Source organism: Larimichthys crocea, chromosome VII (assembly GCF_000972845.2).
Source record: "Larimichthys crocea isolate SSNF chromosome VII, L_crocea_2.0, whole genome shotgun sequence".
Taxonomy (NCBI): domain Eukaryota; kingdom Metazoa; phylum Chordata; class Actinopteri; family Sciaenidae; genus Larimichthys; species Larimichthys crocea.
The window spans coordinates 9,694,884-9,766,972 of NC_040017.1; the positions used below are offsets into that span (position 1 = coordinate 9,694,884).

The window sequence follows — 72,089 nt, forward strand, 5'->3', positions numbered from 1 at the left end:
GAGTGAAAAAAAAAAAAGGCACCGTTACCTCTGTCAGCCCTCAATGACAGCGATTAAAATAAATGTCCACAAGCAAACATACACCACTTTAGCATACTTGCCAGTACAAAGATATTTATCATTAACTCAAAAAAAACTTTGGTGATATGCTAAATGAGCCAAAGGGTCATAAAATATGAGCAACTGAGATCAAATTGATGAATCAATATTCTGTATTTACTTATTCCCACTCGAGGGTAACTGGGTGAGATGCAAAGAAAAAAAAAAGTTAATTGATCAGACTGCAGCCTGTAAACCGACATGCAAACATAACATCATGTCTGCAGTCTAGAGTAAAGTGCAGCACACAAAGATTGGCAGCTGGAATAAAATCATATCAAGCCTCTTGTTTAGCCTTCCTCCCCATAAAAGCACTCAACAATGTAGTAAAGTGACTTTGGGTAGTTAGCTGATGTGAGACATGAGGCCAGAGTGTCGGGCCCTGTTTCTACCACCTGCTTCAGGTAATTGATTGGAGTATAAAATGATTGAGTTTCTTTAATTAGCTAACAGACATCTCTTCTCAAAGCGCGCCAGGGAGTGCTAACTTCACAGCGCCTCATTAATAGCCCGGGCGAACCGCACCATCAGCAATCTGTTCACATTATAACTCCTCAGACATCATAACGACACACAAATCAGTTTGATGTCTGGGTAAACTTTTCAACTCAGCAAAATGTCATTTATCTCAGACCAATTTGTGATGAGAAAATGGCGGCATGTCACACATTTGACAGCTACGGCGTATACTCCGCAGAGCACCTTTGTTTTGCGCAGAAGCACTAAAACTCGCACGTACACACTCAGATCCAAATAAGCACATGCACACACGCTCACCTCCCCTCCAAACACACACACACACAAGTACAATCTATAAAAATATGCTTAGCTTGGGACTGGTCTGTTGATAATGACCTCAGCCTTGGCACCGTACTGGGCCAGACCAGACTGCCGACAGACTGGAGGCTTTTGTGTGGACTCCCTATCTCTAACTCCCTGACCTTTAGGGGGGAGAAGAAAGCTGAAATGCCTTTTTTTTATTTAGAAGGGGTAAGGCTTGCTCATTGTTCTGTGTTGGTACGGTTTCCCTGTGGTAAACACACAGCGGTTCCCAGGCTTGACATGTTGCTGCACAACACCCTCCTGCCCTCCCCTCCCTCCATCCATCCTTTGGTGTTCCCACACTGCTCTGTCTGGGTTGCACTCCCCCCCCACTCACACACACACACACACACACACACACACACACACACACACACACCACCAACATACAAACACCACCCCCACACATTCAAACACAACAAACAACGACAGCAAAGGTACACAGTCTCTGTATTTCACCTGTCACCAGGGCAGCATTTAAAAACGAATGCTTGTCTGTGCGTCTATGCATTATGAAAATCCACACATATTTGATGGGGTGAGATGGTGGCGATCGAGAAGCCCCTGGGGCCAGGGTCCTGTGTCAGGGCCTGAGAGGGGACCCGTGACGGGGCCTGGAAGCTTCCTAGTTGCTCAAGACAGGGGACCATCCTTCAAGCGGGTGACAACAGTGCATAAACAAACCACTAACCTCATCAGCTCTCTGTTTACAGCCCTGAGACCGAGTCCTGGACGACTCATTAACATCAGAGACCTTCCAAAAGAGCCATTTTCTGAGAGAGCAGGGTGGGGGGGACCCTTCTCCCATCATAAGAGAGGAGGAAAGTGGACAACATGTCAGACAGATGGGGGCGTTGATAGATGAGAGGGCCTGGGTCATAGTCAACCTGCACCCCCCCCAAACCAACTAACACACACACACACACACACACACACACACACACGTACCTCAAAACACGACTAATACACCCACAAAGACTACAAAGACTGCGTGTGTGAGCGTATGTGTGTGTGATATGCTCTACACCTGGTTTGACAAGCGTTCAGCAGCTTTCCTATTAAAAGCTATAACAAGCAGAAAAACTGCTGTTTGTTCAGAAATGCGTGTGTGTGTGTATGTGTTTGTGTGTGTGCGTGTGTGTGTACGTGTGTGTGTGTGTTGTTTGCCCTCAGACTGATCACATAATTGTTACACATCCACGACTTTGAAGAAGAAAACTGTCGCCTTTCACACCAGTATGTTACATGACTTCAAGTTTAAGTGGGCTTTTCGCACACAAACACACACTCAGCAGCAAGTTATTGAATCAAGGCCTTGAAAGAAATATGTTTAAACCTTTTAAAAAGTGACCCAGCTGAAGTGTAAGATTTTAATTAAAAGGTTCTTGACTTAAGGGGATCTGACTTTTCTCTGGTTTTAAGAGGTGCCCCTGACTGATGTGGTATCTATAAACTGATATGAATCATCATGTGATGCGACTTGATAATAATAAAAAAGAATCCGCTATATAGTAATTCATTTGCATTAGAAAACAAATCCAAGTGAACGACTGACATAACCTCATGAAAACAGAGAGTAACCTCTGCCGTGGGCCCCAATGATTCCTGACCCAGTCCATTACTGAAGGAGATATGGGACATTTGTATACGGAGCTTTGGCACCAAGCGGAGCGCAGGCAAAGAGCACCGCTCCGGGACAACAAGGGCTGTTTAATGGGGTCTCTATTTCACTTTCCTCGCGCCGGCTCGCTCCCTCTCACCTTTTAAATGGGCCGATCTATTAACCGTTTTAATGAGCTCCGCCAGACAAACGCGAGATGCATGGTCCATTGGACAATGTGTGGAGGACGACGCACTTCTCAACTCCGAAGAGGAGAGGCGCTGACAGACAGCGAGACACCGAAGCGCGCGAGGCTTCTCTCTCCCTCTCTCCCCCACGCACGCACTGACGCACGCACAGTTTCCCGCATGGCAATCAGGGACGTCAATCTGTAGCATGCGCATCAAGTACGTGATAGGAGCCACATTGTCGGAGACAGGCGGATGAATGAGTGATGGCTGACAAAATATTGTAAATGTGAAAAATGATTATCAAATGCACAAGTGTCAGCCCCGGGACACAGACTGGGTTTGAACGCTCCATTGCCACTTGTTAAACTTCCACATCATTTCCATGGAACTTTTCCTTCAGGTCGAGATTTATTTAACACCGTGTTTAAAAAAAACAACCTAGATTTCAGCTTTACGCGCTATAAATCACTATATTATTAGAAATGGGTTATGTGAGATTAATCGCCACTGTAATTATTACTAACAAATTATCAAAGACCCCGAAACGCATTATAATCAAGAGGCTTTTATTGAGACACAGCTATGCTAAGTGGACCTTTAATTAGGCCTACACCAGCCTAGTTTGGATCATCAACCCCCCTCCATCTTTCTGTAGCCCACAATTCACCACGGGGTGCGGCCTGCACGCCTTGGCTATACTTAGTTGGGAAGCAAAAGCGAGTTTTTGTGGCGCACCGCATTACATCTGGACGTGCGGACTAATCAGTCAACCTCAATCAATCACTCTTACGTTTACCACCTCTCCATCACCTCCTCTATTACATCCACCCCCCCTCTCTTTTTTTAAATCACACGGCTGTTCTGCAAGGAGGCCCCGTACATGCCCGTTTTAACACGACTTCTCCGGACAGACGGGGAGGCACACACTGAACGCATTTACCAGCAGAGATCTTATGAGGGGTCTGGGAATTTAAATATTCACTGTTGACACTGTGCAGACCTGGCTGAGGGCCAGAGCGGGCCCGCTCCTCCGGGGACCCAAAACATTCCCCCCATTCTGACTTAAGACGGTGAAATCTTCGTCTTCCATCTCGAGAATAATAATCGTTAAATACACGAAGAATTACCCCGGCTATATTCTCAGAAAGACTTTAATGGTCTGTGAGTACGTAGAAAAGGTTGATTGGTCCCCTTTGTGTGCGTGGTAATAAAAAAAATATATATTCTAAAACAAAGTGTGTTTCACAGTCAGCAGAGACGGAAGGCCGCTTCAAGGAAAATCAAGTGTTTTCTTTCCTGTTGATGATGATGAAGACGGCCCGTGCGTGTGCGCGCGTGCGCCAATTTCCTTATGAGTAACACAACATACATATTTGTTTAAACAATTCAGAGAATCACAATAAAGTGGTTACACACTTGTACTTAGTGTGCTTATTAAAAATTCATCAAAATGCATCAAGCTATATTTAAACTAATTAAAACAGTAGTTTATTTTGAACTGATCACATGTAACAACGTCTCCAGAATCTCCTGCTTATAGGCAATAACTATCCAAAACATTTTAGGCATATGCTGCAACTATTATAGCATACAGTTTATTTCCTTTATTTGTATGCAAAGAAATGTAGTCCACGTGTAAAACGGGGTGTAAACACTGGCCACTGAAGTGACTGAAACTAAATCTTAAACCTCCTTTAGACACAATTTCTGCAGAAACTAAAATATTGCAGGCCTGAGTCATTACACTGCTCTGACCTCTCTGCATAATTCCGTCCAGAAACATCTGCAATACACTTCTACATTAATGGTGTGCGTTCACAGTTAGAGTCTCCACAATTAAGAGTCAAAATTCAAATGAAAAGTCAGCACAGCACTAACATTTACGTAAAACACTAATGAAACAGCTTTAGAGAGAGAGAGAAAAAAAGAATATTATTCTTGAAAATTTATTGGAGCAAATCAATGCATGAATAGCCATATCAATCATCTCTTGTATAAATTCTTCTAGTTGATTGCGTCCAAGTAATTAAATCGATTTAATGACAAGAGTGTTTCGATATTATACTTAATTTAATCAAACCCATTGATTATTTTAAGTTATTATTTGATCCTAAATGAATTTTGTGAACAGAGTTAAGAAGCTTGCCTCCTGCTATAATCAAATTACACGCAGTCCAAAGTCTGTAAACTACAACATTCGTGCATCAAAAGAATTAAAACATTCAATTAGTTTTTTTTCTGAGTGCCATATAATTAAAAAAATCAACACACATTACGCAATAATAAAAAAGTCGGAATGAACTGCATGACTCACAAACAGAGTCACAGACACACAAGACCCCCTTCCCTCAAACATTTACCATGCCTCACTAAATCCTCGCTTTCTCCTTATTTCTCTCCATCAACCTGATTTTTCCAAGTTGCTCCGCGTAAACTGAAGTGAGCAGCAGCCCGCAGCAGCAGCAGCAGCACTGTGCAGCAATTGCAATACAACTGCCGATGCACGGGACATGGGATTTTAACCTACAATACACTACAGTACACTACAGCGCCCACTACATGCAACGAGCAATTCCAATACTGGAGCGGACGCCCTGCAGAAAGTTCCTCCATCGCTCCCTAAACTTTAAAGTTTACCCTCTTCTTGTGACAGCGTTTCGGGTTTTTTTCCCCCTCCTTCGCGATTATACCGTCATTTTGTCATTCTTTACTGGTGAAAGTGAGGATTATGGCTTTCTGGTGGAAATGAAATCGCTACAGAAACTATTAATAAACGCAGTGATAACAGCGACAGGCTATAGGTATATAGATGGCATGTTTCAAAAGGAAAAAAGAAAGGGATGTTGCACCTACTCGTGGCCAGTTTCCGTGCCCTGCCTTTGGACCTCATGGTGCCAGTCTCTCGGCGTGGGTTTGTTTGGATTTTTTTCTTGGATCTTTTTTCCTCCTTTTTGTTTTTTCTCTGTCCTTTTTCTCTGGGTTTCTCAATCCAAACGCGCTATCTCTCCAGCATTGTCAGTCTGGACACCTTCGCACATGCGCACAGCCCGAAATCTGCCGGCAGCAAGTGCCAGAAAAAGTTTGGGACGATTTATCACTTTGATATGAACCTGATCTGGTCAAGATGTGTGTGTATCGTGGACATCTCCCTTTCGTGTCAGACTTTTCTAACGATCACTGAGTGAGAAAGCGGGGCACACTGCAAAAAATGTCCGACGTTGTTGTAGCCTCAGATCCAGTCGTGTTGTTGATGTGATTTAACACGTGAGGAAACTTTGTAATTGAGATGCGCTCAGTGCAGTTTTAACTTTGTGTCAGGACTGCTCTTGACACAAGAGCCACTTGTCTTGAAATAAGTCTGGAAACGGCAACAAAATGATTGAAGAAAACTCATCTAAGCAGTTAAATCTAGTTAATCTACCAGATGCAATAGAGATATGTGAATGTTTCTTAAGAGAAAACTTTTCCAGACTGAGCACTAAATGAAATGCTTTCTTAAATTGGATATTTTTTGCAGTGCAGTCAGCACCCCGGATCCACGGAGTGCCGAGGACATTAATTATAACGATCTTTATTCTCAATCCTTACTGCGCACCTTTTCTCTTTAAATGAAGTCACATTAATCAATGTTAACTTAAATTACCAATGCTGGATATAGTCATTAAAGATTTTATATATTTTAATTGTATTTTGACCATTATAGCGAGCCCTGGAAAATGAATGAAAACCTCCTCCCCTCCCTCTCCCGCTTGGGCACCCGACTGACAGCTCTAATATGAGAGTGCCCAGGTTCTCTCTCTTTGTGCTGACAATTATTAATATGTTAAGTGCTTAGTATTAATGCCTGTTTGAGACGTTTCTGTTGCAGTGCGTAAATTTCATCACTTGGTAATTGCTGAAGGCTCTAAAAGGATGTTTTCACTTGATTTAACTTGGAAGGAGAACGACTCTATCAAGAAAGAAAGAAAATCTTTTGTCCCAACCTTCATCTCTGTGGGTGGAATAATCTTTGAATCAACTTTTTTTCCCTCCTTGCTCTGAATTTTAAAGAAAAAGGCCACACTCATAAATGCATGCCATCCAGGCACTAAAAGTCAATAAAATCACTGCATGTCTGCTGTTATCACATAAACATTTTATAGAGGCATATTTAGATACTGAGTCATATATAAGCAAAATAGAGTACCAGCCAGATACAAAAACAGAAAATCATGATTTGTTGCCAGTTTTTGTATATATACATATAAAAAAAGAGTAAAATTACATCCACACTTGATACCACAGAGGTGCAGCCTATTTGTCCCCAAATAGAGACAGCGTATAATTAAAGTAATTGGCAATTAATTAGATCCGCATGAGATCATGCTGACCTTGCAGATGAACTCTCTAATGGGTCGTGAACTCGAGCTATCGATTCCAAAGTGTTGAAACTGATTGAAGTCGTGACATCATGTCACGAGGAACAAAAATCATCTTTGGTCAGCCCTAAAACCGAATGGTGATGTGGGAAGGCCCATGTGCACAATAACGGACAAACAACACCCCGAAAAGGATTTCGTTTGCCTTATCCACAAAGATGTGTTATCATCCAATTGACATAGGAATTGTTTTAAAGAGGTCTTTTAAAACTAAACTCCAGTTTCATCTCTGAATAGCTATTCTCCATTTGAATGGCCGCGTTAAAAGAGGTTAATACTGATACTTTATTGTGGTTGTGCCTCACTCTACCTCTACTGTAATGACATAAATGGTGCTATTAAGTGGGTTGCGCCTATACACCGTGCCTGAGAAGGTGACGCGCGTACGCACAAATACACTCACACACGCACACAGAGGGAGAGAAAAGAGAGAGAGAGAGAGAGAGAGAGAGAGAGAGAGCTTCAGGCGGCGCGCTCAATTAGCCTAAATGGAAACAGTTTTCATTCACCGCAATAACTCACTCTTCTCTTGCCTCGTCTCTTCTCCCCTCTGAAGCACTTTCTCAAAACATATTTTATTATGATACGCTGAACCTGGTGGCAGGGCGCAGCGGCGCACAGATCCCCACAGCCTCGTGGATTGTAATTATTAGAAATTAATTGGGTTCGAGACCCCCACGGTGGCAAGTATAAACTAAAAGATTGCCCCACTTCTTTCACCTTGCATTGAATTCGCGCATATCGGCTCATAAATGAGACTAATTCAATATTGTTTAGAGGAAGGAAATCCTCATCCAAATGAGCAGGTTTTAGTACATTTCCCTTTATTACAGTTAGTGATATTCAGCTGGTAAGGGGTTAAAAAATAACATGATCTGTATTGGGGGCTGTCGAGGCAGACTAAAAGTGAAAAGGGAGCCTCCGGCACAAGGAAATTACCAGCGCCCGCGTGACCTTTGAGCAAAGTAATCAATCAAGTGATCAACAGGGATATTTATCACTGCTTTGTCCAACCAAACCTGTGTCTACAAACAAAATAAAACATCGAAAATGAGGATATTGATATTCAAGTAGGTTAGCCTAGAATTATTAAAAACAAAAGACTAAGAATCAATTATGTTTCATGTACTATTTCTTTTAAGTTAGCCACCATAATAATATTTAATAATAATAATGCAATGGTGATTTTTGTAGCCTTTTAATACCCATTGTATTGTTAAATAATTTCTAAATTAAAACATATTAAACAATGAAATCTGGTTTAAATAAGCAGCGACAGACAGGCATAAAATTACTCATAAAAAACAGCCAAATTTCAACACTGTAGGCCATATTCAGTCTTGGCCATTACGCTGTGTTATTGTAGGCCTACTGAACTTTAGACGCTGTTCACTCCGGGTTTTATTTCATCTATTTCTCACACCTATCTGGCGACTGTAATATAGCAATGATTTCCTGGCTTTTTTTCTCGCGGTGTATAGTGTTAAAAAATGCAAAGATTTATTTGGCCCAGCGCGTGCTGCCCCTGTGTGGAGAATTATCGACCCAATCAAACGCAGTAAAAGCTTCCAATGAACAGCTAATGCAATGAAATAATACTCTGACGGAGAAAGTAATCCTTCCTCACTAAGCTGCTATTATCCCCAGTTAAAACTAGAAATATTTTAAAGGCATACTGAAAACGAGGCATTTGTAACCACTGTAACATCACATCCAGATAGTTGTTTCTGTATTTCTAGCTTGTATTTTTTGACAGCAGATAAATCAAAAATGAAAATGACTCCAGGTTAATATCGGACGGGGACCTCCTAAAACATATCAAGAAAAAATACAAACAAATAAAAACATCGAACAAAGATACATTTATATATTTCTGTGCACAAGATTTCGAAATTTAATCATGTCAAGAGAACACAGGTCCAACTCACCTGCTCAAATCTTGTATTAATTAAGTTGTTTTGCTTGGTCTAATTTTTCGTCGTAAATATTAATTCTGGACGAATACCGAATGCTTGCTTATATTTTTATAGTATTCTCTACTATTCCTAAACTATATCAAATTAAGTTTTTATGAAGACATACTTATTATATCAAAATATACTAATGAATTTGTTCAGCAGAAATATATTCGTAGCATATCAGGATGAAAACAGAGATTATTCTTAAAACACCATCACTATGGCTATGTGCACCTTAATCTGAGATATGTGGATTTTATTTGTGGGCTATTGAATAATAAGACGCATATTACAATTTACAACAACAACAAAAAAGCAAACTCATAGAAACATTTGAGACTAATTTAATTTGCATATTTAAACATTCATAAAAAAGGTCCCCAAACATGAAACACCATGAACACAAAACGCGACATGGCTCTGTAGCGGTGTTTGTTGCACTTGAGTCAGTGAGACAAGACGAACTTGTTGTTGAACATCCTTTATGCTCTACCGCCATCTAGTGTTTGAGATATATTGTTGGGAAGATGGTCTACTGATAAGTCTGCCGTCATGAAGCGTTCAAACATCAACAGTTCTATAAAAACAAACAGAAACATCTTCAGGGTTATCCTGCAGCCATGTTGTTAATACCCATGTGATGACTGTTCATACACATATAGGAAAAACAGGTCTAACTGGCTGTGGGTTTCATCATTTACAGACCTGGTAGAGATGACCTCAAAAGCAGAAGCTAACATGAGACTGATTAATGACCTGGCCTGGCTTGTATTGGAGTAAAGTGCATTTTAACAACCGCTTGTGGACTCAGTATCCAGCATGGGAGACAGATTACGATGCGCTCCTGAGACAATTTGTGGAAGTAGTATTGATAGGGTTGGTGTTGGCCGTGGACATATTTATCTCTGAGGACTGCTTGATGAGAGGGTCCTGCACATACACACACATCTCAAGATACAAACTCATCCACATCAATTTCAACTGATGTTCCCCTTGCAAACAGTCCCGTCAACAGAGAGATGTGACAAGTAATCAATGGGACAGTCGATCAGGTTTATTTATCTCAGTTTCCAGTAACAGCAGACAGTGGAATCCTTGTCAAGTTCCCGGTTGTGAGGTAATTAAAGGAACATACAGATGGATGGGATGCTTAAGACATAGACAGACAACCAGTCAATATCCCAGACAGTGCCTGCAATTGACTGCTTACAGTAGTTCCTTTGAACTTGAAACAGGATAGAAATGGATTTGTATGAACATTTCCAGCACACCCATTAATGGCCTTAGAGTTGCAACAGTTAGTCAATGATCTCAGTTTCAGGGTCCTGGTATTGTACATGCTGACTCACTGTCATGACTTACTGGGACACTTGGTTAGAACAGAACCATTGTTAATGCTATTATTAACAACTGTGCTTTTACTTTAACAAGCCCACAGTGACAAATGCTGACAGTGAAAAAGGCCTGTTGTTTTTTTATCAAACAGAAACACTAAACTTTACAGAGTTTAAAAGCTTTGCAAATGTGAGGACTTGCTGCTTTTCTCTTTTATATAATTGTAGATTAAACGTCTGTGGGTTTAAAGTTGGACAAAACAAGCAACTCAAGGACATCACGCTGGGCTTTGTGGAGGTTTTTTTTTTTTGTTCTATGGACTGAAGAAAAGTGACAAGCGTCTTAGGAAGCTTAAATTATAGTTTAGTAGTTTCACACTAACATGAAGCACTATTTGGTGTTTTGTATACTACAGAGTTCCTTTATTACAGACATGCAGGTGAGTACATTAAAAAATTCTATTTTTGATAAGAACAGACCCCTTTCAAAGGAATCTATAAACAATCTTTATGAAAGTGATCTTACTTACCAATCGGTAGAAACCAACAGGACAGAGGTAGTAGAAGTACAGAAGTGTCCACAGGAATGCAGTGGAGAGCACCATTTTCTCCAGCAGTCAGTGATGCTAGAGTTTTACAAAATGCACAGGATGAAAAAATAAAATCACCAACACACAAACCAAATATATGGTAGTTATAATGCTGTTGTTATAGTGCCAGATAGTAAACCTGGGTTCCAAGCTGATGTTTTATTTTATGTTAGCACAATTAAACCTTTCACTGTGTAGTCATTCAATAGATTGGTTAGCTTTTTCATAGTATACACAGTCAACAATCAAAAATATGAAAAGAACACTTTTGTTTTTGGTCCCATTTTTTATGAATCAAAGTAAAATTCTAAGACTTCTTCTGTGCACAAAGGTTTATTTTCCCTAAATATAATTATTGATTATTGCACAGGTGCGCCTTGGACTGGGCTCATTAAACGGCCACTCTGCAATGTAAACCAGACAACCAGTCAGTATCCGGTGTAACCATTTGTCTCATGTAGTGGAACGCTAGTTCACGTCAATCCAAAGCATCCCAAACAGGCTCAACGGGAATTGTGTCCACATCCTTGCAATATGGGGCCATGAATTATTATGTTGTAACATGAGGCGATGGTGGTGGATGAATGGCACAACAATGGGCTCACCACATTATCTCTATGCATTGAAATTGCTGTGGATAAAATGCAATGTTGACATTAGCAAACCGCTCACCCAGAGAACACAGCAAAGTGCGAGATACCATCGAAGGTGAGCATTAGCCCACTCCGGTCGGTTACGATGATGAACTGCAGTCAGGCCTAGACCCCTAGTGAGGACGACGTGCACTCAGATGGGAATCCTTGAGACAGTTTCTGACTAATTGCAATTTATTCTTTAGTTGTACAAACCAACTGTTGCATCAACTGTCCAGGTCGCTGGTTTCAAACAAGGCAAGGAATTTTCATTTATACAGCGCATTTCATACCAAGAGGAAACTCAATGTGCTTTACATAAAGACAAGGCATTTAAAAGAAAAATTTAAAAAATTAAAAATAAAGTATATTATATATACATATATTAAAACGATTAAGAGGACTTACAGTGCAAATCCAAGATTACGATTTAAAATTATTTGAAAGAGCTAGCCATAAGCTCATGAAAAGAGAAATGTTTTTAACCTGGATTTCAAAGTGCTTACGGTTGGGGCTGATTTGAGTTCTGCTTGTAGTTTGTTCCAGTTGTGTAACAGCTAAATGCTGCTTCACCGTGTCTGGTTTGAACTCTGCTAACATGTCATTCATGTATTCTGGACCTAAGCCATTCAGTGATTTGCAAACCAATAGCAAAACTTTAAAATCTATTCTGTAGCTGACTGGGAGCCAATGTAAAGACTTGAGAACTGGGGTGATATGCTCCGATTTCTTTGTTCTGGTTAAAACTCGAGCTGCAGCTGTTTGATACTTTTTTGAGAGAGTTCAGTCAAAAGACCGCTACAGTAGTCGAGTTTATTGGAGATGAAGGCATGAATCATCTTCTCCTGACCTGTTTGAGACACAAAGCTCTTAATTCTGGATATGTTCTTAAGTTGATAAAAGGCTGCTTTGGTGACTGACTTGATTTGACTGTTGAAGGTCAGATCAGCACGCCAAGGTTTCAGACTTGGTCTTTAGTTTCTAGAGACAGTGACTCAAGGTGTTTAGTGACAGTAACCCTTTTCTCTTTATTGCCAAAAACAATGACCTGTTTTTTTTTTTTATGTAACTGAAGGAAATTTGGTTTCATCCAATTTTTTGACAAGCTTGCAGGTAAAGAAGGTTACACATTGTGTGGAGTTTGCATGTTCTCCCTGTGTCTGCGTGGTCATGCATTTATTAGGTTAACTGGTGACGATTGCCGTAGATGTGAGTGTGAATGATTGTTTGTCTCTGTGTGCCCTGCTGGGACAGGCCCTGACGAGGATAAGCACTTACAGAAAATGGATGGATGGAGGATAATTAGTATCTTGATATGGCACAGGTGGATGGCTTATCTTGGCAAAGGAGACATGCTAAATGAACACAGAAAATACAGAAAAATGGGAGCAGATCCAACGGTAGGAAAAGCACAGGCGTAAATGATTAACTTAACAAAGGGCACTGTTCCATTTATTCCATTCCAGTGAAGCAACGTGCACCACAGCAGCCCGCTGCCTCTGTTTGACCTGAACTGAACGAGACCTTAATTAGTATCATTGGTAACACCTGCATCACTATTTCATGTCAAAATGGCTGCCTGGTATTGTGCATGCTGCCTCAATGACACCCCATAGACATATATACATAGACACCGCTTTAAGCGCTGAATCGTACGTCGCCGCCGCCGAAGAACCAGATCCTGAAATGTAGATGTGACATGAGGGTTTTCTGAATAAAGAGCATTACACGTGAACATATATACAACATATATACATACATATATATACATACATACATACACACACACATACATACACATATACATATATATATATATACACATACATATAGTACACACACACACACACACACACATATATCTATATAGATATATATATATATATATATATATATATATATATATATATATATATGTGCTGTGTGTGTGTGTATATGTATGTATATGTTTCAGTGTACTGCTCTTATTCAGAAAACCCTCTGTCACATCTACATTTCAGGATCTGGTTATTATAGACACAGATTAAATGTTAAATATAAATATTTCAATATTTATCATCACAGTAACAGTGTTACACACATTAGTAGCTGTAAACACTCAGCATTAGAAAAATACATACGTTGGTTTGGTGCTTACATAAGGAGTAAACATCTATAATCATCACTTTAAAAGTTACATAGGTTGTTTTTGGTGCCTGTTTGTTTCCCAGATATATTAGTGTGTGTGTGAATGGGTGTATAAGAGGCATTAACTTAAAGAACTTTGTAGAAAGGCGCTTTATGAAGTTCAGTCCATTTCATTGTATTAGTTTACCGGCAGACCTGCCATTTCCAATATGGCGGACCCGTTGACGTATCGCGACCAACGACCAACCCGCTCAATGCGGCGTCTATGTATATATGTCTATGTGACACCCTGTCATTGCTTTACATTAAAGTTATTAACAACACCTGTGCTTTTCCTACTACTCGAGTAAACATTCATTCGAAATGATATTTTAGTTTATGTTTACCACATGGCACAATTTATTGACAGCTCCACAACAATACCTAAATTCATTAAGACTATTTAAGGTAAACATTTACATTCAGAAAAAAATACTTAAACCAGGACAAAGCAAAGGAGTTTAATGTAGACTGGTGCATAATGAAAAAAAAGGCAGAACCTACATGTAGCTAGCATAATAAACATACATACCGGTAAACTTTGGTGAGAGGCAAAATACAGCGCTTTTGTTTCCTGACATCAGGTGTGCAAAATGTAGCCTTGTACGCTGATACGATGCCTGTTACTTTGTCAAACCTACATACTACAAAATGCTGAGTTTTGATGTTTGCTGTGCAACACGTTATTACACAGCAGCGATGTTTCTCTAATTTAGGCAGCTGGTCAGCAGAGGGCGCAAGTGTGGTTTAGGGTTTAATTTAGCAAGAGTATTATTAAACTTTAAAAAGTTAACATATTCTTATCGACTTGTAACTTTTAATGTTACTTAAAATTAAGCTAAAGTATAAGAAATTACTATTTTTGGACAAGGTTTCCCTCCTGATCCCGCCTCTATCTGAAAGACAGCTCGTTTAAACCAATCAAACAATGAGACTTAGGAGTGATTGGCTGAGTAGCCAATAGAGAGCCAGCAAAGGTGAGGCTTTACCTGTTAATATTTCGCGCGTTAATTTCTCTTCTTGATTTAATTAAACTTCCTGTTTACATCGAGCCGTAGTACGGTAGGCTTGTAGGACATACCTATCCATTACCAAAGAGTAGCCACTGTCATCTCTAGTCCTGGAGATGGCGACAACGCGACAAGGAAGGAGCAATCAAAAGCAAGATGGGGAGGTAGGCTGTAGTTCCCTTCTTATATGTTTTATTTCCTAATTTAATTGTTGTTACTAGCTCACAAACAAATCAAAGTCAATATTTTATTATGTTTTTTTTTTCTTGGATGTCTTTTAGCTTGTATATATTTTTTATATTTTTATTTGATATTCTTTTACTTATATTTTATATATTTCATGTTTAGTGCTGTTTGCACCGGGATAGGGAAACACAATTTCAATTCTCTGTGTGTCCTGTACACATGGCAGCATTGATAATAAAGTTGACTTGACTTGACTTGAAAACTGTAATGAACATTTCTTTTTTCCAAGTCCAAGGTTTGTTATGTTTTCTAGAAGATCTTATAGTTTGGTGAGAAAGTATAGTTAGATTAAGTCACTTAGTTGCCAAGCTGATTTTTGTTTTTTCTCTTCTTATTCAGTTGTAAATGTAACCGTTCCTTGTGGTTGTAGGTAATAGACAGCTAGACACCATTTCTTATGTGTAAACAGAAGTCCTCAGTGCCTGTAGACACAGCCAGGTACATAATCACCAGTGGCCTCTGGTTGGCAGGTTCCTGTTCACATCCTCCAGTCAGAAACAGCTTGGTTTATGGTTTATCCCAGCCCAGCCCTCCACTGCTATGAGACACAAAATTGTTGAGGTAAGCCTACATTCCTTTATTTTTCACATGTTCCATGTATAGTACCTCATGAGTTTCTGTGACAGTGGACTTCAAAACCAATATTTTTATCTGCGCTCTACAAGCTCGTCTCAGATGTGTGTATATGATGTGTGTATGTTATGGCAGGCTTTGTAACCCACGTTAACTGAGAACTATATAAGAGTGAAAATGGTTTAGAATAGTTAGGACCATGTCTGAGATTAAACTAGAATAATGTATATTTATTTTCTGCTTGCCAGGAATAAGGCATAGAACTGTTAACAAGACGAGAGTGAAGGTAGGTCTATGTTTTTTTATTGTTGTTGTTTTTTCTCTCTTTGACAAATCATCTTTTGTTTACCCAAACTGTCTTATCTTTTAAACCCTCAAGATTTGTGAGAAAGTCCTAGAGTAGAATGTAACTACCTTGTAAACTGGTGTGTGTTGTATACGTCCTGTCTTTAATGAGAACAAATAATGCTTTGTGTCTCCTCCTCATGCCAGCAGTTAGCCTCTTTATCCTACCAACATATTTAACACAGGACTACTCCTGTGGGTCCCTGGGGATAATAAACTACTGTAGGTAACAGCAAAATATTCAGCATCAAAACATCATAGCAAAATGCTTTGTATTTTTCCAAACATTATTACTTCATATGTCTGTCTGTCTCTTTAAAATGACTAATAGAATGCCCCTACTAACCCCATTATGTGTGATAGTTGTTATACTTTAAATTAGGACACACAGCAAACATGAACCCAGTAAATAGTTCCATCTATTAGATCTGCATAGGAAGAATTGTGTGCTTTAGAGCGGGTTCCCCAACACAGTTAACTTCATGGGGCATTTCTATAGAATCTCCACAAGATGGCAGTATAGAGCAAGATAACAATAATTTGAAAACCATACAGTCTTTAATTTAGGGATGTTCGTATTGCCCAATCAAGACACAGACAATGCAAAAAATAGACCCTATGCAACACTGTTTGCAACAAAAACTTGTTTTGTGCAGTTGTAGTTTCTTCTATAGCATTATATGGAAATAGAGTAATACTGGTAATACTGAGCATTTGGCTTCTTTCAGGGAAGTCTCACGGGAAGAAGGTTCCTAGTTCGAAACACTGTGGCCTTTCTGTGTGGTGTTCGTATGTTCTCCTTGTGTCTGCTTAGGTTTTCTTCTGGTACTCCGGCTTCCTCCCACAGTCCAAAGACATGCACTTAGAAGGTTTACTGGAGACTCTAAATTGCCCGTGAGTGTGAATGATTGTTTGCCTCTATGCGCTCTGTGATGAGCTGGCGACTTGACCAGGGTGTACCCCCGCTCGCAGCCTAAGTCAGCTGGGATAGGCTTCGGCTCTCCATGACCCTGATGAGGCTAAGTGGATGGATGGCTCCCTTTCATGTGCTGCATTCCCCCAAATGAACAGTTTTGGCCTTAAAGGTGCAGCTGGAAGGAATAATCTTGTTTGATGTAAGCAATGAGACTGCATAGGATGGTTGGACAAATGCAGTTACTACTAACCACAGTGGAACAGTTCTTAATTCAGAGTACTGTATATCACAATGAAATGTATTTTTCAGGAATCGGTCAATCAATCAATCAATCAATCAATCAATCAATCAATCAAAGGACATTCAGTTAATGTTCGAGTGTAACTGCTGTATAGACTTGTATATGTTTTGTGTGATATAACATTTCCAGAAAACATTTGGTTTATTGCCCCGGTGGGAACCATTACAGTGCAAATATTGATTAGTGTTCTCAAGTATCAATATCGACCAATGCCTATTCTTCTTGTGTGTTTCTCTGTATCCTATTTCTTTCAGCAGTAGTAACTGTATTTATTTACAATATAACATTAACACACACAAAGAAATCAGATGTATCCCAAATTGAGAGACGATACCCTTTATCAGCAATTGAACTGGATGAAGTGAAGAAAAAATCTCTAAAGCTGGATGAAGATACAATGAAACTCAATAGCACTCTGGGTATTTCAATTAACATTTTATTTTCAGTAGGTATTTTTTTTTAACAAGTCAAAATTTCGAGGTGCATAGTCATGAAGGGAGCATGAGCAACATGGTCACAAACACAGACAAACAGCTGAACATCCAGAGAAAAGTTGATCCAGGAAACCTGCGGTTGCAGATTTGTTGTGAGTCCGTTGTGTGTGTGCGTGTGTGTGTGTGTTCAATGGACTGTACTGATGTGATGTAAGCAAAATATGGGAATTTGCTGCAAGATTTCAACTTACTATAAAATGTATAATTTTAGAGAAAAGTGTAGATATGAATTTGTTATTTAGATAGAAGATAGAATTATGTTTACGGCTGCTGGATGCGTAAAACATATATTGTTTAAAATGCAGTACTGCAGTGAAAATTGTGAAGAGGTCCGCATCAGCCTGTGCTTATAATTCACATCTCTAGCTAGCTAGCCTTGGTCTATGAGATAATCTCTTTTAAAGAGTTATAGGAGGCAGTTTGCTAGGCCTGTAATATAATATTAACACACACTAGGTCACAATATGCATGATAGTTTGGCATTGCTTACAATAATTTGACCAATGTTCACCATCTGATCATTTTCAGAAGGAAACCATTTGTGTTTGTGCCAAAATAAGAACATATTGGTCCTATTTCACTATTTCATCTCATTTCATGAATCATCTCGTGCATCAGGTTTGTAGTAAAGTTAATTGTTCTGCTGAACTATACCAACATTAGATCAATGGTTTGATCTTTTGATCTGTGTGGAATGTGGGAAGCAGAGAGCAGACGTCAGACTCTTGGCTTGGCAGTGTGAGTATTAGCTGCTAGAAATACAGAAGTAGTATACAGCAATATCATCCACGATTTAGTACTGAAATGCCATTAATACAGCGGTAGACAGTAATACAACTGGTTTTAGTCATGTACGTGTACTAAGTGAGTTGTGTGTCATTGTAATAGTGTTGTAACGACAGCAGACGTGAGACTCTTGGATTGGCAGTGCGAGTTTCAGCCGCTCTGGCAGTAAGAGCAATACTAACACTAAGGAATCATAGTGGTCAATCAGAAGTCCCAACACTGTTTTATTTTAGTGAATAATGTGATGTAACACTGAGACTATCTGTAACTATTTAATGCTCACGATGTGAGCAGTTTAATAAAGGATTCATGTTCGTACAAATTGTTGCATGTATGCTTTTAGTGTAAACTTATTCATACACATCACCCATTTTTAAATGTAGATAAAATTGCCAATGTGCACAAGGATAGAGAATGTGTGTGTATATATATATATAAACAATCTAAGTAGTAATATAAGCTAAAGCAGTTAGCGACAATTTAAACACTACTTGTAATCAATATTTTAACTATGGAAATTATGCAATGCTTTTATCACTGAGTTACATAAAATTTGAATCTAAGCTTGAAGTGTACACAGTTTTTTTTTTGTTTTTGTTTTTTCCGTTATGCGGTCATTTCAATCTGAAAAAATTTAATAAATTGTAAGTCTCACCATCCTCCACTAGGAGGAAGGTTATCTGCTGTGTTGGGTATTTACCACTGGGTGGCACTCATACTGTATTTACTGTGCTGTACTGCACCACTGCAGAGAAGCGTCCTACACTGTACAGGGCAGACCCGGTAGTGCAGCAGTCACTGCCAGCGGCTGGCTGACCTCAAGATGCATGTGAGGTTCAGGACGGATCTTTTTTTGGAGAAAGACAAAGCCAGGGGAACCAAAAATCCTATTTAAATACATTAAAACAGCCAATGCTTTTGGTGGTTTCATAACCCAGTACAAATCCATAAGGTTATGAAAGCATCTGTTTCATAACTAGATATGGACTGCCTCCATTCCTTAAATCAGGTCATTTCATTTGTCACACATATATACCTGGCCTTCATTAAAACAGAACATCACTCCTCACATACCTGTGTCGAGTTTGTTGGGCATATTTGATATGGAGGTCCAATTTGTCAATAGATTAACTTCAGGTAAATAAATTAGAAATATGAAAGAATCTCCTGTAACTGACATGGTTAGTGGGCTTCACTCCAGAAAACATTCAAATAAAGTTAGGGATCACTAATAATACTGTAATCAAATAATACAATGGGAACTGTGGCCACAAATATACAAGATATGCATCATAATCCCTACATGAAACCATGGTATGTCAGGGTTAAAGGTACGGGTCCAGGTAAAGTACACTAACAGACAGATCAACTCCACGATATTGCTTTTTCCCTACAGGAAGACTTTGGATGTAAGTATGTACCCTCTTTACAGAGGGATCTGCACACAACAAGGAAGCAAGTGTCTGTGTATGTGTGTGTGTGTAAATGTGTGTGTAGTGCTTCCCCATATCCATATCCACATTCACAGTTTTGCAAAACAACAAGAATGCTGTATCGCTTCTGACACTGCAGAGTTACAGTGTTAGGAGCTATTACAGTTTTCCAAAGCATCTGTCTAATGTACATCTATGATAAATCTAATGTCCATGCATTAGTCCAACAGAAATACATTAGTACAGTGTAGATACATACATCGGTACAATGGACAGTGCCTTGGACAGACAGTTTCCATCACAGCCAGTCCAGACACATCTATAAAGTGCCTTATAACAGGTTATTGCATAATCTGATGTCTGTCTTATTGCTTCCATTGAAAGCAAGAAGGGAAATGCACTCCAGTATTGGAGAGCAGCAGACGGACAAAGTGAATAGAATAGAAAAATAAAATAAAATCTTGCCACAGAGCTTTGTACCAGTGAGACAGCATGTAGTCAGACAATGCTAAAACCACACAGTGTGTAAATGTTGGTTTTTGTTAACACTTGTATTATATTATAAAAGAACAACGACTTTAAAGTCACTTCCATGATTTCCTGTTTTGTGCCCCCACTCTAAACTGTGGTAAAGTGCTGTATTGTTTGTATGCAAGGCCAGTGCACTACTCTCTGGTATCAAAGTGGCTCTTAGTACATGTGTAGGCGCTTATGTATGTGCGTATGTTCGTGTGTAGCTTTCAGCTGCCATAGCTATTCGAGCTATGTTTGAGGGTGTGGCAGGCCATGTCTTCCACCTTCCCAGAAGGTGACATGAGTCACACAGAGAGTGGGTTCTAATTTCCAGTGGTCATCTTAGCACTAAGTTCATCCATGCTGACATATCACAACATGAATATGTCAGCATGGATGACATGATGACTGAAGTAGAAGTGACATTATAAAGACTTATAAAGACTTCTCCTGTGATTACTTCTAAAATGTCACAAGCTGTTTAGTTTGAACACACTCTACTATTTAAATCGTAAAAAAATGTAATATAGATATAGATATATAGATATATAGATATATATATATATATATATATATATATATATGATTCATTTTCTTATTTAATCTCAACAATTCCAGCTCCCTCCAAACTCTTGGACATATATGCTTAAATAAAAGCAATACAGTTTTAGTGCTAAGACACCAGTACTATTTAGAGACCCACCACACACTTCTAGTAATCTTCAATGCCCAAAACATTAAAATACAGTCACAGTAAGTAGTTGTTAGTTAATCTGAACTGAGCTAAACACTGAAAGTATTGGCCGGCTGTAGAGTCACACTGAATAAGACAGTTGGCAAAGTAAAATGAACCACTTGCCTATTGGGATATTAACACATTCTTTACATTATTTTACAGTGATCTGTCCAAATGCTGTGCTCCCCATATTACTGAGCCAGTATCAATGGACTTGTTTGGACTATCGCAGCACTAAATACATGTATGTGTAAAAGTGTTTTCTTATGGTTATCAGAGAGAGTTTGTGTTGGAAATTAGCCAGTTAGAGTCTGCATACAAGCATGGAAATGTGGAAGTAAATTGATATCCGGAGAATCACATTATATTGCTCTCCCCACGTACAGTAAATGCGGCTGACGCCATTGAGCAAAGTGCCAACTTGTTAAACGTCTCCGGCACAGTTGTTCAATTGTGAGATTCAAAGTTAGAGATACTAAAATGTTGTTACTTTGTGTAAAATGCATGTCATCCTCCTTTTCCATGAATACCTGCAGGTCATTACTCTAAAAGAAGAGTCACTTTTCAATCACACTGACCTGGTTAAAGGGGTAAGAAATGTTATCAGTGTTCAGAGGCGCTAATCAAGCGTTGACAGAGCTTCAGTGGGCTCAAGTTAATGTGAAGGGTTAAATGGGACCAAACAGAGACACACAGAAATGTTCCTGTACTGCAGTGCTAGACAACATATACTTACATGAAGTTATATAAAATGCGCACATGCTAAAAATGCATTGGTTATTTGTCAGAAGCAGCATGATTAAGTTCATTCCTTTCTATAGGGAGCTGGGTAGTCTGGGGATTGTCTTTGATGAGGGTTAGGGTTGGTTGTTTTTGTGTGTGTGTGTGTGTGTGTGTGTGTGTGTGTGTGTGTGTGTGTGTGTTTTTAATACATTTTTCTGTGTTTTTATCCTCCCACCAGCAGAGGGAGCAGAAGCAAAACAGGCACCTGTGTTTCATCTAAAGCAAAACAATTAAAACTTGTGCAGAACTGGATCCTTCACTCACCTAAGAAAAGCCCAGGTGTCAGCCTTAGCTAGCCTGGTAGTTGATCAAAATCTGCTTCAACATTAATGTACCACCTCATCAGTGTGTCAAACCTGGACCTAGCAGTAAACATGCAAGTTGGCGTTCAGGCTGGCGTACAGTAGTTGAGGTTGATGGTTAGACCAGGACTAAAAGCTACTCAATCAGTACCTGACCCCTAAAAGTTAAAATGCCATCTAACAAATTTTATTTCATCATGACCATAGAAATGTTGGCTTTTGTAAACAGAACTCTTGAATGGTCCTCTGGTTTGGGTTTACAGGTGGTGAAGTGTCCAGTGAGGGTTAAAGAGAGCTGTTCTTCAGTTCATATGACAGTTCATAGATTGTGGCAGTTCAGCATGGCACACATTAAAGTGTGTGTTCCCACTGGTCAGGTATGTTTGGGTCCAAGTTTGACTTTGAGTTGAGGATTGTACACTCCAAGTCCCAAATGCAATCTGAGATTGTAGCTTTTTAACCGAGAAAAGCAACAAATAGGTATTTTGGAGATTGAACATTCAAAGGTAGTCTTTAAATAAAGAACGTAAGACAGCTGAGGACCTGCTTTGTAAAACATTCCTCGTTTAAATCTGGTTATAGAGGGTTCAAAGTTTAAAAAAGAATTTAATTTCTACTGAAGACGTAACCTAAATTAGGCAAAGTCACAGAGGGTATGAAGAGCACACGTATATGTAATTGGAGGCAGAGACAGTTGACTTCAGGCTCTGCTGTAAAGATGGTGTTCGGTTCCAGTTAGATAAAGAGCAGAATTCGATAACAGAGGCTATACGCTGTCTAACAAATGGGCTGTCATGTCGATGAGAAAATGATCCAGGCCTGTGCACATTCCACACTCCCCAAATCTCAAGCATGAATTAAAATATACATTTACATGTTGTATTAGTTAGCCACTAGTAAGATAAAACAGTCCATTGATAACAGCATTTCCTCTCATGTACATTTGTCTGACATATATACAAACATACAGACATACTTTGCATTTCGCTCATGCCTTTGGTGTCCCTTTGTTGTCAGCTTTGGCTCCTGAAAGTCCATTTTCTGTGTTGTCATTCCCTGAGGAGCTCACCAGGCACTCTTTACTGCAGGGGATAGAGAAACCAAAGGTTAAAATGTAAACTTGTAGATGCCAAATGAAAATCTAGTGTTGGACACTCACTGGAAATATTGAATTAATATTTCACTGAAACAAATATCAAAGAATTTGAGAACTTGATGCCCCTTGCCACTCTCTGTGTAAACTTAGTATCATATTACATAAATAGATGCCTGCCTTGCATAAGATGCCTGCCTTGATAGATGTGTACAAAGAATGCCCTTTGTCTTTCTTTTTCTGTTAGACAGGCAGGTCTCTCTGTTGTTTGTTAGCTGCTGTCATACCAAGTCGCCTAATATTATTTTTACAGTGAGTCTGCACCTGTTATAAATCGTCACATTTAGTGATTTTTTTTGTCACATTGCCATGGACAAGAGTAGTCCAGTCTCATACTAACCCAGCGAGGATGACAATTGACATGAAACTGCATTTCATGCAGTCAGTTGAAGCATAATCAAATCAAAACATTTTGATAATTTCATCTGCAGTCACATTATTGAGGGGCATGTTATACTCTCTCTCCCCTCGCTAGTGTTCTGCAATACAAACAGCAATTACGCTGCTCGATGATGCATGTCTGAGTTTACTCTCACATTATCATAAAAATAATAGCTCGATGCGCAGGGTTTCTGGAAAAATGCATGTGTTGAAGATGAACAAAAACGTACATGCATGTTACTATGTGACAGAAAGAAGAATCTAAGGTTGAAATACAGGAAGAAAATGTCTTGTGATCTTACTCACTTCTTCTCATCATCTTTCAGTAGGAAGTGAACAACCAAGGCCTTTATCACCATGATGATGATAACTAAGCCAATGACTCCGCCCAGCACTGAGACAATGATGGTTGTCAAAGTGTTGTCAACCTCCTTCACTGAAAAGAGAGAGAGAGGAAGACATTGCGAGGGAAAAAGTCAAGGATAGAGAGAGATAGTGTAAGCAACACAGAGAAAGAGGGAGATAAAACACTAGCAGCAAGACTCTCAGGACTTTTTAAATGTCTGAAATTACAAGTACAAGTTTTTGTGTGCCAGGTGTATGCAAGTGTGCATGCATGTGTCACATACTTTGGTCCACCACTATAAGAGTGTAGATCGCACTGTGGTTGCGGTTCTTCTCTTTTGGGTTCCTGGCAAAACAGATGTACTGTCCCTCATCTTCAAAGGTGATGTTCCACAACAGGATGGAGATGTTGTTTTTCTTCGAGGTGCCGACAAACTCCACGCGCTCATGGTACACGCTGACCTTGGGCTCCACACCCTCAATGGGAATCACCGCTTCGCATAACTACACACATATATACACATAAGCATACACATGTATGTACTTTAGATACACGGAGATAGCTCTACATCAGGATTTGTTAACCTAAATGTATAGTGTAGGCATGCAACAAGGCAAAAAATTTTTTGGTGTTTGTACAGTGCGTTGTGTGTGCTGTACTTTGATCATGGTTCCATTGTCGTTATAGTGCCAGTTGAAGTAGAGGTTTTTGATTCCAATGCAGGAGGAGTAGGTGCAGGGCAGAAGAACTGTGGAGCCATTCATCGCTTCGATTGAAGGCACTTTATCCGTCGACACCTCCAGTCCACCGACATTCCATACACCTGAAACACGACAGAAGGGAGAAGTTAAGAAAACCAGAAAACAGATGCAGACATAAAACAGGAAAAGATAGTAGAGCGGCATATATACATTAAAGATAAAAACAACATTGGTTAATTATAGTTCTGGTTACTTTTAATCTTTTTTTAGATAATAAATGACAAGGTAAATGGACTTTATTTATTTGCAGGTCTACTGACCACTCAAACTCTTATACTGTATGCTGCCATGCCAAGATGCCAAATGCAGCAGTGCTTCCTATCCAAAGCACTCACCATGATACTATGCTCACCGATGCTTCGAGGACATTGGCAGAACCAAGAATCTAACCTACAACCCTCTGATTAGACAGTCCACTTTGCAATCTAAGCCACAGTTGTGGCAAGAGGATAAAGTAATGTTTGTATGCTGGGATGGGCTTGGATTACTGTGAAATGTGAGTGCAGTTGATGAATAATGGCATTACAAATCTAAGCAGCTTACTTAGCCTGATGTAAGTCAAGCTCATGATATGACAACTATCTGTCTTTCACTACTCCATTTTTGTATAAATGAAATGTATACTATTTTCAAGACAAAACAAATTAAGTGCAACAAAGTAGTAGTGCAGAGTAACAATGGGTGGTTGTTACTCTGATGCAGCAAAATAGGTTGTTTTCCTGCTCTGATGCCAATGTTGCTGGCGCCAGTTAAGTTTTTTCATTTCAGATTTGGAGAGAGTATCACGTCTTTCTAGTCACCAAGTCCTAATGCTAGTTATGTGAAAAATGCAACGACCTAATATTTTGTTCTTCTTCCAGTAAGCCCCCTCCATGGCTTTTTGTGCAGTCCCATTCTAGTTACACGGTGCTAGTGGGGCCAAGCAGAAGGGGAATGTGGAAAATATGTTGTGGAGGACACAATGCCACAGATTCTATCAGGATGTAAAGATGCCTGAAAGAGTAATTGTCCTCTGATGGTTGATATATTCATAATTTAAAATGCACACATTCTTCCCCATTCATGAATTCTTTTGAACATATGCTTTTTATAGGCACATCTGTACTATGTTCTGCATATTATATACTATTTATAAACATGATACAAAACTTTGTAAATATTAACAAAATTCCAGTTCTCATAAGCTACCAGTTACAAACACTAGTGCCCTCTTTATTTTTTGCTGATTTATTCATTTCTATCCATCTATGAATTCCCCACTCCTGGTTTCACACTAAGTAGTGTCCAGACTATTTGTAAGGTAACTGGCTGATTATCACAACAAAAACATCCATCCAGTTTATTGCATCGGTGTCCTGTGACATTATTGAGCAAAGCAGAAAACGTCTGGTAACTCATGAACAGATCATTATTGTTCTGTGACTATATATTTTTTCTCTCTTTTTTCTTCTCTGTTTTCATATGCCTCAGGCCCCGTAGCATGAATCCAATCAGCTGAATCCAACATAACTTTGGTTTTTCAGTCTTGTCTCTGATTATGACAGCAACATGCTCGTTTCAAATACTCCCAAGAACACGTACATGCAATGTGTAAATGTGAACGTGTGAATGATTCATTGCTAATTCAGTTTTTAAGGATTTTGTACTCGACAGGGAAATGATCAAAACGCCCTATTCTTTGTTAGAGCTCCAGATAGAACCGCAAGATGAATTTTGGTTCTTAATACCACAGATGTATGTTCTCATAGATATAAAAACTTCAAATAAAACACTAGAAAAATGCAACATATCAGTGAATTTATGACTGGAATACAAGTTATGCGTAGTGACCATCTCTGTCTCTGCTGATTTCTCACAAGGTGACCAGTTTGTACAGTAACTGATTTATAAACCAACCAAAACAAATGCTCTAAAAACAGAATCATCAATAGATTTTATTACAAAACATATTTGTGTCCCGTGACATTGTTGTTCAAAGCAGAAAACATCTGGTAACTCTTTCATTTCCAAAAGAGAGAGTTCATCTGGTATTGGTATTCAGGTCTGGCTGGACAGGTTATGCTGGTTATGTTATGTGGGGTTATGTTGGACAGCTGGTCTAATTCTCAGATTGTTGCTCTGGTGTCTCTCACACACTCAGGGACTATTTATAAATGCTCTTCTCCACACTGATCTGCTCAGGATCATGTTGCACTTGGACATGGTGCAAACAGTGTTAGAATATATGTATGCCTATGTGTTTGTGAAGGACTTACATCACAGCACCTGCTTTGCAGCTCTGCGAAGACATCAACAAAACAGTAAAACACCGGAGTCCCTCTGGTCATCATACTACATACATACATACATACATGAGGCGTTAAATGCTCTGGCACTTTAATGATGTGATAACATTGTTTGGTATGTTTAACAAAAGACAAACCCACTTGTCCACAGTTCATAAATGACCCGGTCATTAGTTGGTCATAATCTCCTGCAGTGTGTGGCACGCTTAGTGTGTTGTGTAATCAGCATTATAGTGTTAATTAGTCAATGAGTGAGGAAGATAAATACAGTATGACCACATTTTTCTTATTTTTCTCTTAGATTATTACAATAACACACTTGTTTCAAATACTCACATAAACACAAACGTAAATGTGACTGCTGCCATCCCCAACTTGGTCATCAAATTCATTAATAATTCAGTATTTAAGGATTTCGTAATAGACCGGGAAAAGATAATGTGTTGAACAAACCCAATATCTCAGCAATGAACTTTTTCTGTGCATGAATTTAATTGACCTTTTCAACTGTCTGGTCTTAAAAGTATCGTACTTAAAAAAAAAAAAAAAAACTAGATAGATTTATGCACTCAGACGAAACAAATAATTCTTAATAACAATGCTGAACAATGTGAATGCTGCATTAGAAGTCCTTAGAATAAGGTCAGTTGGTGGTTTGGTTTGGCTGCAGTAGAATTTGCTCTTTTGTCGTCTTAGTCTCTGCCCTTTCCTCTTGTCTTCTAACATCCAATATATTTTTACCTCTCATCTGAAGTCATCGTTCCTCCACTTTCAGTAGCAACATTTGAGTTCTCCTTGTTCTATTCTGATTCTAGTTTTGCTCTCTTTTAATGGGTTCACTATTCTTATTTATTTATTTATTTATTTATTTATTTTGCAGTGCTAGGCACTTTCTCTCTCACTCTCTTGTTTTTTCTCCATCTTTCTGTCTTGCTTGCTCTCAGAACTGATTCCTCTGGGATGCTTTAACTAAGATGTAGGGAACTGGTCTGTGTATGTTTGTTTTTTTTACTTTTTTCAGTGTGGTACATTGTTGGAATCAATTGAAATGTGTTAGGTAGCTAGCTGCCAGTCCGAATCCTTAGTGAGCCCTTTTAAACTGTTAACTAGATTAATGAACGATCTTTTAGCTTCTATCAGTAATTACTGGCACAATGCCATTGACCAAGTTGTGTAACTAACAAACACTAAGTGTTCTGGAGGGAATAATGATGGATAGTGAATCAAGTGAAGACAAGGGAGACTCTCCCTTCTAAATGGCTTACGCAGTGCGTCTGTCCTCACTGGGAGCATGATGATGTTTTACATATCCGACAGGAGTGTCCCCCCTCGTGCCTAGAAATAGATTTCACACCTCCCTCGTTTTACACCTCTGCTCTCTACTATCCTTTTTTTTTCTCTCCACCCCCTTCCTCTTCTCTACTCTTCTTCTTTCTTTACAATTTGTCCTGACAGCACCCACAGATCAACATACTATAGTAATGAAATACTATGCTAGTCATGTATGTGCGGCTCGTGTGTGTGTGTGTGTTTACATGAGTAATAGGCTATTATGTATGATATTTTTAGCTCCACTATCAAATATCTCTTTGCTCCAGTTTGGAAACATCAATATGTGAACATATGTGTGTCCGTGTGTGTGTGTGTGTGTGTGTGCGCACATGTCCTTGGCTGACTGTCAAGGTGAGTTTTTTTCTTTTTCTTTTTTTTTTTTTTTAAAGTAGGCCAGAGATTGAAGGGTTAATGTATTTCCGAGTGAACCCATAGAGAACTGACCGAGGACACTATTACCTCTCTGAGAGAGAGAGAGAGAGAGAGAGAGAGAGAGAGAAAGAAGGGATGGGATGGGTGAGAGAGAGAAGGGAGGGAATGGACAGCGGGAGAGATGAATGGGGGAGCAGGGGTAATGAAGGAGGAAAAGTGTGTAGGAAGTGATGAAAACGGTCATGAGGGATGACGAAGGAGAGGTGAGGGGAGTAAGATGTCCTCTCCAAGGTGAATGACGGAAGAGAATTCCAGCAGCAGCTAAGTAACTCAATCAACAGCAGCCAAGGTTGGGTCACGTTTACACTGCTCGTACACATACACACTTATGTAATATGATAGCCACGCAAACAATTAACAACATGCAGGGGAAATTATCACGTAAACATGCTAACTATTAATAAAATCTTACAGGTTATTGCTGTGATATAAGCTGAGCTCTTTATGGTTTCTGCTGTTTATACTCCACAAAAAGAGGTGTTACATAATCCCTTATGCTAACATAATGGCACCTTAGACCGGCACTTATGAATGTAGTTTAATGCCATGGGTGAAGCTGTGCGTTTGCATGTTGTGGAACTTTGTTTGGAGTCTTGTATCATTAGTGGAATCTATATGTAAATAATCAGTGACTCTTTGAGGATTAATAAGCAACAGACAGCACATCATAAGACTGGAGGTTGCTGTCATGTTTTCCATATATCTCTGATCGTTGCATCAAAAGTATAAATTATTACAACAAGGAGTTTATTGTTAAGTAGTAAGGCAGTACTTTTAGAAATAATTAAATATCCCTGCACAAGAGACAACGGCTGTTTCTGTTCAGGCATACATTTTCAAAAGATATTGATGGATTGTGCATATCTATAAAAAGAAGCATAAGAATATGGACAGAAAATAGACAGTAATGTTAAGTACTGAAATAATATTAATTAATTATAAATGAGATCGGGAAGGGAGATGAGGAATGATGAGATTCTTTGATCAAAAGTTTCAGATCTAGAGCTCTGTATAAGTTCCTGTAAAACACTTTCAACTCGCCTGACTTTAAGTGGTCAGTGAGATGTAAAATTCCATGTAACCATACAGGGCTAGAGCATTATTTCACTTTAAGGCCGCAACTCTATTGATTCCATTTTGACATGTTACCACATCTGCATCAGAATTATCCAGACCTTGTAGCAATTAATAATAAAATAAAACAAGGTGACTTACTAATTACAATAGCAAGTACCCCAAGGGTGAAGCAACACAACTGAAGATACAGACTGGCATCCAACTCGTCACTATATTAATGCATATAACCAAAGCAAGCATAGTGTTCAATAGTATTGTGTGGTAACATTTATGGCCTTCCTGGTAAAGCAGGATTACTGATTTTGGAAAAGGAATACTTTTTTGGATAACTTTGCTGAATAAAACTCCTAAAATCTGGAATATGGACAAATGTGTAATGTACTCCGCAAAGTAAAACAGGTAATCCACTTCAAGAAATCAGCAGTTTCAAAGAGGACTTTCCACTCTTATGTTTCATTGTGTCAGTTACAGGTAACCTGTAGTTAGCTATCAGTGACTGTGAGTTTTCTGTTTTATATATTTTATTTAGTTTTATACCCACAATCTAACTGTTGGTGGTGGTCATCATACAGGTCATCACGCTACAAAAAAACCAACCCATAAGTTTTACTCAAATTAAGAATACAGTACTAATAGTTTATTCTATTGGATTTTTTTTTTTTGCATACTGGACTGCTATGAATTTCCCTTCAGGGATGGATAAAGTCATCTATCTATCTATCTATCTATCTATCTATCTATCTATCTATCTATCTATCTATCTATCTATCTATCTATCTACTTCTAATATATTTTATTCTATTGGATTTTTTTGTTGCATACCGGACTGCTATCTATCTATCTATAATGGTTCTAATTTATAGACATTATAGACATCCAAAATGCTACACAGTTGATCACACACCCTGGAATCAACTGAAACTGACATAACACTATCAAAATGGGGGGAAAAAAACATAGTGCTGCATATTCTTGTATGTATGACATTTTATTAACTGATATGTCAAAACAAGTGCTACTGACATTTCAGCACAGAGCAATAGTCTTACCAAAGTATTGTGTTAAAATGTTCCAACTAAAATGCCACATAAATGACAAGATAGTGTTTGATGTGGCTCTTTTTCAACAGTTGTCTCTTTGTGTGTGACCTGATATTCACAACCTCAATTTTGACCATCTTTCTTAAATTAGTTTTTACATGTTCATGTGTACAAGCATTTAGTGTATGCTATGCTAAACTAAGGTGAGATTGGTCTTACTGGGGCCATGGGGACAAATGATACTTTGGTGGAGGATCACTCATCTTATATAATAGTTATGTAAGCATTATCTTGCCTAAAGTGAAACATTTGTAACTTTTTCTTACTGCCTCCGTTAAACAACATAAACTTTTTATTTATAACCATTTACTTCCCAAGAGGGAATGTGGAAGTGCAGAAAAAAATCTCTTGTTCAAGTTAAGAGAAATTCTGCCACTATAAAATATTTCTTTCTGGATTTTTTTTGTGAAGAATGAATCATCAGAATATAATGAAATATAATCTGATTAAGTTCCCTGGCACTGAAACGTTCTTCACATACATCCCTCGGTCTTGTTTTTGTACCTTCATAGCTCAACTGTGAACTGTGCTGAGTTTGAAATGAACTGAGAGCTAGGAGGAAATGTTGATATGTGGGGGCACTATTGGGTGCTACAACAAAATCAGGGAGTGTTTGAGAAAAGCACAGATCACCACTGCACCACTACGTCACTACCAGTAATACTACAACCATCCACAAACACACACACACGCACACACAGAGATGTAAGCTGGAGCGAGAACGCGTTTTTATCTACTCTGAGATAAGTTTTTCTACATTTCTTTTAACTTTCATCTTCATTTTCTCCTTTAAAATGGCACTGTATTAAGTACAAGCATGAAGAGTCATTTAGGCCGTCACTCATCCAGGCCAGCAGCCAGATATTGTCCAGATACATGTCCAAGTTTAGATGAGCAAGGGTTGGATGTTATTGACCTTGATGCCCTTACTATAGCAACAAGTAAACATCACCTGTGATATCACTGTACATTTTATCCCTCAGGTATGGAAGGAGAATGATGTGACAGAACAGCTGAAGCGGAGGCAATAGAACAGCAGATGTTGGTATGGAGTAATAAAAAAAAAAGGTATGGATTTACTGTGACAGCTGTGAACCACCCACTCAGAGCTGCATAGAAAATACGGAAGCAAGAGGGGCAAAAGAGGAAGGTGTGGGACAAATAAACAAGTTTAATTTAAGGTGAATGTATGGCAAATACCAAGGATTCACCCGATCACATGCCAGCCTGAAAGCAGGGGATAGAAGTACAATGTTCTGGTATAATCTAGAGATACAGTGGAGGAGTGAAGAATGACAGGGCAGCTAAAGGTGAAGAGAGAAGTATAACTCACCGAGCAGCAGTGCAACTGCCAGACCAGCATGAAGTAGATCCCCTGATCTCAGCCGACTAGAGACACTCGAACCGGTGCTGTCCACTGACGCCATGACACCAAGTCTGTCAGTCTGTGTTGTTGTCTGTCTATGTGTATGTACAGAAATTGTGTCTTCTGTCCCTGTCTGCCAGTCTTGTCAGTCCAATATATGTCAATGTGTGTGTGTGTGTGTGTGTTATGTGTCTCTGGAGCAAGGCGGGACACTGAGCTGTGCAGCTGAGTCTGAAGTCCTGCTCTGAGTCCCTCCCTCTTCTCTCCTCCTCTGCACTCTGTCCCAGAAATGAACAGAGGGAGGACGCGCAAAGAGAGGAGGATAAATTCCTTTAGGGAGCTCTCTCCTGATCAGTTGTTCCCCTGCACTGCACTCCAACCAGCCCAGGAAAGCACAAACTGTAGAGTGCAGCAGTTGAATGAAGAGCGCCGACTCTCTGTCTCTCTCCCTCCCTTTCCTGTCCTCTTTGTCGCCGTCTCTTGCAGACCTCTGTGGCGATTATCCAGCAAAGGAGAGCGTGAGGCAAAAGGCAGAGAGGGGAAGCGAGGCAGAGCAGCAGCGGCGTAGCAGCACAGCGTCAGACAGCTCCACTGCCCCAGCAGTAGCAGCAGCAGCAGCAGCAGCAGCAGCAGCAGCAGCAGAAGCAGCAACAGCCAGGGAATCAGGCTGGCCAGCAAACCCCACAGGGGGAGTCATGGGCTGGAAGGAGGGGGGGAAAGAAGAGCATACAAGAGGCACGAAGGGATGCTGGAGCAGAGCCAGCAGCCAAGGCAGAAAAGCAGAAAGCGCGTGTCTCCCCAGCCGGCACAGGGAGGAATGAGCAAGAGAGGTACTGCAGAGGTAGAGGTGAAGAGAGAGAGAGAGAGAGAGAGAAGAAGGGGATGGAACAAAATGGGGAGGGAGGTGGGGGAGAGTGATAACTGCTGCACATGCACGCACAAACACATATGCACACACAGCACAGTAAAGCTGAGTCAGCCTTACTCAAGAGGGTCTCTGAGTCGGATATGGGCTGGGTGCTTCACCCATACCACATACCCCGACTTAACTGCATCATTTACTCCTGTCTCCACTTTCATGCGTCTCCCATTTCATGCTCCGGCTGCACCTCCGATTTGGCAGGCTAATGTGTTAGAAGGATGTGATCTTGTCCACTGGCAAGTTTTCTATCAAATGACTCATGTTTTACCTCTCTCTTTACCTCCTCAGTTCTTTAGTGGGACTGTGTTTGGAAGGGCTTGCGCATAACAGTTTCAAAAAAGGTGTTTTATATACAGCACTGAGATAAAAGATGATGTACTGAATTTATCTATCTATAATTTGTTTTGTTTTGTCAATGCTGCTGTAAGGTACAAGCATAGGCACATACCTATTTCCTTTACATTTTACCTACATCAAAATCTGTACAGAAGACCGCATGTAGTATTTCATTTTAGTCATTTAGCAGACGCTTTAATCCAAAGCGACTTACAAAAAAGGGAAACAATCAAGATACAGTGTGACTAGGACATGTTAGTACCGTCACAGTACTGGAGGGTGATAGATTTAGCATGTCCAGTGGTTGGTAGTGCTAGAAGAGGAGGTACTCCCTGAAGAGCTTAAGGTAGCATTTCAGTAGATTGTGATGACTTTTTTTTCCGATGTTCTTGAAATGTTAGTATAATTCTCTTGCTTGCTGCAAACCGACAAGCGTCCTTACAACATTACTCTGCTTCCATTTTGATGGAATACATGACGCTTTACAAGTTTTATTAAAACATGACTTCTGTCTGAAGATCAGTAAATACAAGCCAAACAGAGCACAAGGTCTACAAGTCCTCCATCATCTGTTCATAAACTCAGCAATGGTGACTACGCTAGAGAAGACCTCCATAAACTCTTCCCAAGACCTTCATCTATGATCCAGGGGTTTTTATATTTAAATTGTCACAAACCACCCTTACATGCCTTACACATAGGCGTAGCAGTCTGTGGTTTACACAACATTACAAAATATGGAACCAGCTGGACATTGCACGACTACAGCATACCTGTCATCAATCTCACCTCAGCCTTCAACACAATGCATTGGCAGTGAAGGATCACCAAAGTCCACAACTTGAATGTGCAGTCTGACCTCATTTGCAGGATTCATGGCACATCAACAGTGTCATCACCAACATCAGGGCCACACCTGAGGTCCAATCCTCTATACCCAGTACAACTTCCCATTTGACTGAATGCTGTAACTAAAATTTAACATAAACACGTAAGGGATTTAGCGTAACTTGTTGGACACTGGTGGATGAACAGACATTTCGACACACTGTAGACTTCGCATCAAAGTGCAAAAGTAGACTGTTCGTCATCTGGAAATTTCTAGCACTCCATGTACAGCCCCCTCCCCAACCACCACCACCACCTACTGTACTGTGGAATATAATTGATCCTTAACCTTTTGGTCCATCCACATTTCACAGAAAATGATTCATGTATCAGAGCAGCTGCACACAAAGTCACCACAGTCACTTCAGACTCTGCACACCCACTACACCGCTGCTGACTGCTCGTCTAGCTGCAGACACAGACACTTGAATCCTCTACTTGATAGCCACTAAACATATATCTGTGCATACCTTTGTGCTAGAATTTTTCTCTTGGTTTGTTATTTCTTCTAAGAAAAATGTATAAATGCCATTGATACTTTGGCATATATTCCAAAGGAACTATTTCTTTTTACTGCAATACAGTACCTAATTGCCTTTTGAAATTGAGACTAAACATTTCTGGGATGTCTTGACATCATGCAACACATTTTTGTGATTTCTGTGATGACTTGGCACCACAGAAATGTGAGATGTTTTGGCATCACTTCCTGCTCCCTAGAGTTTTGGCACGTTGTAGGTTGTAGCATATTTTGTGATTATTTCATAGCCTGACAGTTATTATACTGTTTTTTTTTTAATAAGCAAATATAAAGATCATTTGTGTTTTATAGTGCATGACATATTTCAAAATAATACAAAGGAAAAAATGTGATTGATACTGATTTCCAGTCCTCACTTCCCGTATTTGTTTCTCCGGTTTTTCCTTAACTATCCATACTGACTTGATGGATGCTTGACCTCCACAATTCTCACACGTACACGCATGCATGTGCGTGGTACATAGTCACATGTTGTCAGGTGATCCATCTCTTGGTATTTGATGTAATTCCCAGGTTGAAGAGTGTGTGGGGGGCGGTGGTAGATAGCAAGATACATATGGTGCCTTAAAGCAGCAAATTACGTGTAGATGAATAGATACTAGGGGTAAATACATAAATACACACATGTAGATGAAGAGAGGATGAGACTGAAATGCAAACATGCACACGTGTGTCTTTGCATATGCACACCAATACATAGTCACATGTGAGCGCGCACGCACACACACACACACACACACACACCTGCCTCTGGACAGGGTGACCTTGGACGCTGTATATAGAAGGAAGGCGGAGCAAAAGAGGACATTACACTGATGAGAGGAGGATGTTAGGGATCAGGACGGGTGAGAGCAAAGAGAGGTTCGAGGATGGGAGAGAAGGGAAGAGTGGACAGGCGGCAGGGAAGGAGAGAAGGTAGGGGGACGACAGGAGCAAAAGGGAGGAGAGATGACAGGAGGCAAAGGAGGGGGGGGTGAGATGAGAGGGAGGGAGGGAGTGGAGGATCTGTTTCTGGGACGGCCAAGGCAGCGAAATGCTGCAGTGAAGCCACACAGCTGAGCCGGTCCGACAACAGCTACTGAGAGACACTGAGCTCTCAGTCCTTTCCTTCTCTCTTCCTCTCTCCATACCTCCATCCTCTCCCACCCACCACCTCCCACTCTGATTAACCTTCCTCTCACCCTATACTTCGACCTGCTCTACCCCCCTCCTCCCCCTTCCTCCTCTCCCTCCCTCTCTCTCACTTTCTCTCTCTCTCTCTCTCTCTCTCTCTTTGCACCAGCCGGTGAGTGAGCAGATTTCAGAAAGCATCCTGAGTGGAGGAGGACAAGTGGGGTGGGCCTCTTTCTACCTCTCGTTTTCTTCTGTCCTTCCTCTTTTTCTTCATCTGAGCAGGTCATTCTGTCTTCTCCAATACCCATTCTCTCTTTTTTTTACCTTATTTTTCTATCGCTTTTTACATGTTGTTTCATGTCTGTAACTCTTCTTCTTTCCTCTGTTTCTTGTCTTTGCGTCCTTTTCCTCTTTTTTTTGTGTTTTTTTTTTCCTGTCTGTTTTGTCCCCGCGGTTTGTGATCCTGTTGTCTGTCCGTCCATCCTATCTGTCGGTGGGGAACAGGGACCATCAAAAGGTGAGTCCTGTCTAAAGTTAAGAGCAGGTCTGCGGTGCATACTGACACGCGCACACACACACAGACATCTGCTTTGGAAGTTAAAGTTGTATGCACCTGACTTCAGTGCTGATATGTAATGAAACCTGTGCAGAACATGCAGTCGGCCTCTTGGTGGAGATTTTGTGTTGGAGGCTTGCAGCCTCATAGTTTGTATTTCATGGTTTGGAGTTAGGGGTTAAAGAGATAGTTTGAAACTAGTGATGATTTACTTGATGTTGCTAAGACTTTGACTTGGGGTGGAACAAGTCTATGTGTATATAACTACAAGAAAGTTTCATACAATCTTCTAATCTAATACAATGTTATGTATTTAGGTGCATGAAATGTGTCATACTATCGCAGCCATTATTTTTTGTTGTGGCTTTCGAAAAATGAATATAGTGGTGTAGACTATGAAATAGTGTTGGTACGTTAAATTGCTTAATTCTAAATATTAATACAATACATATGCATTGCTTAAAAGTTACACTGATAAATTATTTTTTCACTTTTTGTATCAAGTTGACTCTGCGCAATGGGCACCCACGTTGTTTTTAAATGACGATATCTGTAAACTAGAATGACTATCAATGAAGCATTTCTTAGGCCGCGTTCAGACAAACCCTTCGTTCCTTCGAATGAGGCCAATGGCCTGACGCAGTATGGGTGCAAAGGCAGAGAGCTGGTGCACAAAAAAATGCAGGGTCAACTGTTACCGCAACTTATCGCATCATCATACAAAATGGTGCTGCACTGGCCAATCAAATATGTGCAAGTGCACAGCTCGTGGTGGGTTGCTTCGTAATATGTATGCCATGTTTTTACTTTATTTTGCCATGTTTACCTCAAGACTGTTGCAATAAAAATAAAATGATTTTTTCACCTCATAAATAATAATAACTTCTCGGGGAAATAGTGATTTGAACTTCCTCGGACTGTTGGTCGGTGTCTGATAAGCCTTCAGACTGGACTCAAAGTTATTCATGATTGTAGTTCAGAAGCAAAATGAATCCTGTTTGTCTGCACAAGATGAAAATACATACTCTACATTCACAAAGTCACCTCTGGCTGATTCTCAGTGGAGCAGCTCCAGGTTGTGCTCTCTGGTGAGATCAGAGTACAGCTCACCTTTGTGGGATTGAGACTTGTTCGCGCTCATATGACACACTTGAGCTGCCATAGTGTCAAAGATAAATAGATGATACACTGTTACAGTAAAGTGAAATATACAGCAATATGACTGACCAGAAAGGCCATGCTGATGTATCATTTTTTGTTAAACTAATTGAAAATGTGGGAGGTGAAAGATATGAGACAGCATAGCGGCGCAAGAAGGGTTTGAATCCACCAGCCAGCTGGGATCTTATCCGGGCCTTTCTGCGTAGAGATTGCAAGTTCCCCCCCACCCCATCTTTGTCGGTTTTCTCCCACAGTGCAAAGACATGCTAGTTGGGTGACGTGAGGACTCTAAATTGGCTGTAGTCGTAAATTAGGTAATGTCTGTCTATAGGTGTCAGCCCTGTGATCGACTACTGGTATACTGCCTCTTGACCAGTGTGAGCTGGGAAAATCATCCTTGAACAGGATAAACCAGTAGAGGTAATGGATGAAAAGAAAGGACAAAAAAAAAAAAAAACCTGTGACATTTTTTTTTCCATAATCATCTTTATTTAAAATACATAATGTAATGACAGCTGCTTGTTCAGAAGCAGCACAGTGCAAGCATTAAATTTTGGTGTTCACTAACATTTAAAGTGATACAAGAGCAACTATTCAGGGCAAACTCATAGCCAGCGGTGGGAAACAATGATGCACAATGATAAATCTGTCTAGTATTTGATACAGCATTAATGTTTGTTTTGTTTAGGATTGAGAAACACAGTATATACAATATACAGCAATGTATATAACTTCATATTGTCAACGAGACCTTCCTGGTAAAAGCTGCACTAAATTTGCCCCAAATGTTAACCTGTCATCACCTTATGGGTCAACCACACAAACCCTGCAACTTAAACATGCATGACCACACACAGATAGCAGTGTCCCAAGATATGTGACAGAATCAGGGCTCTCCCAATCAAATATGTTTTTTTTTTGTTTTGTTTTTTTAACATATCAACATATCACCATGTTATTGTTCTTCACAGCATTATTTGTGATAAATGAACCATATTGGCTTTATTGATCATCACAGAGCATAATCACGTGAATTGTGAAAATGATATTACTGCGATGCCAAAGATGTGCTTTTGATATTTAAGGAAATTACACAAAACATCACCCATATTGTTAGAAAACATATATTTTTTTAACAATGTCAGAAACCAGGACTGGCCAAGCCACCAGATTTGGAAGCACTCCGATAACTGTAGAACCCAGCTAACGAGCTTGAGACATTATAAGTGTCATAGAGACACCAATTTGTGACACAACTGGCCTATTGTGATAACATAGTTAAACATCATAAGACATTCAGAGATCAACAAAGCTCACATGCTGTAACATGTTAAATCGACATTAAATAGTGATAAGGTATTTTATTAGAGAATATTTTTTCCACATTAAGGGCACTCCAAACAAAGAAGTGATGAAATAAATACACAACGGATACATTTCTCAGTTAACCACACAATCGCCATGCCATGTTGCTATTGCAACAGCTTCACATTCCAATATACCATCCTAATAAAGTCAGCTTTATATGTTTTCCTCATTTCCACTATATTCACATGCTTTCCACTGTGATTATATTAGAACTGGTGTAAATGTGTCAATGTGCAAACACTATCTACAGTTTTAAACGGCACTGTTGAGGTAAAGGTATTACTTTGGAGACAGAGCTAGGATGTAGGTTTTAAACCTTTTATAATTGTATTTTATTTTAATATTAATCTTGTTTTAAAATACCCGCTAAAAAGTGTTTATACTGAAGTGCAATGGCTCAAAGGTTTTCTTTTAAAATCTCTACAAAACAGGATTCCAGTGGGACTCCAGTCGGAGTTAGAATAAAAAACAATAGATTATAAGACTCTGTACGGAAGCTTTTCTTTCCGTGATATGAAATATTGAGAATTTAATTGTTTTTTTGATATTTTACAATAGGCAAATGAAACTCATCAAAGTGCAACCGAATACCTCTGACACTATATATTACATATGCAAGCAAAATAAATAAATAAATGAATATGCATGTGTCAAAATAAAATTAAAATAAAATTCAGTTATTATAATATTTGATAAATGGTGCCACCTGATTGTTACATAGAGTGAAAGCTTAAACATGCTTTGACTGACTCACATCACTGTGATTCTCTGTGGGAATGGGAAACTTAACAGAACAGATGGTTTTTATTTATTAGAATATTTTTTTTCTTTTTGATGGGTACTGTTTGGCATGCATTCATGGCAGTATAGTACAATGTGCATGCTTCAGTCGCCAAAATAACAAATTCTACCTGTTTTGGTGGATAACAACAATTTGCAGTAACCAAACCAAACGTTTGTCAGTAGGCTGTTCCCTGTCAGTCATGAATACAAACTTTTTTTTTTTCATTTGGTATTACTTCCTGTATCACTGTCTGTAAATGAGACGCAACTTTCTGTGTGTGTGATGTTGGGTCATGGTAAGAGTTACTATAAAACAGCATCTGCATGTAGTCTTTTGTTTGGGCAACCATTATACCACAAATATAAAGAACCATTGGCACCAACATTGATTATGTGATTGTGGGTGCAGTGTGAGTTTTTCACTTTAAATTGTCTTTGATATGTTTTCAACTTTGACAAAATCGTCTATACCGCATACTCCTCATCCAGTGCTAGCTTTATTTATATTGTAGAGCAGAATCCTGAGAGGAAACCTCAACGCTGTCACTGACAGATTTTCCTATGCAGCATGTACTCATAATTGTATTATGCAGTGTAAGTATTGTAGGGTCTAATATTAAATTAAGACTTACTTTAACCTCATAAATACTGTAACTGAACAGAGATCTGTACCTGCTACTAGAACCTCTGTATTGAGGCACACTAATATATCATTCCTCATGGCCAGGGTGCAGAAGTTTCTGTCATAGGGGTGGACGGTATAACCAGTAAATAATCAGTAAGATTTATAAAGATTTGGCGGAAGATTAGTACGGAATTAATTTGAACTGTAAAGCCTATTAACAAATGCAGTTGTTCATTTAGGCACATTTGCCTGCTAACAAAAACATCAGGCAGAAGACAGACATAGGACCAAACATAAGGATATTTTTGGAAATATGTTGCCCCATATGCCTTTTGCGCAAATGATATGTCACAGTAGGAAAAGCACAGGTGTGAATAATAAGATAAATGATGGCTGAATTCCATTTAGATGCTTCAGCTTTAGGGTTTATTGTGCATGCTGGCTCACTGTTCCTGGCTCTGTCTAAAATCACTTCCTCATTCATTCATTCATAAATCCTGATATAATAGACATTCAATAGTTCATTGTTCTTATTGATCACCATCATTTTGTGTATTCAAAAGTAGTGTATCGACACAACTTTTGTGGGCAATATACAATAAATGTTACACTGCAATATACTGCACTACATAGATGAGGAGTAATTTTTAGACATAGCTACTGTAATGACTTACTGGGAAACTTTGATAGAACAGATCCATCGTTAATGTGATTAGAAACACCGGTGCTTTTCCTACTATGACAAGCCAAGAAAAAAGTCTTTAAGAAAACACGGTTATGAGGAATGTTTGGAAACGCTGCGACACAAGAAGACCTTTGAGACGTACAGTGTTAATTTGGCAGAATCACTGACTAGCAGTTGTCTTTCTTCTAAGAAAAGCCAGCAGTGGAAGAACACCACACATGCACTAACTGTGCATCTATGTTAAGACATGCTGCCCCTACAGGCAGCTGAGAGACATGGCTTTAAGGCAATGTTGAAAAAAGCTGGATTCACAGTATGTTAAACCGAAAGATTCACCTGAAACTAAATCCCAAAGTTGGACTGCGCAAGTTGTGAGACAGTGGAGCAAACAACCATCACGCAGTCAATATACAAGCAACCTTCTTCTCTGCAGTGTAATCAGCTTTTAACTCAGTATGAAGTTCTAACTCCACAACTACTGTTAACGTCATTAATAATTATTTAATAGATTAACTTCAGGGTTGTAAAATTTCACATTATGATGCCGTGAAATTGTTACTGTTCCATATTCAAACTATACTGTGGTATAAATTTTAGGTCATACCGCCCAGCCCTAGCCTATCGTATTATTTTCTATGAAAATGCCATTCCTTATTATGAGATGGACTTCTAATGCCACTGATATTAACTTGTAACTATGAATAATGTAATGTGTTTAGTGGGTTGGCTGCAGAAAAGTGTTGCCTGGCTTATTTCAAGGAAAAAGACATATCTCACGCAGACAAATAGAAATATGCACGCACACAAAGACACATTCAGTACACCCACACAAAGCACTGGCACGCACACACACGCACACGCACACACACACACACACACACACACACACACACACACATACATCGAAGGGATGGAAGTATCATTGGATGATGATTCAAGCAGTGGTAACTATAGGTCTTCAGGTAGGGGATGCACATTTCTGGAAGAAAATAGAGAAAAAGGGAATGACAAACAATAGTTTGACCTAAACTAGTAATATGCTTGGAACTGCAGATATCACTATAAATAAGTCTCTCTGGAGAAAAAGCCAGCAGGTAGAGAGATCTGGGGCACAACACACACAAAACATCTACACTTGCACACACATTTTAACCACTTTTGAGGGTATGGCACATCCTCTCTCTTGTAATGGAAAGAATATATCCAAGTTAGTCTATTGATTATTATGTATACGTTTGCTTAACTTAAATTGTCAATGTAGTGTGTAACATGCAAAGAAAGCTGTATCCTATCAGTTTGGTTTTGCTTGGGCTAGACTGTGATATTTATCTTAGTTGTATTTCATATTTTTCTCCATACTGTCCAAGTCAAGCTCGACAGCAGACGTGGTGTTCATGACAAACAACAACGACAGTCCAAATTGGTTGACATTAGCAGGTATTTACCAGAGGAGGTGTTGAGGGTCAGGGCTTCACAGGCCGGTGGTTTCAATCAGATGACCCAGCTATGGTTGTCTATAAATATAAGAGAAGAGATGCCCTTTCAGTCAATACAGGGAGAAGGTTTGAGGTTTGTAATCCAATTATAGGAAAGAAGGAATTATGGTGGGTGGAGTGCTTAGACCATAGACGCAGTTATGTCTGAGCTGGGTGATTATTCTTTTGTGCAATACGTTGGAGTGAATCTATATTCTGTAAACCTGCACTAACAAATTTCAAAACATACTAAAAGCCTGTGTGTTATATGTAAAAAAAACACTGCATCTTTACATCACATTGGATCCCAGTATAAAGTGATTTGGGGGATAACGGTAGATGCTTATTTGTGTGCTTAGATTTTGAGATATGTAAAATTGACAAATCTTACTGGAGAAAGATATGAAATGAAGCCCCATGACTCGTCATCTGGGCTGTAGAATTGAGGTTTTAAGGCCTGAAGAATGTGAATTAAGTTTAATTAAGGATCACAAAAAGTGGCCACCAGCACACAACTCTTAATTCACTCGTGTGTTGATTCCTAGTAGTCTACTAGCAGATGCAATTTAAGATGACGAGGAAGATATCCACGTCTTGTAGGCATATCAGCTAAGTTAGCTGGGCAAGTATTAGCTCTGTTGTTGTAACTCTGTGCTATACCATAAGAAATGATAATGGACGATAAGGTAAACTGCTGGGATCTATAGCTGCTGTTTGTTTAGTCAGGCTGCCTGGACTGTGAGGATACCGGGGGAGTGTTAGTATTTGTACGACAGCTGTTTTAGGCCAGAGGTTTTCAGGCCATGAGCATGGACGAATGCTCACAGTGAGCGGAGCCGTGTTGTGTCAGAACTGGAGCTGGGCAGGCAGGCAGTGCAACTAGGGCTCACCAGCCTCTATGGATATAATGACAGAGGCCAAGAGACTGAAAAGAACATTGATAAAGGAAACTAAGAAAAGAAAAGTAGAGAGTAAAAAAAAGAAAAAAGAAGCCGACGGACAAGATTCAATCGTCGTGAAATAAAAGGCTGAAAGATGCCGAGCTGGACTTCTTGCTGCTCGCTGTTTTGTCTTGTGTTATCGAGCCTGCTTGATGTCGGAATGGCTCACTAGTTTTTTATCATAAGGAATATAATTCTAACAATGTACAACACATATTTATGATAGCGGTATGTGACATTTTGTCATGTTTTATTTAATTATATGATTTAAGAAGCGGTCAATGGCTATAGAACTAGTCAATCTCTATAAGCGTCTATATTTAAAATGCCCAACTTCACAACAGAAATAAACATGTTTATAGTCTGTTACAAAAAAAAAGGTTCGGTCACTATAGCTCATTTGGGTGGTGATTTTTTATATAACTCACCTATTTAAATTGCATTAGGGCATAATGTTATGCATAATTAAGGGAATGGCTGCTTTGAGCATCACACAGGCGACTTGTTTCAGTACCCGCAGTACCAAGTACTGTGTTCTAAGTGGAACACAGTGACAGCATCTTAGCAGGGGAATGTGCCAGTAAAATCAGTATATGCCGTTATCTGCCAGAACTAAAATTACATGTTGTTGTTAAAAGTAGCTTATGCCAATAGAACAGAAGCGGCAAACTACTGCAATATGCTACTCAAACAAGAGCAGTATACCATTTGCTACTTTTTGATCTTGGTGCTATAGATTCTGCTTGAGGATCAAGGATGTTATGGTGAGGTTTCTTACTTGGTTCCTTCCTCTGCAACACCTTCAGCCTCCAGCTTTCCCTCCTCCTCCATCTTCTCCTCTGAAATCAGTTCCTGTTTCCGGTGTCGACGAAGACATTTCACTACTACCATGGAAAGGATCAGCAGAGCTAATGCTCCGCCCACTGATGCCCCAATCGCAACTGCAATGGTTGAATCCCTGGGAGGTGGAACTGAGGAGAGGAAAGGAAAGGGGAGTAGAGGGTTAAATAGTTTGTAGACAAAGGACAGAGACAAGTGCATTGCTGGCTAAAAGCTCTACTGAGCTGATTAAACAGAGTGGAAAGCAAGAAAGTGCTGCTGAGTTAGCCTGTGTCCTCAGCGTGTGTGTGTGTGCGAAAGAGATGCTGAGGGACTAAGTTCAAGCCCTTGTTGGTCATTAATAATTAAAAGCTGACTCATCACCAGTAGGTCTTTACGCTCCAGGAAACACTCTCTCACACACACACACAGTCACATACAAAGTATGGTGTATATGATTATTGCATGGCATTTATCCTTGAAGTACAGTGCCCAGAGAGATTGCAAAACACAAGCAACGGTAACTTTTACACCACTTTAGGCAGCACATGCAGCATGTCACAGTAGAAGAAATTCATTAGTAGGTCTACATTTTGGATTCTTATGACATCAAACATATATTTTGTCAGTTTTTAGTCATAATTTGGTGAAACTAAAGCAATTTTCTGAGGCAAATGGTTTACATGCCTGATGTGGACCAATAGCAGAAATAAATGGATACTGAATGTCAGTATTTGTTTGTGCTTTTTCATGGGTGCAACTTGTAAAATAGTGAATAAGATCAGTCAAGTAATATCTCTGATAGGAAAATATAACCAACTTGTGAGCTAATGTGAGCTACAACAAAATCAATCAAAAAAGTGTCAGGCCCAGTTCCAGAACAAAATGACTCAGGGTATATCTGAAATTAGTGGCAGTGCACTAGTAGCCAGCAACATCATTGAAAAACATGGTAAATCATTTTATTTATTTATTCAAATTTCAACTGAGGATGCAAATTATTAAACTAAGGGTGCAACGCATGCTTTTGCACTCTTGTAAAACTGGGTCTGGAGAGTGCATCTTTAAGGCAAGGGTTAGGATATATAAGCAATCACAATTTTCTGTCTTCAGAAGGTAGGGTTAGTATCTTACGTTCAGTAACAACATTGAGCTGTATGAAACCATGTCCCTGAATGCGGTCTGGGGGGTTTCTCACATAGCAGTTGTAAACCCCCTCATCCTCCAACTGTACATCTGATAGGGTGATTGACAAGTCATTCTTATCCAGGTTCCCGGCAAACATGACCCTCTCTCCAAACCGGTCTGAACGCAGAGGCACCATTCCTTTTTTCTTGGAGTATGTCATAAACTATGATGGAAGAGAGAGAGACAGAGAGAGAGTTCATAAAAGGCTTATAGTTTTAAGATGAAGGCGCCCTATCTGCATGAAGATTATCCATTTTACCATCTCTTCTGTATCGTTAAGTGATTCTTGGTAAGTCCAGTTCATGGCAAACTTCGTAGGGTCCATCTTATAGCAGGAAGTAAATAAGCAGGAGATTTTGACAGTTGTTCCATTCAGTGCATTAATGGAACTGGTCACGAGCACATCCATGCTTGAACAACCTGTAAATAAAAACAACACCGGTGTTAATAATGCTAGTGCCAACAACAATAAAATACTGGCGCTGTAAAGACTGAAACAGATTTGACACAATTCATATTTGCCACAGTTTTGAACAAATGTGGACAGAGTTATTGATGTATGTTTTAAGTATACAAGTTTCTTCTGGTTGGTCTCCCTCCGTAGATGTTTCTTTGCCGCTCAGTCTCCTCTGAACAGTTGATGTTGCGATGCGTCTGCTAGTTGAACTCTGTCAAGCATTTATGTGATTTGTGAATTTCTGAGGTAACTGTAATGAACTTATCCTCTACAACAGAGGATAACTCTTCTTTCTTGGTCTTCCTTTTCTGGGGCAGTCCTCGTGAGAGCCAGGGGTCATCATAGCATTTGATGCTTCTTGCTCTTAATGACACATTCAAACTTCTGAATTGACTAACCTTAAAATGCATTTAAAAAGGCAGGAAATTCCAGTAATTAACTTCTGATAAAGCACACCTGTTAATTAAAAACCATTCAAGCTCACTAAGTTGACTGAGGGAATGCTAAGAGTGTGCAAAGCAAATGTGTCTACTTTAAAGAATCTAAAATAAAATAAAAAACATTTTTAACGTCTTTAACGTCTCCTCAGTGATAATCTGATATATATAAAACAAAAATAAAGGGTGTACAAACTTGTAACTGGTAGTGTATGTATCTCACCCTTGTATAAACTAGGATATTCTAGGGCTCTGTGTTCAACCAAACATACTGCAAAGCAAGCAAACATATTCTTATAAAATGCAAACAACTAAAAAGTGCAGTTAATCAGCAGTTTCAACTTCACAGTATGTGGTACAGATGAGGATTTCCACGTTACTGCTGATTTCTGCACTCCATCTGGAGAGTTCCGTCTTGGAGAGTGACAAGTTATTTGATGTGAACTCCTCAACTCACAGAACAGGTTTAAATGTGGGCAAGTCCCACAAAGTGACTGTACATCAAGAAATGTGCCTGCTATATACTCAATTCCAGTGAAGTCTGTTCAAACAGACAGCACACACAGAAAGTTGCGTTTTTAGCAGCATCTTCATTAAATCAGCATAAACTTGCATGGATGGCTTTGTAATGGCTCTTTCTCGAAAGTGAAAACAAATTTCCACAACAACTTCACCATTTTTGTTGAGTTTCTGCATTATTTCAGTTATCAGCGGCTCCTGAAGTTTTAGATTTAAGCTTTAAAAATGTTATTCGTGATATTTAAATTTAAAATAAATCAGACAATTTTAGATCAAGATCGTGGTCTAAGGCCTCCACAATCTACTTTTCAGTCGAATCGTGGAAATCATCACAGTATTTAATGTCCTCCATTTCTATATCCAAACTTTGCATAACCTCATTGACTAGTGGATCACGCTTTATATGAACAATCCAATGGGGTGATGTAGCCAACTAGATGGCCATGCTGACTCGATGAATTGCTTCACGTGGCTCTTCTTTCGGTGAAGTATTGTAAACGATGCAATTAAGTTATGTGTATTTAAAAAGTATGATTATCTTCTGGCTTCTGTTTACAATTTCCGATTAAACTCTGGTTTCAATCAGCATTTTTGAAACCTGTGTATTATTTTTAATGCAATTTTGTGTTTTAATGGTGCAAATGGAGGAATGCGTAAGGCTAGTCTGGCTATAATTCACACACAAATTAGATCATGATTGCAATTAAACAGATTGTGATGTTGTATTTCCCACCCCTAGCAGCAGCTAGAAATTATATTAGGTAGGAGCTTTTACTGCTCTACTAAGCCACGTTAGGATGTATGCCGAGTTTAACATCTAAAATGAAAGTCAAAAGCATATAACTGCTTATGATGTAACTTGAAAAGAAAAGAAATGATCATTTAGTTTCCTCAAGTTTCCTCCTCCTCCCTAACATTAAGTCTCAGCATGGGCTTACACTCCCCAGACAGAATCTGTGCCTCTCTCTCAGTGTGTGTGTGTGTGTGTGTGTGATGGGACTCTGCACCATTCTCCTCTGCAGTCGGGTGTTTCTGGCTCCCTTCCCACTGCTGCTGCACCACTCCACAGGCCTGCCTCTCTGCACCACATACGCACACACGCACACCTATGCACTTTCTACATCTCCTCCCGTCGTCCATATGTATAATTTACACACACACACACACACACACACACACGCAATTTTCCATGCACGCAGGTCATCACAGTCAGGTGTCATGTGATGCTGCGTAGCACCTGCTTCTTGCTCTCTCTCCTTAATACACACCCACACAAATACACACATGCACACCCTCCCACAAGGTGTGCATTGTCAGCAGTGAGCTAGCTAGCTGGCTGTGCTACGTCAATGTCATCCCTGCATACTGACCTGTACACACAGCTAACAATAACTCATTCAAGCAGACGCCGCTGTTATTGACACAAACACACACATAAACACACACACACATATGCATTGTATGCACTTATGTGCCTTTACTACGACAGCCCATACAGGGATATAAGGTACAGTGTGAGAAACAGTTTGATGCAAGGCTCCTGCTGACTCAGCAGTCCTGTGGATAGTGAGAAAGAGAGACAGATGCAGAGACGGAGAGAGAGACAGAGACTTGCGAACAGATGAAATACTGCAGTGAAGCAGCCTCATGCAACTCCCCCCTCTGTCTGCCCCTCCCTCTTTCCTCTCTCATCTTTGTCCACCTCTCCTGTCTCCTCTCACACCTCCTACTCCTACAGTACTACCTCTTCTGCCCGACCCCACTTATACCCTCAACTTGTTTTTTTTTTCCTGTTCCCCCTCATCTTTACTTTCCAGTGTCCATACATTTCTCTCTCTCTCTTACTCCCTTCTATTGACCACCATTTTTCCCGACCCTCACAAGGTCAATGCAGGGAAAAAAAAAAAAAAAAGGTAAAACGTAGGTAGGTTTGTTACATCATCTTTCCTAAGCCCTCCCCATTCCCCTTGTCCAACACTGTGTGTCCACCTTTTCACTAGGTTTTTATATATGCACATAATCCTATTTACAGTAGAGGTAGTATGGATAAAAATGTATTATGTCATTTTTAAATATTTCATTTAAATAGAGAATCAGTGTGAATAGGTAAAGTATGTGTGCCTGCTTCAGTAATGAGTAAAAGAAGGCAAGTACAGAAGCCATTTGTTACATCTTTGTGGTATAAAAACCTTTAAAAGGACTAGTACTAGTGTGTGGGATTTGGTGGCATCTAGTGGTGTAGTTGCTGCAACTACATCTCACCTTCTTGCATATAGGGAAAAATACTGTGGCTGCAAAATGTGCAGAAAATGTAAATATAAAAGGCTCATTCTAAGGTTATTTTCAGGTGATTATGCACTAAAATAAAAACGTGTTATGAATATTACATTCAATTTCGGCAACAGCCCTTCATTTCTGTAAAACTACAATCCTTGAATCATCTCTGAGGATTTCAGTAAAAAAATGTTTTATTTACTTTTAGTCTGAACTAGCCTAAGCTCGCCTGCTTTGAGTTTTCAATACGGTGAGGCATCTGTGGGATGTCAGGGACAAAGCTGTTCAGAGTAGGAAGACCGACTTGACAAATCCACACACAGCAATGTTTGAATGTGTCTTTAAAGCTGCTTTAGGGTACAAGGAGTATTTAAAGCAAGTAAACAAAGTATTTAGAAGATGTTTTCATGGCAATCATTCACGAGGACTAAGTTGTAACAATCCTGAAAAACTATCACCACTCTTACTGGATTGAAGGTTTAAGTGGTGCTGGTCATGAGTGGTTTGATGGAGTAAATGTTGGTCATGAGTGTGTTGACACTTTAGGGTTATCAAATAGGCACCCTTTTTCTTTTTTTAAGGAGCCAACTATCTTTAGAGGGTTATGCAACTATATGGCGCACCTCATATCTTTCCCAGTATGGTTCTTTTTGTCGAAGAATCAGCTGCTTACAACAGCTTCAATGAGGACCCAGATGCCTTTTTTTTACGCTCTAATCCCTACTTCCTTAAAGCTCGAGTTCACCACAAAGCCTCTATAAAAGCACTGGAAGCACTATAAATTATTTATACAGTCCCCAGGGCAACATTAGCTTAATGATAATGGCACCACAAGGAGTTAAACCAAAACACCAGCTCTGAACACAGATTGGTTGCTGATGATTAAATTCAAAGCTGATTTTAGTTGTTACATTTGTTATTTGTTTAGCTCCCACTTCTGCTGCTGCTTGCCATCTGACCACTTGACTATGTGAGACAAATGATACAATTGACAAGTTACAATTGACCATTTGGTATTTCGATGACTTTCTGCAAAAAGAGAGGCAGTAGGCGGTGGGGCAGTGTCGCTCAGCCAGCACAGGGTCACGTGTTACCATTGTTTATGCTTTTCCCTCCTTACATCAGAAGGACGTTTGTGCAAAGGTAGCAGCCTTCACCTTAACAAAACCTGTACAAAATTTGAAATGCATGCTACCTTTAAATTGTTGTAAGTCTTACATGCTTTCATTGTAACTAAGTTGCATTCTGTTCTGCTTAGCTCTAGTGCCCTCTGCTTTAGAGAAAGTCACACTGCATCCTGCACACTGCACCACTCTATGCTCAAGTGCCAGGGTGTCAGTAATTCCCTGGTGGTTTGCAGGAATCCTGTGGGCTGGAGAAGATTTTTTGTTGATTATGTCATGCCGTTAGACTGACACTGCAATCACTCTCAGAACCGTATAAAGTATGAAACAGTACTGTGTGAGTCTGATATGTCATTGTAATATTAGTGTTATACACTACAAAAAAACACAGTAGCACAGGCAATGATTTGTTATTCAGCATAGTGACCTTATTTCTCTGTAGTGTTGTAGGCATAATAACTTAACAGGCCTATACTCTTTTATGATCACTGGTAAATACCATACAGCTAAAAAATATTGATTGGATTGACTTACAGCTGAAAGGTACTTCCAGTTCAAAGGTCCAGTTCTTTTCCTCATCTCCCTTTCGCTCTTTCTCTGTTATGCATTATTGACAGCTGTATCTACTTATAGTAGGGTCAGAAAGTCTGGCTGCTTTAAGATGGAGCACATTTTAACTTGCAAAAAGCGCACTAACAGAGTTCGAGTGGTATCCATAGCAGATATGCACACAAAAACACAGAAACATGGACATACACAGACAGACGTTAAGGTCTAGTTTTGGATGGTGGTAGTGTCAAACATGACTTCTTCCCGGTTTAGCATAATGATGTTTAGATCAGTTAAATTTCAGTACAAACTACTTTACTTGAGATTATAGCTTCTGGACAGGAATCTGAAGAAAAACACAGTCCATGACAAAAATGAGGAAACATCAGCTGCTGTTCTAGCGGAAAAAAAGTGACGGTTCAATTCAGGAATGCTGCCAAAGTACAAAAGTGAAGGTCAATTGAAAGGTTTATTGTGAGGTAATATAAATGCCTTTCTTACATTTGAAAAGGACATTAAATTATCACTTTATCACAACCAAGGATTTGTTACATCATTGGAGTTTCTGGACAATTTCACGAGCCAAAATCATGACATTTTCTTTTGTAGAACGTTATGAGGCTGGTTACTCTACTAGACGGTCTCTTAAGAATGTAGGATGAATTCACTTGTATAGCAAACATAATTTAAAAAATAAAATGACACTTTGATTGAAAAACAGGCCTGTGGTTCAATGAACTGTGGTAATTTGATTCTACTTACTAATGAAGGGGTGCACTCATGCCAGTGTATTTAAAGTACATGCCATTTCTTTTCAGTGTGCTGCTGCCCTCTAGTGCCTCTCTGCAGGAACTGTAATAATGGGGTTGAAGTTAAAACACTTATGGACAGAAATAACATTGGTGGGAAACTGCAGCAGTTTTAGAAGTCTGCAGGACTTCATAAAATACCACAGACAAACTTGCTGTTAGAGTTACAGCTGGGCTTCTTCTAAAAGGCAGCACACAACAGATATAACTGTGGCTGTAAAGCTATAAAACTTCATCACTGAGTGCTTTCTCTGCTGCATTAATGCCCACCAAGGTGTGGCAATATGTGTGCTAATGGGAACAGAGCATAATGTTGCTTGATCAGTGGGTAACTGTTCTTCTTGCAACACAGTTTTTATTGACTTCACGGATGGGCTCAGGGTGTGGCACCAGACTTTTTACATGCTCAATCACTTAATGTGTCTAAACTGTGGATGAAAATTAATATAATTACAAGTCAGATTAAAGGAAGTCAAAGTTAATTAATGGATTCTGATATTTGAATGTAACAAGATTTTGTTTTTGATTTGTGGTGTCTCACAGTGATATACCTTATACAGTGTATTATTATTTAATTTGAATAAATAAGTAGCTAACACATGCATAAGAATGAAAGAGAAATACAGTAATATTCTGATTGTTTCCTTTAGCATAAGCTACATCCTGTTGAAAAGAAAAAAAAGGGTACAACTGTTCTTAGTAGCATCTCCATGCTCCGTGCCAAGCCCCCCTGGCAACAGTAAACTTTTTGGGTATCTATTTTCACTTGGCATAGGTGAAAAAGGAAAGGGTGCTGACTCCATCTAAAAATACGCTGGTGTGAGTTTCCGATGCAATTTCCAAGCCGCTGAACTGCAATGATTAATTAGATAAGGAAACAAAAGGACAATTTAAAGACAGAAATCAACTCCATTGTCCTGTTGGGTCACTTGGAACTTTCCATGAATCTGTGCAAACTTTTTTGTTACATTTACCTTGTGGAAAACATATCAAATATTCAGTACTTGACTGACTGTTGTTCATGATTGACTCATGATTGTGTTGTTCAGATACTAAATCATCACAGGCTTTGGAATGAAGCCAACACCTCCCCCTCTACCATCAAAGAGAAACACATTCCCCTCTCTAATTGATGTACCAGTGGTTTAAGCAATGAATGATCTCTCCCTCACATCCTGCGTCTTGCTCAGGTTGATAAACCTCATCTTGACCTGGGTGCAAAAGCCTGTGAAAGATGGGGCGTGAACCCAAAGTACACCATACACGGCCCCTAATGGTATACAGTGAGAGCTCCTAATACTCTCTTTTAAATCTACACGGAGTGTTATTTCTATATTAGGTAGGCATACAGCGATGGTGTCATAATCATTTATTGATTGTCCTTACTAGAGAGTAAACAAAGACGCATTTGTGCATTTGTCACTGACTCGAAGTGGCTTTTACAAATATGCCAACTACAATAAGCAGCAGGAAGGGAGTATATTATGCAAGCGGATGCACATCGTCTCAACACTGGCTTGTATAACAGCAGGATGAAATTGGATTTTGTTTGTAGATCTCCTGAAGAGCACCGGCTTTCTATTTAAACCTGTGTGGCCATTTGGAGTAATGATGCCGTGGGTTTGATCAGATGTGGGTCACACCATGTTTTGATCCGGTGGCTGTTTTTATCTGTGAGTTATCAGGAACTAGCCTGGGTGGGATTTGTTCACATCTGCTCCCTGCGATCATATAAATTCATAGACCTATTACTTAGTTTATATGTCTGCTACTGAATACAAGGCCTATAAATATCAACAGCACATCGTTAGCACCTTATTATAGGCCTATATCTAACCCATCAATCACAAGACTGAGTCATAGAGACCTACTGTACACTTACATTCTATGTGCAGACCAAGCCGATATTTATTTTTATGTAGTGCATCATAATCCTGTTTGGCTGTGATACAGCAGGACTTTAATTTGGCTATCAACACAGGCTAAATAGAGACGTAAGGGGGGAAATGAGTCCTCACACACACACAACTACCACAACTGATCAGAAATCAGTTCAAGCAATCGAGGAAAGCCACAACAATCCACTTTGAATTGGATGGCTTTGTCAAATTGGGAAATGCTGGAATAACAAGCAATTAAGCGACATTACCACACATTACACCCATTATCTCCCCCTCTCTCTCTCTCTCACACACGCACAAATTAAGAAATGATGATGAGGGAGGGAAAGGCCTAAAAATGTGTGCGAGCTATCAACCCATCGAACTGTTTATCCACGTATTAATGTCTCAAAGCATCGATCGGTTTTGGAGGTTTTTTTCTTTCTTACCGGAGAGCGAGAGGAGCAGCAGCGGCAGCGCCGCGCTCAGCAGCAGCTGAACGCCAGGGCTCCTCTTCTCCTGCGCGGGGGAAGACATGTTCACCGCTTCTTATTAAAAAAACAAAAATAAATAAATAACGACGCTTTTATCTGTTAGAAAAATTGAAGTAGTATAAAAAAACAATAAAAGAGCAGCAAGTGTGCTCTCGGCCTGTACGTTAAAATGGTAAAAAACAGTATTTTTTGTTTTAGAGGCAGGACATGGCTGGCAGTGGCTGTAGCCTTATGACGGTTGATCTCATGGTTGACGGTTTGCTGGTGGTGCGGTGAGGGAGGGCAGGAAGCACCCTAAAATAAAATGGAGCATATCTCCCTCACATGTTCTAAATAAAGTGCTTGATGAGACACACACTCACCGGACACTTCATTAGATACACAGTCTGACGTGATCTAATTTAACAAAGCTGATGCAGGTTCAGTTTCTGTTGAATCTCATAGCAGTTCTGCTTTATTCGTTATTGTGGTTGCATTGAGTGTTGTTGTTGTGCTGTAGTGCATTATATTGAAAGGTGTTTTTAATATTCTGTAACTCTCTATGTAAATGGAGTGGCCAAGACTTTAGACTTTAAAATTTTTGGTTCTTAACCTTGTTGGAGGTACCGAACCCCACCAGTTTCATATGCTCATTCACCGAACCCTTCTTTAGTAAAAAATAAAATATGATTTTTTTTACTGGTGCACAAAATGAACCGTGCATTAACATCACCTTGTTCAAATAACAAAACCAACACAGTGCATGAACTCACAACAACTTACCTCAGTGTGACTTCTGCGGCTGCCTTTGAGAGACCAGTTCAGATATGCGTGGCTTCACCTTGGCAAGTGCCAGTCTCGTGTCATTTTCACAGCAAAGTCTGTTCCTTTTCTTAGTTTTTATGTCCAGCATCCTCAAAAAAGGATTGCTCACAAAGATATGTTGTAACAAATGGTATAAAAAATTCCAGGGCGGAGGCTCCACCAAACCCCTAGGGTTCGATCGAACCCAGGTTAGGAACCACTGCTTTAGAAACATGTCTCCATAGAATGCACTTCACTGCAGCCTGCAGCCTCAATAATAAACATGTAGTTAAAGAATACCTCCCTGACTGGACATGATTCATGTTCTTCTATAAACTGTCCAAGCAGTGTCACTGATCTTAATACCACTTTTCAGAGGTCTTGTCTTGGAATCAACTGCTTTTGAACTTGGCTCGGACTTGGACAAAGAGGACTCTGGACTTTATTTATTACAAATAAATTCTGCATACTGGTACTAGGACAACACCTCACCCAAAGACATTTAGACTATGTTATCTCCATATTAGCCACCTGAATAGGCTGTCTTAACTCATTCTTGCCCTGCAGTCTTGAGCATTTTTAAGAGCAACAAATAAGCTAAAAAGAGGAAAACAAATAACCTAAATAAATGAGAAGACAGATGCACTGTAGTTTTCTTCCATACAGGGTAGCTACAAGGTGGACAACCTATATAATTTTGAGTATATTTCTGAATAAGCTAAAACCTAGTTTAGTAAGGATAGTGAATGCAAGCAGTGTGGTTGCACTGAGGCCTGTGGGAGCCCATAGAGAGAGCAGAGGGCCCTGAGATCAGGTCCTGGAAAGACTCAGATTGCCACTTTAGAAATATGCCTGTGTTGAGGAGATACATCATGGATACATGGTCCATCATCTGCTAGAGGTGCAGGGATGTGTAGAATGAATGCATAAAAATCGTTCCTGAGGCTTGTTGCCCTCCAAGGACACTGTACACTGAGTGGACTGCACATGTAAATCCAGATTACAGCATAAATAACTTCAGGTAGGAGCAGCAGCTGGTGTATGTTGGACCTGTATGTTACCAAACGTTGCACATCATCAGGAAATTAATTTCTCTGTATAGGTTCATAAGGATGAGGAGGCTCTACTGAGAGAAACCAGGCTGCCGTGCAGAGAAACAAAAAATTAAGCAGAGACCATCCCTCTTTTAATCCATTCCTCCATCCATCCTTCCTGGGTGGGAGGCAGGAGGAGAGGATCCTGGGAAAAAAAAGAGGCAAACACTAACTGGTAGTCACAGGTATCAGCGTTAAATCCATCCTTTCACTTGTTACTTACTGGAGGACAAGTGAGGGGATGCTTTTAAAAATGAGGGGTGTACAATTCATGAAAGGGATGGGCGCAGGGAAAAAGGTTTTAACAAATTCCTCTGGTCTGATCATTTCAGTTTTCACAAAAATGAGTGATGTCAAGATAGAGGAAAGTGGAGAGGAGCATTAGAGAAAGGGTGGGAGGGAAGGAGGAGGTGTTATGCTTAAGGCAGGAAGAGAGGGGAAATAAGAGGCAAGAGGGACTTAGAAGAGTGGTTTGAAAACATTAAGCCATTAGGAGGAGAAAGGAGGCAGAGAGAGAGAGAGAGAGAGAGACAGAGAATGGGCTGGTTGCCAGCCTGCTGTTAGAATAACAACACCGCTGACTACGAGAAAGAGCTTTGAAACTCACTGCCCAAGCAGGACAGGCTTTCCATATAAAGTATCCACAAACATATGAACATCAGCTACGCCATGCAGTAGCATTCAGTACAGTCATATGCATAAACAGTAGAAACACACCTACAATAATCTAATCTAATAACCCCAAACTAAAGCATTCAGTTTTTGTATTATATATATATTGTGTGTGTGTGTGTGTGTTTCCCCCCTGTCATTGTCCCAGGTGAGTCCTCAGAGGTTGAGACACCTGCTGGAGATCGATACTTCTTGCGTGTTAGTCCCAGTTATTTCTGAACTTGTGTTGTCAGTTTGTTTGCTTACTCAACAGCTCTGATACTCGCTGACAACCTATTTTCTCTGTCATGTTCTCGCTCTGCAGAGGGGTCTTTATATGAACATGAACATTTGCTGCCAGAGTCGTAATAGGTTTTGTTCATTTCACATGACATATTTCTCTGTTTTCTGTCACCCTCTTGACCCTTTGAAGGGTACAGGGCTCAGTTTAAAAAGAAAAAAAAGGTTTTGGTTCACCAATGGTAGTTCAGCAACATGTGAATCAGTATGTTTGTATTTCATCAGCACTGTCAATCAAACTTGATAATACCACACATACCTAGTCCTGATGATTCAGGCCAACTAAATTTGAATTGAGTCTTAAGGAGAAGTACTTGCAATTTGTGATTTGCAGGAGCTTTAAAGAACTTCTATATCCAACAATGGAATGGCATACTGCTCAATCATTTTTAACATTTTTTATCATCCACAGTCAGTGAATCTTTTTTAATTTTGGGCACTGCACGAGCTTCCATGTAGCACCAGCCTCAGGTCTATTTTACACACAGTCTTTCTCTCAATACTTTTGTGTTATGGGTTGTTACAGTCTGTCGAGGCATCTAGTGACTGCTTAGTGACAATATGTTAAATTAGTGTTTGAACTCTTTAGGCTACATTGTAAAAGCTGCATGCAACAATTGTCCCATATGCACTTAACCTCAGATCTTGTTTGTCTACCTTATGACCATTTTAAAGGCTGCAGGTAGTGGCATTTTTTCCGGGTTGGAAAGGGTTTCTCTCCATGGTGATGAATGTCTCCCAGGAGTGTGCTGCTCTCCTTGGTACTGAACTTCACCACTCAGTGTGGAGGGCTTTACCAGCTCTCCAACAGCAACCTACCTACTAAATATTGTTCAATGTGAAAACTCTAACTACACATCCAAGAATTCAGCAGTCAGTATTGATTGATCATATATTTGTTTTCCAAGCTACACAAATGTAATCAGTAAAGACTGTTTCAAAGATAACAAACAACAGTGACACTTATTAGAGTGAAGCCGATCAATAGAATAACACAAGAACTGTTCTATGTTTCTCTGTCTCTCTTTCTCTTTCTCTGTCTCACCTGTCTTTCTGCAGAGAGAAGAAATGAGAGAATAAAGAGTGCTCCTTTGTTGCTAGGCAGCAGTGATATTGTTCAAGAGTGCATCACTGCTGTACTGAATGTTGCTGATTTCATACAATGAGAGGTAAGAAGTCTGTTAAGGTAATAGACCTATAAGGTCTCAGATACAGTTTCACAATAAAAAGTTTTCAAGGTGTATAAAACATTAAAAACAACATTTTTCTTTTGCAGTGAATGAAGGTGTATGTTTTCTTCAGGTGTGTGGGGAAAAATGCTTATTTTTATGCCTTGGGGCGGATTGATTCCTTAAGGCAATTATGTATACAAACCATGAGCCAGGATAATGAGCTGACACACTCAAGCCAGGCAAAAATTCAAACTTCTTTGACCCAATATTGAAGAACAACATGTACAACTATGCAGCCATCTGAATCCCAGCATGCCAGTTTTAATGGGGCTTTCAGTCATGACCAGATATTTATGTTTGGGTGTTTAACTATCAATAATACATGCCAGTGAAAAGGGCATGTAAATAATAAAAGCCCTGTGAAGCTACACTGTCTGGGTTGGGAAGAATAAGTAAATGGACTTACATAGCGCCTTTCTAGTCTTCCGACCAATCAAAGCATCTATCTCATTCACCCATTCATACACTGATGGCATTGGCTGCCATGCAAGGTGCCAACTGCTCATCAATCTTAGGAACTAACCATCCATACACATTCACACACCAATGGTGCAGCCTTCGGGAGCAATTTGTGATTCAGTATCGAACCGCCAATCAAACCGCCGATCTTCTGATTAGTGGACGACCCACTCTACCTCCGGGCAACAGCTGTCCGTAGGAGTTGAGCCTTGAGAACAACGTTCTTCAATCAATCCAACTCTTGATCTGGAACACAGCAAGTATATAAGGTGAGCCACGATGCACACCATTTGAACTTAAAGCCCGCCTTTCCGTAAAGGCACTTAAGAGACAAAACACAATTCCCTGGAATTGCATTGTGAATTTAATGTCACCATTTTTACTCTATCACTATGCTGTAATTCTGCAAACAAGGACAAAGTAAATATTGTATTGAAATACAGATTTACGATAGAAGTCAGTGTCAGTGGGACTGTACGTCTACAGTACAGTCCCACTGACACTGGGACTCTCATTGTGCTGGGGGGCAAATGGGGGAACTGGTCACTTAAAGGTTTTGGGATTTCATTGCTGACACAGAGCCTTCATCTCTGCAGCCTGAAGAGTTGAGAAAGAAGAAAGAAACACAATGCTGAAGAATAAGAAAGTAATGAAAGGCATCCAAATAAGTAAGAACAGCATTTTGGGTTAGCACTTGTTGTAAATGGATGATAAAATGTAATTTCTTGCGTAGTTTGGTTTATCGTGTTATTAGAGGTAGGACATATTTAAAATAGACTTCATTTACGGTAAGTCTAAGGCATAAATAAGGCATAAAACAGCTTTAAAAGCACAACTATAAATGTACTTCCCTCTGGATCCAGAAGAGGATGCTGTGACTCTATGATACAAACAGCAATCCTATGGAATAAAACTGCCACAATTTAACCATTATTAATTTGACTTCTTTCTGAATAAACTTATCCTACAAGTTCTCTTGAGCTTAATAAGCATCAGTATCTGCATTGAAGCTAAAGATTAAATGCTCTTTAAAAGAGAGAGAGAGAGAGGAAAAAAAACTTTACAGAGTGAGTTAGGTAATGGTGAATGTGGAATGGAGAAGTTTCCTAATGAATGTTCGCAGTGCTCTACAGCATTTGCTTTGCATTTGTTATATTGAAGTTGGCGTAAAGATATTTTATTAGAATGGCGATGCAGACCTACACTACATTAGAATTTTAATATTAATGCACATGTCCATGCTATTTCTTCAGTGAGGCAGCAGAAAATGAGTAGAAAACCTCACCCTCAGTCTGCTACTGATTAACAGTTACTGCCACTATCATCATCTGTTACTACCACACACTTTAATTTTTCATATGCTTTTAATTTGTAAAGTGTAGTTTTATAGAACAAAGCATGGCTAAGCAGACGTCTCCCACTGGTCATTATTTTCTCATCAGAAAATCCCATGAATGTAGACATAATGAAGCCCGGGAATATCAACAAAGCTGATGGTCCACCAAGCAAAGTCCACTGTCCTGCCCCTGGGATACAAGCTGAGTTTGATAGAATGTTTGATTGACTGCTCTGTTTTCCTGCCGCTCTTTCTCATCTTTTGTTCCACACACGTCCGTCTTGTCCCCTGCTTTTGACACCGCAGAATCTTTGATCACTCCGCATGTTTGTACTGCACTGCAGAGAACTGCTGAAGACTACGACGAGAGGAAAAGAGAAAGAGAGAGAAAGAGAAGGAAAGGGGAGGATAAAGAGAAAACGTTCCATCTCTTTGTTTTTTCTCTCTGTGGCATCTTGCCTTGTGGGATTGAAGCTCTTTGTGGGGAATTTGAGAGCTTTACACTGGTGTGTGTGTATGTGTGTGTGTGTGCAGGAACCCTGAGAGACCGCGTCAGTCTCTCTCTTGTTGACTTCTAAAAGTCCTCCAGTGGCCTGAGACATGCTACTATTCCTCGTCCTCGAATAACCAAAAGGATGAGATGACAAAAAACCGAGATGAGAAGCGAAAAACGAAAGAGAAACAGAGGGGGGAGGAAATGAAGAGAAAGGGTAAAAAAAAAAATGGTTCAAAAAGTACAAGAAGAGAGAATCCATTAGAGCTAGATAAAGAGTACAAGTGAGATACGGTGACAGAAATAAAGACAAATGAGAACAGAGGTAAACGGGAATACGAGCGAGGTAGAGAAATGATAGAAGTGTAGATGTTCAATGGGATAACAAGGAGACGTATCATTCATCTGTCAAGGTGACAAGAAATACAGCTGCCAGTCTCCTTCACACAAGATCCCACTTCTGATTTATTGACTTTGTGTCTTACTGAGTTCAAATTGCGGTTAACCGAGGTTGGAGAGCCACCATCCTACACGGGTGAGAGGCTTTTTGGATGAAGTGACATGTCAGTAACACCCCACCAGCACAAATTCCACATTAATTTCAAAAACCCTGCACCATCTTATGGTGCTTATTCCTGTCCATGCAGATAGCCTACATCGACGCAACAGCTTCTTAGTCATGACTATAACGTAACCCATAAACGGGTGAATCGAAGGCCAACCTCTATAATACATTCACCCAACGTAACTGCATCAGTACTGCATAGTGATGAACACACACAGCCATAGTGAGCTATTTAGCCATCAGCGGAGTGAGCTATGAGTGACAGAAAGAGAGAGAGGAGGAGCGGTTTAACTCATGCTCATTTGAGAAAAAAGAAATCATCCTGTCCTTCAAGAGAGTGAGGTTTATCATTACCATGTCACGATTTCCAATTGCTGTGACGCTAAATTTCTGTTTTCTTTTTCCACCAAAAAGTCAAGATCTCCCACTCCATCATTTAAAGCAAAGCAACTGATATTATTATCAGTACTGGAAATCTAGCCAACTAAGCAGCAAATGCCCAGTTTTCCACTTGAATGCCACAATTTACAACAGTTCTGACCATTCCTGAGTTGTATACCAACAGTTTTAGCAAGTGTTTGACATCCCTGTGATCAGACGTAGACCACTGTTACTGTCACACTACCTGTCAGTTCTATAGCCTGCGTCTTTACAGTAAGCCCAGATAATCCTACTACTGTTTATTCATATTAGGTGTGCGTTATGTACTCTCTCATCACAAGGCTTAAATACTTGTGACTGTGATGGATTTATAGAACTAAACCCTGTTAAACAAGTGGGTTTGTTGTGGCAACATGGTAATTTCAAAAGGACTTACTGAGTGTTTCCCACAATAATCATCTGAGTTATGTTAAGTATTATCATCTGGAGTTTGCTGACATTACTTGCAGGGTTCTCCTCACGGTAATAATCTTCATTGTGTGTGTTGGATGTTTTGGGGTTTCCCTGTCAGCATTAAGGCCTTTTTTATTTTTTTACTCTAGCTGGGCTCAGGTGTTCTGTGTTAATTTTAGACATTGTTTTAGTAACAAATTTGTAAAAACAATGAAATCACTGGAAAATATGCAAGGAAAGCACTGCTGATTAAACTGAAGCTACACACATCATGCACGCAGGTGTAGAAACAAGCCTGAGGGAGAATAATGGCTACCCATGTCATGCACAATATGAAACCATGCACATACTTTAGTATCCACTTTCATTTATTTCAGCCTTATGCACATTCCATAACTCTTATGGCTGCATTTCTTTCTCTAAATAACACAGTTTTTCCTCTCCTCTCCTCTCCTCTCCTCTCCTCTCCTCTCCTCTTCTCCCTCTGCAATGCCGGTAGCAGGGGAGAGAGGAAAGAAGAAAGTTCAGCTCACCCTGTTTGTGCTCCATTCTTTTAAATCTGGCCCCAAAGTAGAGGGATCTAATTACTTCTCTCTCATGCAGAGAGGGTAAAACCAGACTTCCCAGCTTTGTCAATTCAGCAGAGGAACTGTACAATCTCACATTTTCTCCACTTTTTTAAGTGTGAAAGGGAAAGCTTAATCTTATTAGTGGTGGGATTTCAGTAAGCCTAATTTGCTGTATTGTAAAACATCAAGGTAATCTAATGGCGCTTTAAAGGATACAAGACAGATTACACAATGAGGACTCCAGCATTTAGATAATGAGGACGACCTAAAATAAGCAAATGAAAGAAAGGACAAAACTGTATGTATGCTGTTATCTCTTACAAAGTTGCACGCAGGATACAAAGAAAGCTCTGCACTGGCCTGATATGTGCACATACAGTACTGTATGCATACATTATGCACCGAAAAAATAGACAAATAGACACACAAAGTGCCCACAGCCAGTGTGGGGAGATTTGCAAATGAACCAAACTCCCTCTTTGAAAAACTCTGCATCTATCAAAGAGGTCTCAGCAGGAGTTGGCCGGCATTCGTCTCTTCATCTCTTTCTTTTCTTGTCCTTCTTTATTCTTCTCCAGGATTTTTTTCCCCCCAACAAAATTCATCGTGAAAAGGATTTTAGAAGCTAACATTCGCAGCTTTGTTTGGAGATTAGTCAAGGAGAAGAAAAATGATGAGCGCATGAGTGTGTATGTGTGATCAAGTATGCTGTGGCCCTTTGCTGACAGCCAATGCAGAGTTAATGTGATAATGACAAGCAGGGATGCAATTTGTTTCCTAGGGAGTCGTGTCATTCAGCCGCTGTGGGGGTTTAAAAGGTCCAGAGTAAGGCAACATCAGCAGCTGTTTTATGTTTACAGCTAATCACACTGACATCACCATGGCTTTTAAACACAAGCAATATCACTTATCTCTGCTTACAGATGTCAGTCTCGTTCATTACTCCTCCATTTTGACCTGTCCATCATTCACACAGTTATTGACTGTTAAAATCTGTCTTCCCTTAAAGGACTACTCCAACAAAAAATCTATCATTTCAGTATCAAATACCGCCTGTAGGCTTGGAGAGGCGCTCTGAAAATAGATTGCCATTTTGCTGTGAATGGCAGCTACAGTAAAGAAGTCAGCTCGCATCAGCTACAATGGATTCAAACGGTGAATCAGACTTGTCAAAACATATTTAACTGTCCTCAAACCAGTCCTGCAGCATAAATCACTGCTCTGTTGTGTCGCATAACAGTCATTGCTTGTCACATAAATGGTTAAATAAATGTTCTACTTCTGGTGGATCTTCGAAGCCGTTGAAGAGGTGGTGTATTCAGCAGTAGTGGTGTATTCAGCTATCTTGTAAGAAACTATGATTTACTTGGACCATGGGGGAGACCTGTATTAAATTACTGTCCAAATAAACCAAACTAAAGGAATATAAAAGGCACTCTAAACTTGTTTTTCTTCCTTTTTTCTTCCCTAACATGAAAGTAGAAGGCTTAATCATCTGGATAATGACGACTTTTTTATTTACTTTGGCTGGATAACTTTGTTAATTACAACGTGAAGTCAAGTCTGATGAATATTTAAAGATGTTTAAGATGCACAGGCAGATGAAAGCACATTTACATACAGTACATCAGAATCGGCTTTATTGGCCAAGTAGAGACATGTACAAGGAGTTTGACTCAAGTTCTCATTAGTTCTCAATAAACTTAAAGAGAGTGCAGAAGACAATTGTGGTCATAGCCACACATAAATGGATGCGCACACATGCAAGATGCCAGTATGAGTCAGGCAGCAATTAAAAAAAAAAAGGGCTCTGTTCTTGGAGTCACAAGGTTGCATTTGCCTGTAACCCTGAGAAACGCGTAATGAGAAGCAAAGATAGTCAAAGAGCAGCAGTCTAACCTTCACTTGTCTTTTAAATTTTAACATTCTGTAAAACATCTCATCGCCCTTCATCGTACTAATTTAACTGAAAATGCATCTCACCAGTGCTCACTGATCCACATTCATCTGTTCATTTTCCACCTTTTACTCACCAAGTGAAGCAGCTGAATGTTAACACTGGTAATATTTAATTCAATACTTCATTAGATTTTTGTTCAAAAGTAACACTTGAGACTGAGTAAAGGGTAAGAATGGAAACCACGACACAGATCACATTCCTCTTTAAAACCCTGATCAAAAATCTGTTTGCTTTATAGAGGAGATTTTTTTGTGGTCTCCAACCCAGATGGTGGGGTACTGATCTGATTTTTAATTTGAATTCTGTGACCAAATGTCCACACTGTAGGAAATGCTTAGATGCTTAGGGGATGCAGAGTCTTGATGTGGTTTTTGTGATCAAATCGCTTGCTTTTTATTGTATGTGTGTGTGTATATATATATATATATATATATAACAATTTTGTATATGACACTGTTTTTGTAATCTATGCCCTCTACAGTTGGTTTCCATCTCTAGCTTTCTAGTTTTTATGTCCCTTTTGTTTTTTTTGTTCACCAAGTTAACAAGACCAGTAAGACCACTGCTCATGACTGGCTCTTTGGCTGGAGATCTGATAAACAGAGTTCGCCCAGTGTGTTTGTACCCCTCGCCTTGCTATAACAGCACTGATAAACATGGCCCAGGATGGATGGCAAGAAGGGATGCACTGCAACACTCTTGGGAACAGTGCTGGGCAAGTGTGCTCCACTTAGTGTTCTGCCAGAACAACTCTGACAGCATGTTAATGCTGGTGAGGCGACGGGTGCCAATACTCTACCCCATATTAAGGTTTTCCACTAGAGCAGATGCCATATGTTCTTTTTTGCCACAGCCACATGTCCCCTTCCCTTTCAGCTTTGCCTTAAAGGGACCCAGTGTAAATGAGGAAAAAAATCAACAGATTTCTCCTCAGCTTTCTGTTGCTAATGTGTTTCTGTGTTCAAAAGCCAGCACAGTTGGGAAAAGAACAGTCTTGACATAAATAAATAAATAAATAAATAATAAGTAACACCACCATTCTTTTTTCCCGCCTCACAGTAAAAGTGCTGTGTTTTTACATTTATACTAGCTTCATCTTTTTTTCTCTTTCTCAAGGAATTGATTTCCATACTGTATGTCAGATGATATTTGGCATATATATCACTTAGCCGTGCTTATACTGAAGGGATAAAACTTTTCTCCACTGGAGTATTTATACACGGGATCAAGTGTACAAGTGTGTGTGTGTGTTAAATAGAAAGAGATGATTGAAGAAAGACAAATCAAATAAGCAAGTAAGTAAAAAATAGTTTGCTCTGAAACAAAAATAAAAAATGCGTAGATGAAATCAATGTCTGTCTTCCTCTTTCACTTGTCTTCCCTTGCTGTTGTCTGCTTTTCTTTTGATGGAGTTAGTGCGTGCAAGTGTGACAGAGAAAGTGAATTTCATTTTTCGACAGAGAAGCTACAGACTCCTGTAGTTATTCTAACTTAAGTTATTTAGTTATTTTTCTTAAGGCAAACTTTAGTGAGTGCATATTTATTTCAATACTCCACAGCCAGACAGTTGTTATGTCATTATGTCATTTTCACACATACAGACAAACCAAAACCACCACAGATAGGACATTTAGTCCCACTTGTGTCCACAACCCTCTGTATGTTACTCTCTGATTAGGTCACATCACATTTCCTATGCAAGCTATCGGGGAAATAAAAAAATAAATTATATATATATATATATAGCACTTGTTATACAACAGTGGATTATATCTTCACATCCATTTTCATGATCCCACAGGTGTTTTCTGTGTGCAGGGAATGATAAAAATGTTTTGCCTGAAGTGGAAACAACGATCCAATATTTCCACAGACTGTGCCGCTCCGCTCTGCTCTTCCTTCTCTGCTGTGCTAGCTATGGCAGGCTGGGGCAGTGAACAGTGGAGTCTGTGGAAATGTTGGATTTAAATGTTGCTTCCACCCTGTGCAAATGTTATAACTCTGTTGCTCATCCAGAGGCTATTTTTAAATGCAATTACTTTTTTTATATAGGGTGTCCTGCTGCACAGATTGTAAAGCTCCTTGTGGCAAATAGTGATTTGTGATACTGGGGTATAAGAGATTAAACAAACTGATTGACTCACCTGTAGCCAGGGGCGAAAAGTGGCCCAGGAATTTAGTACCTGACTGGCCCACTCGGGCTGGGGCAGCAGATGATGGTGGTAGATGCTGTCAATCAAACACGTCATACTTGAGAACTAAAGTACTTGTTTGTTCGTTACAATTTTTGCGATTTTTAACACATAAATGAGGCATTCTGGTGTACTCTGAAGAGAAAACAGAGGGAAAAGACAGCATTGCTTCAGTTTAAAAAAAAAAGCAGATTTAGTACTGACTGAGGTTCCTATCATTGTAATGGCAAGAATGACTGGAGTGTATGAAACTGGTCTAGTGGGGAGCTGAGGCTGGCATTAATTAGTCACTCCTCTCCCTCATAGACGATAGAAAAATGTAAACACTCTAATGTCAGCACGTCACTTGCAGCACCACGCCGTACCAGGCCGGCCCACTGACCCACCGGGGAAACTCCCGGTTCCCCTGTATGCCAGTCCACCTCTGGTGGTGGGCTGCGGGCCGTCCTGGAGTACCGGCGGTTCTGTAATTCTCCAGATCACACAGATGGCCAGTCTGCCCCCGCCCCTGAGTGGAATCACACATGCAACAGCATATTCGCCAAGGTTGGTGTCAAGGCAGCTTTTCTTTTATGGGCAAAAGAAGTAAAAGCTAGATGTGAAAGTTACAAATGGTTACGCAGTCGAAAGTAACAAAAACAATTCATCCTTGCACAATTTTGACATATCACAGTAGGAAAAAACACAAAAAAGCTTTAGTGTCGTTATTGTGCACCTTCACTCAATGTCAAGACCTACTGGTAGGCCAACACCGATGTGTGTGACACCATTCTTGACCCAGCAATCTCTTCTACCAAAGGTAAAGATGTGTGACTGACATCACACTCTCCACTGGCCTCTGTCTCGATGTGTTTGCTTCTTTTGTATCCTCACACTTCTTTTCTTTACATCTCTCTCTCTTTCTCTCTCTCTCTCTCCCTCTGTCTATCTCTCTCCCAAGTGTGCACAAACACTTCAGGTTTGTTTTTGTTGCCACCATGTCTACAAGTCTGTCAAATTGAGTCGAGATCATCATTTATTGGGTAGATTTCTTGTCATATTTTCTTGTCTTTCTTTCCTTGCTCCTTTTCTCTGTGGCTCATATTTATCCAACATTATCCTCATCTGAACCAAACCGACTTGTTTTGAATTTCATTTGTATGACAAGATATTTCCTAGCACCTCATAATGAAGAGGGGGATGAGTTTGTTTACCCAATTTACCAACTTATCCATCAGACTCTGTTTGGATTAGTATTTATTTTAGGGATGGGTTTACTTTTCCCATCAATCTCTGTCTTGCTCAATCTGTCTCATACTTGTACACATCCCTCTGCGTCTCTCTGTGTCTAGCTTGGTTTTCCAACCACCTGTTTTAAGCATTTACAATTTGCGCATAAAAACTGAATGGAGACACAGATTAAAATAAATAAATAAAATCTCAGCATATGTCCAAAAGATTTTTTGCAAAAGTTGGTTTGTTGATGAAACCAGAATGTGGTAAAATGAAAGAGATTCATTGAAGAAATCATCCTGTACATGAAGCATGTGACTTTAACATCCACTGAAGAGACAGCAGATGAAAAGACCAGGAGACTGTAATATTTGTCAAAGCAATATATGAAACAAACATAAATGAAATGTTACCATTGTTTTTACATAATTTTTTCATGTTTGAGGTTTGACCATCTATTTAATTATGTCCTCTTCATATGCAATGGTCTTGGAACCCGACTGAGCTATCAATGCCACCAGCTGTTCATCCTAATGAATCAACACCTAATAATCCTTCATAACAATAGTGAATAGAAATGTGCATTCGAACCTCCTAGGAAATCATCATTGAAAACAGTGGATGAATTGTCTGTCTATCACTGTCTGTCATGGGTGAACCAGTCAGATCAGTAAAAACCATAAAACATTGTCAGACGCTCACCAAAGTCAGCAGGAAGAAGAGCAAAGACATCTTCCCCTTTAAGAAAAACCTTCAGAGAAGTTCCTTGCTCGTCTTCCAACAAGGATATACTCGTTGTTTCTTATAATGCCAGCAGCATGTATGCTAATCTCTTTAACAGCTGCCATTGCAGTTACTCCTCACACACAGCATTATAAACTACACCTGTAGCTCATGCCATAATAATGCCATAGTAGTTACCACAGTGATGGCTGGAAGCCTGACAAGATGGATTCTCATGTGATTTTGTGATTTTGCAGGTCCAGCTGCCTTACAAAGTTAGGTAAATGCTACCTATGCATAAATCCACCAAGTGGGTAGGTGACAGAGGAACTGTATTATTTTTACTTTCTATTTAGTTACTAATGGTGCATTTAGGCTTTTTTTCATTAACTTGTATAAGCCCTAAAGAAAGGGTGTTGTCACATCCTGATTGACCAAGAAGGGAAATGCACCAAGCTACATTTCATTTCTGTTAGGAGCTGATCCCCGTACTGTGTGAAACAGGTAATCCGAATAACCCAATAATCAACTCAGAGGAATTATGACTGGGAATTATTCAGCAATTGTACAAAGGGAAATGATAGAACGCACCAAATACAAAGAAAGCAAGGACCAAAGAACGAGGGACTGCTACAACATGAGCAAGTCATTTATCAGGCATTTATCATGCCCTGGATTAAGTTTCATGTATTAAGTGTAGATTAAAATAATTCCATATGCCATAGTTTTTTTGGGATTGTTAGAAAATTCAAAAAGTGTGCATTAAAATTAGTTGCAGCAGCATATTTGTTTCAAATAGTTAGCCACATTTTGTTTTAATCAGGACACTAGGTTTAATAATGTATTAACTGATCTGTAGTAACTTTTCTTTAAACTGTTTTGTAAATCTCACCCTGAAAAGACCTTCAAAAACACAATCCATAATCCACTTTCCTCTCTCACGCGCAGTGCAATGTCTCATTCCTCAACTGTATCATTACATCAACTTTTCCTCCTACATCATCCACTGGGTATTACCATGTATATATTTATGACTGTTTATTTTTGTTGTCTCCCTCTCTGCCTGGGCAAGCCCAGACTGTAAACCTTATCAAACATTCTGTCTGATCAAAACCTATGAATTATGAATAAAGGAACAAACAAATGTATGTGTAACTGTGTGTGTGAGAGAGAGAGAGAGAACGAGAGAGGGAGAGGGGGCGAAAGTAGACAGTGAAAAAGATAGTGGGATTGAGTCTGATCAGGATTAATGAGTTATGATAATGAGAACAAACAATTGTTTGATAGTGGAAGAGGAAGCCCTGCAGATATTTTCAGTTGAGCACGAGAGAGAGAGAGAGAGAGAGAGAGAGAGAGAGAGAGAGAGGGAGCAAAACAGAGGGAAAGTGTTTTGTGTACTTGCTTTGCTCTGAGCAAGTTGTGTGATCCAACTGTAATGTTTACATCAGTTTTAAAAATACATGGACCGTAATATAACCAAGTATGTGTATGTGTGTATTTACATTTGCCTTTGTGATTGTTGGGGTCACCGTAAATTCTTAATATTTAAATCATCGGATCAGGAGGCGTATGAATGTGTGTACTCGCATAGCTCACTGAACAATAACTGCTGTTATCTGACAGAAATATTCATTTTAAAGATGAATTTAAGGTTGAAGGATAGTGAGTGCCCTCTGCTGTAAAGTAAAGTTGCAAAGACCCCTGTTGACCCTTGCAAAGGCTTCATTTCTGTTGCATTCTTCACTAACAGATGTGATGTGCAGTTTCTCTCTCTCACACATCAACACATCATTTTGTTACTGAACGGTTACATTGTAATTTACGATTACCATGTCAACGTCATGTCTGTAAAAGTGGCCCTGGCATTTGGCTCTGGACCGCTCAAGTCTGAATACTGCATTCACTAAAGAGTTGAATGTGGTTCAATGCAATATCCTTGGAACCTTTCTATTTCTATCCTCAATCACAAAAAATATTTCAGTACCTTTTTTATTCTTAGGTTTGAAATACAACTAGGACATATTAGTTTACACTACAGAATTTCACAAAACTTCAACATGATTTGACTATATTCATGGTCTGCACATATATCTGATGGCAGTCCACTATATCTTTTGTCAGTATGTAGGGGTCTGGAAACCTGGGGGTATTTTATATTTCTGTTGTGGCTGTGTATTAAATGATAATATGGAATCATGTGTTGTTTTTTTTGTTGTTGTTTTTTTCATTTCTTCTCATGCCATGTGTTGTTTCGTTTTCGTGATTGTGCACGACTATTAAGCGAAACAGACAACAACAACCAAACAAAACAGCTGTCAAAACTGAGACAAGTCATCTTAAATTGTCAAATTTCAGTCCATCAAATGTTATACTCAAAAATCTAAACATTTGAGCAAATGCAGTTTCTCTTTTCACACAGTTGCTGGGCCCACTGAGATGTGGCTCCTTGAGGCTATGCTCCCTCTCCTTTCATCCTCAAAAGTAGTCATTTATTTTCAACACAAGTGGGACTATGACTTTTTTTTTTGCTAGCTCAGACAACCCTTTACAGACTTTCACAAAGTAACAGTGGTTCGAGAAGTTGTACTCCTCATCAGCCAAAGGCTGAGATACAGTGTGCATGTAAGTGTGTTTGTGTATTGATGTGTGCTCTTTGAAAACTGTGCCCATCGTATCTGTCTGCCAAAGACACGAACTTCCTCCCACACACCTGGATGGCCACCTGGTCCATCCACCACTAGCATTACGGGGTATTACACATACACATACACATACACATACACACACAGACACAGCTACACACACATACACATACACAGTCAACACAACCTCTCCTTGACGGTTTGATGTGTGTGTAACATCATGACTGCTGCTGTTCACTTAGAAGAGAAACAAGCGAGCCTTCTGTTCAGCCTCCAGGTGAAGTATTGATCCTCTTCTCTCTCTCTCTCTCTCTGTTTTCTGCATCTCTTGCTTTCATGCACATAAATGTCTTTTCATTACAAAAACAATAATGGGCATAAGGCAGTGACAGGTGACAGTTTATGGTTTTGTACCAGGTAGGCTATGACATGGAGTTAATGGCTATAAAAGCATGTTGCTCAATGTTGAAAATTGGTGTCCTTCCCTTTGACAGCAACAGTATAAAATAACCGTAGTTTAATAGTTAGTAAATGTTAAAGACCTACTGTCTTTGTATGTTTGTTTATCCAACCAGCAAAGAGTTCAATGACTGAAGGAAACTGAAAAATCTGGATGAAA

The 72,089-nt window shown here is 39.6% G+C and overlaps 3 protein-coding genes across 16 annotated transcripts in view; all 3 read right to left on the reverse strand.

Annotated features, from left to right (window-relative positions):
* mecom (MDS1 and EVI1 complex locus) overlaps positions 1–10,971 on the reverse strand; it is a 136,465-nt gene extending 125,494 nt beyond the window's left edge. For 7 of the 13 annotated variants that reach the window (XM_010751986.3, XM_019253077.2, XM_019253080.2 and 4 more), the window contains exon 1: positions 5,566–5,970. In XM_010751986.3, coding sequence (XP_010750288.3) covers positions 5,566–5,602 — 37 coding nt within the window. In that variant the 5' untranslated portion in view covers positions 5,603–5,970. Of the gene's footprint in view, positions 1–5,565; positions 5,972–10,952 lie in introns of those variants that run through there. The other 6 variants (XM_010751996.3, XM_019253075.2, XM_027280593.1 and 3 more) reach the window with 3 other exon arrangements.
* A 10,021-nt stretch (positions 10,972–20,992) lies between these two features.
* Positions 20,993–33,321, reverse strand: scn4ba (sodium channel, voltage-gated, type IV, beta a). The gene is made up of 5 exons (XM_010752019.3): positions 32,449–33,321; positions 24,788–24,951; positions 24,412–24,631; positions 24,089–24,218; positions 20,993–23,330 (listed from the first exon to the last, which is right to left on the reverse strand). The coding sequence occupies exons 1-5, from the start codon at positions 32,540–32,542 to the stop codon at positions 23,237–23,239; spliced, it is 702 nt and encodes a 233-aa protein (XP_010750321.1). The 5' UTR covers positions 32,543–33,321; the 3' UTR covers positions 20,993–23,236.
* A 7,040-nt stretch (positions 33,322–40,361) lies between these two features.
* LOC104936060 (sodium channel, voltage-gated, type II, beta) lies at positions 40,362–54,683 on the reverse strand. 2 transcript variants are annotated; one of them, XR_003462640.1, is made up of 6 exons: positions 54,381–54,683; positions 46,142–46,302; positions 45,829–46,045; positions 44,654–44,846; positions 42,905–42,973; positions 40,362–42,438 (listed from the first exon to the last, which is right to left on the reverse strand). XR_003462640.1 is itself a non-coding variant. In XM_027280811.1 (5 exons), the coding sequence occupies exons 1-5, from the start codon at positions 54,466–54,468 to the stop codon at positions 42,408–42,410; spliced, it is 690 nt and encodes a 229-aa protein (XP_027136612.1). In that variant the 5' UTR covers positions 54,469–54,683; the 3' UTR covers positions 40,362–42,407. The 2 variants fall into 2 exon arrangements, 1 of the variants encoding a protein (XP_027136612.1); XM_027280811.1 differs by lacking the exon at positions 42,905–42,973.
* Between the last annotated feature and the right edge of the window lie 17,406 nt (positions 54,684–72,089).

Bases quoted from the DNA above. Each gene is read 5' to 3' on its own strand.
- scn4ba (XM_010752019.3), bottom strand. From the start codon at position 32,542: ATGGCGTCAGTGGACAGCACCGGTTCGAGTGTCTCTAGTCGGCTGAGA. The intron at 24,952-32,448 runs GTGAGTTATACT...GTCGTGTTTCAG, and splicing joins GGCAGTTGCACTGCTGCTCG to GTGTATGGAATGTCGGTGGA. The intron at 24,632-24,787 runs GTACAGCACACA...ATATGTGTGTAG, and splicing joins ACAATGGAACCATGATCAAA to TTATGCGAAGCGGTGATTCC.
- LOC104936060 (XM_027280811.1), bottom strand. From the start codon at position 54,468: ATGTCTTCCCCCGCGCAGGAGAAGAGGAGCCCTGGCGTTCAGCTGCTG. The intron at 46,046-46,141 runs GTAAAATGGATA...CTTCCATCATAG, and splicing joins TTAACGATACAGAAGAGATG to TTTATGACATACTCCAAGAA. The intron at 42,439-44,653 runs GTAAGAAACCTC...ATTTTCTTCCAG, and splicing joins GTTGCAGAGGAAGGAACCAA to AAATGTGCATCCCCTACCTG.